At 39.5% G+C, this 72,089-nt stretch overlaps 3 protein-coding genes across 3 annotated transcripts; 1 reads left to right on the forward strand and 2 right to left on the reverse strand.

Annotated features, from left to right (window-relative positions):
• Window positions 1-2,953: 2,953 nt before the first annotated feature.
• Window positions 2,954-5,782, reverse strand: LOC140244068 (uncharacterized). The gene is made up of 2 exons (XM_072323717.1): window positions 5,366-5,782; window positions 2,954-3,106 (listed from the first exon to the last, which is right to left on the reverse strand). The coding sequence occupies exons 1-2, from the start codon at window positions 5,780-5,782 to the stop codon at window positions 2,954-2,956; spliced, it is 570 nt and encodes a 189-aa protein (XP_072179818.1).
• Window positions 5,783-8,324: 2,542 nt separating this feature from the next.
• LOC140244069 (uncharacterized) lies at window positions 8,325-9,134 on the reverse strand. The gene has a single exon (XM_072323719.1). It carries the CDS (start codon window positions 9,132-9,134, stop codon window positions 8,325-8,327), a length of 810 nt encoding a protein of 269 aa, XP_072179820.1.
• Window positions 9,135-13,515: 4,381 nt separating this feature from the next.
• LOC140243745 (peroxisomal bifunctional enzyme-like) lies at window positions 13,516-34,181 on the forward strand. Its single transcript, XM_072323412.1, has 18 exons — window positions 13,516-13,679; window positions 15,647-15,683; window positions 16,296-16,410; window positions 17,509-17,647; window positions 18,043-18,199; window positions 20,048-20,177; window positions 20,876-20,987; window positions 22,059-22,146; window positions 23,904-24,059; window positions 24,654-24,917; window positions 25,891-26,043; window positions 26,751-26,819; window positions 27,304-27,406; window positions 29,262-29,402; window positions 30,071-30,195; window positions 30,727-30,824; window positions 32,363-32,475; window positions 34,065-34,181. The coding sequence occupies exons 1-18, from the start codon at window positions 13,516-13,518 to the stop codon at window positions 34,139-34,141; spliced, it is 2,241 nt and encodes a 746-aa protein (XP_072179513.1). The 3' UTR covers window positions 34,142-34,181.
• Window positions 34,182-72,089: the final 37,908 nt, after the last annotated feature.

Raw genomic sequence — 72,089 nt, forward strand, 5'->3', positions numbered from 1 at the left:
AATGCTGGGAGATGATTGTTCCAATCCTTATGGGATTCATTCAAGAGTTCATTGTATATCTATTGTTGTGTGAAAATGATTTGCTTCAGAATGGTCTCATATTCAAGTAATGTGCAGTTTACTGCTTCCAGGTTAGCGTCCCTGGTCAGTGACGGAGCATTAATCTGCACATAACTTGAATATGAGACCGTTCTGAAGCAAATCATTTTCACACAACAATAGACATACAATGAACTCTTGAATGAATCCCATAAGGATTGGAACAATCATCTCCCAGCATTTCCACTGATTCCCACTGATCAGTTACTAGCCTTCCCCTTTCACTGTTTAAGGGGTATGAGCAATCAATACGGAGTAAACACTCGACTTTTAAATAACAATGATGATGATAATTATAATAAAGTTAATGAGAGCAAGAGATAATCAAACAAGAGGATGAAGATATTGGGAATGAATTTTCTTCATTCTTTCTCCCTCTGATGTACAAATGAAATTTGTTTATGATCTACATTGTTAACAAACCATGTCGGAAGAAAGAAACCAGCGGTAATCAAACCTGTCATCTATTGCTTATGGGGCATTATTTGTACATAGGGACGCAAATGGAAGAAAACTCATAACCAGACAGATAAATTTCTAAGTCATGCACAACAGATGAGATATAAATAATTACATACATCTATACACTTTATTATCGGAGTGGATACATAACAGCAAAACCAGTTGCTTTGAGTGCAAAGAGGTGTTGGGGAAATAGAATGACCATAGGTAGTTGTCGGAGAAATGTGAATGGGGATGAAATTTGATGGTCATGCAAGAGGATGCAGTGGTATGTGATACTTAGTATTGGATACTGACTGACTTAAGATGTGCAAGGTGGACATTCACAGGTTTTCGGCGGTCATTGTAACATTAGATATTCTGTAGACACAATACGGGGTAGTATAAGTACTGACATTGTTATCAAAATAAAATGAAGATAAGTCTTAGAACATTTCACAGGTATGCCGCTAAATAGAAATTAAATAGTCGAGGCCCTTTCTTCATCTTTACTTCTGCCAGGTTGTGGCTGCAGATTAAGTCCATAAGTTAAGAACGGATTTGGATGACATTTTTGGAAAAAGTTGATAACGACACAAGAAACACATTAGCATAATTGTGTTTTTGTTATTTTTTGAAGGATTCTCTTTCATATGTGTTGGAGCCAATCGTGAACGCTAGATGGCGCGCTTACTTTGCGACCCTTGGAGCCATTGCGCTGTTGGCCAGAAAGTACGGCGGAGGCATGCGACAGCAAGCTGACGGTGTGTTGATGGTCAAGGAATCTATACGTAAAAATGATATGAATGTAGGACAATGATATAATATACAGGCGAGTAGGAATTCCATCATGGATGGACATTTAGAAATGTGCTGCTGTGCGGAAGGTCTGCGCTCTGTGAGTGCTTCGCTAATGAGCACACGATATCAAGTTTACATTTTTATGATCACCTAGATGGCATCTTTCCTACCATGCATGCGTCCATCCATTTCCAGATACAACTGTGAATTTCGTTTGTACAAGTAAACTGCCGTTATGGTGCAGGCTAACATCACAACCCATCTGTTACTTTATTGCAGCTTTCTCAATCCTCTTTGCTTGCCGATGCTTTTATACTAATATTGTGTGTCTGTATTTTTCCCCCACAACTGCGTAAATCTAGCCACATTACTTGTTAAAATATAGGTCCTTTCTGTCGAATAGTTATCTAACTCATTTAACCTGAGCTTGGAAAATAACTGCATCTAGGCTCCATATATTGCACCCAAACAGATGTTTGAATAAAAAAAAAAGAAAGAAATAAAGGATATGATAGTGTGCTAGTGTAATAGTCTATGTCTAGAGCCTACTAAGCAGTCAATTAGTACAACTTTGTTCCACTGTTCAAAAATTCGAAGCAAAAATAAACTGAACGTAGGCCTATACGTCACAATCAGGTATTATCTACACATGCATACGTATGTAGAAATGAATGGTAGGCCTTATGACGCTTCGTAAATTATATACACTCACCAGTTTTACGAAAGGGCGCAAACTGTGAACGTGATTGGTGACATCGTGGTGACTATTCGTTTTTCATTGACCCATTGCTATCCAACGCAAATGATACTGTAAACCTTAAAAATCTAATGTTTAAACTTTCTTGTAAAATTTGGTCTGTTTTAAAATGAGATTTCCTCAGTGGCCTATTTTAAATCCATACAGGACAGAATATAAAGTTAAATAGCCCCGAGGGCGGGGAAGAAATCACCGAGAAATCATCCCGTAAAGAAAGTATAAAACATAAGATGTCTCTGGAAAGGGATAAAGTGGAGGAAAATCATAGATCATAGTAAGAAAAAGAAAGAAGTGGAGTACGTTTAAACGACTGAGTTCTGGAGATCTAGTTATAAGACTATTTAGGAAGACCTGGTATTGTTGTAATTGTGTGAATGCTTGTTATTGTTTTGCTTAAGTTGCACGCGCAAGGGTCAATAACCAATTCCCCTATTTTTTGTTCTTGTTTACGAGACAATGAGGTTAAAGCAAACACATGTGAGACAGTTCAGTTTACATTTGCAATGGCCTTCTCAATTGAACGGACTTTATTTACAATCGATCAGGATCATACCTGTATCGACACGCTGTCATTTTAATATAGCGTGGTAGTGACAGACAAAAATTTTATATTATTCTGGCGTTCAGAATAATGCCTACAACTAAGTATAAATTGAACAGATGTACATTACCCCTCTTGACTTGTTCAAAATCAAGCTCAATAATGTGGATCCACAGATATTATCCGAATTAGGAAATTCCAAATATTGATATAAACATTCACCACCAATACTCTATCACGGTGTATCAGGGCGCGAAATCTCCAGTTTATGTTAAGTCCGGAATGTTCCGTGAAAATCCATTGAATGGCGTGCGTCACTTCGCGAGGACGGCGTCGTCGAAGATGAGCGCGACGGACGAGATCGGGGCGAAAAACTCGAACACGACGGGTCCAAAGCGAGATGAAACGGGAACGGGATGACGGTTGACTGGATGCTCGGCATGAATGAGGCAAGGAGTCAGATTTGCCTGAAATGATGTAGATGCCGCGTTGTGACAGTCATCGGCAGAGATTGAGCGGACATTATCCTCTTATACACGTGTATACAGAGTCAACAGTTTCTAATTGCCGGTTGTAATAGACTGACTGTGGGCTGCGGTGCTGTTCTCCTCCCGGGGAAAGATGCTTATTTCCAGGCTGTCGAGGCATAGGCTGAAAAGCAAGGGCTGCCAGGCGTAGCAAAGTCCTCTCAAAATCTCCAGCCAAGTATTTGTGGAGAAACAAGGACTGCCTGACGAAACAAAGTCCTCACACAGTTTTCAGCCAAAAGTCATGAAGTTGAGGAGAAAAATCAGCTAGACGAGCTGATCTCGGGCAGCATAATCAGCAGTCAATGGCAATTTCAAAGTCCCTGCTAATTCCGAGTTTTCAGGGTTTTTATATAGCTCGATCATGACAGCGAAGTGGAGGTCGTGGTCAAACTCACTTCCTCTTCAGGGGTCAAAGATGCACACGAAGTCTCCGTCCAGTCTGAGGTCAGATTTTGTTTTTAGCTGCCTGGCATTAGGACGCGTCAATCAGACAGCAACTGGTATATTTCCCTGTCATCTTATTTATGCACACAATGAGATCTATTTGCCCTGAACTTGGAAGAAAAACGACCCCGGAAACACTAAAGAGTGAGGGATCAGTGGCGGTGTTCTTCCCTAAGAGGTGGTGATTTGTTATGGTCAGTGATAATGAGGCTTTGGGCCAAGGGGTACTTTATCAAAAGGTCAGGCAGAGCGGTCAACTGTCAGCTGTGGTGCCTGTGCTGCAGTGTGACATTTTGCAGCGCCCACTTCTACTGCCTATATCATAATAAGAAACTGTACAAATACAATATCAGGCACCCGTCCTAGTTTTAAACAGACTTTCCTTCTCTTTTTCTAAATCAATAAGATGCAAGAAGGTTTTGCGCATTTTTCACTTTCAGGACAGAGCAGTGCACTGTGGTCACCATGGTAACGCAGTACAGCGCTGCTACATTCAATCCCCCCCTAGTAAGGAAGTCCTTGCCAAAGCACTTGCTTACGACAAACAAAAAACGCACTATATACTATGTACAGATCTCTAGCAAACAATGCAAGTACAGAAATGTAGGTTACACATAGATGGTTAGCCAGTATAAAGTTGAATACATGCACTAATTACATGAAATGCTCTATCAGAGCGACTGGAACAAAACTAAGCTTCCCAGGACTAAGACCACAACACTGGCAGTGTAAAATATTATATTTACATATTTTCAGCCTCAACAATACGTTCAAGACAATGGAGCATGTATTCCAATCAGGAGAGCTGTATGGAATGTGGCAAATTTCCACAATTGAACAAAAAAAATACAATGTTCATATTATTAGTTAGACGTCCCGGAAAACCTTGTCTTATTCTAACAAAATTTGATTCGGCCAACAGACATTTTGTCCTATCCTATAGTAAGTACTATAGTCGAATGGGTGGAGCAGACACAACAATACGCTCTACTGAGACGTGTGGTAAAAAATCCTCAAAAAAAACCCTCAATTTACTGTATAGGATTAGAAGTGAATTACAACAACCATGAGTCAATTGACTTTTGATTCTACCAATAATAGTAAAGCCACTGCAGACTTTATCAACGTGTTCGACAGAGCATTCACTCCACTATCGACACTAAATCCAGTTCAAGGAATAAACCTTGCCAAGAAAGATATAAAAAGATACAGAGAAGAGAGAGAAAGAGAGAGATACATAACATAAAAGCATGCACAAATGCTCAACAGTCAGAATCTTAAACGTAAACTGTACACAACATTATTTACAATGTATGAAAAGGCTCCCATGCGGGAGCATTCACTCTTACATAACCTCGACTTTCGTGGTTCATCTTTATCCCTATAGTGAAGCAACGTGTAAACGCACGCTCGGATAGCACAAATTCAAACGACCGGATTTCTCCTGTCAGAAAAATCATTTTGAAACATAATTACAATATCTTCACAGTATATGATAAATGGTAAAGGGTATTGGAATCTTTGAAGAAGAGCTTAAACTTCATAATCCAACAAATGTTTTGGCCATTTGACGTGACGCCCAGATTTGGTTTGCCTAATTGCGGGTTGCGTCGGAGTGGCGGGAGAGTTAACTTCATTCGCCTTTTCTGCATTAGGTGGGGAAAGTCGTGATTCGTCGTCATGACCGTGCTGCAGGTCGTCCTGCACACTGCTCGGTTCGATATAAGCAACTTTAAGTCGATCGATACTAACTTGTTCTCGTTTGCCGTTGATGTCGAGGGTGTAATATTTGTCAGTGCGTTTTAGCACTTTGTAAGGGCCGGAGTAAGGCTGTTCTAGCGGTTTACGGACCCTATCTACGCGCACGAACACATGTGAACATGTACATAAATCCTTCGGCAGGTAGGTCGTTGTGCTCTGAGCACGGGGAGATGTGGGATTGATTTGACTCATGTGGTCGCGCAATCGGGAGACATAGTCGCTAGGGTCAACATCAGCACGCTTGGGGTCAACGAACTGTGCCGGTAATCGCAGCGTAGTCCCGAAGACTAACTCCGCTGGGGAACATGAAAGGTCATCTTTAACAGTTGAGCGAATGCCCAACAAGATGACGGGGAGGTGTTCACACCAGCGTGTAGGGTCTGGTTTAGTTTTCATCGCCGCTTTCATCTGGCGATGAAAACGCTCTATCATGCCATTTGCCGCCGGATGGTAGGCTGTAGTGCGAATTCGCGAAGTGCCGAGCATGCGTGTTAAGTTGGTAAACAGCTGGGACTCGAACTGAGTTCCTCGGTCAGTAGTTACTGTTTCGGGCGCTCCGTAAACAGCAACCCAACGTTCAATGAATGTTCTAGCAACCGTCTCCGCTGTTATATCAGGCAGAGGAATAGCCTCTGGCCAGCGAGAGTAACGATCAATGCATGTCAACAAATATGTATATCCTCGGGATGGAGGGAGAGGACCTACTATATCTATGTGAACATGTGCGAATCGCGCATCAGGGATTGCGAATGTCCCAAGGGGTGATTTGACATGCCGATGCACTTTGGCTTTCTGACATGCAATGCATTGGCGAGCCCATGTGCGAACATCTTTATTTACAGAGGGCCACACAAATCGAGATGATACAGCTATCTGACTGGCTTTAATGCCTGGATGTGATAGGCCATGTATAGCATCAAATATCGTTTTCTGTGCGACTGGGGGACAAATGGGCGTGGTTTGCCGGTGGACATGTCACAGACTAGAGCACTGTTGGTGTCGATAAGGGGCACGCGCTCTAACCGCAAGCTAGTTTGGGGGTTACGCAATTCTGCTTGTAGCTCGGCATCAAGTACCTGGGCTTGCGCCATGACCTCATAATTGACAGTCTCGCCTGCCTGAATCAGGCTGACCTGGGGACGTGAAAGTAGGTCGGCCACGACGTTGTCCGTCCCTCGAATGTGTCGTATGTCTGTTGTGAATTGGGAGATGTAATCCAAATGTCTAATCTCGCGCGGGCTGTGGCGATCTGGCTTTGCATTGAAAGCATGGATGATGGGCTTGTGATCGGTGAAAACGCAGAAGTCTCGACCATCTAGCATGTATCTGAAGTGTTTGATCGCGAGATACATAGCTAGGAGCTCCCGCCCAAATGTGCTATAGCGTGTCTCTGCTTGGTTGAGCTTACGCGAAAAGAAAGCAATAGGCTGCCACTGTCCGTCAGTAAGCTGCTGCACTACACCTCCTACCGCCCTGTCGGATGCATCAACGGCGACACAAAGGGGGAACTGGGTATTAGGGTAAGACAGCAGCGTGACTTGGGAGATTTTCTCTTTAATCTCGCTGAATGCCGCTTCGCACGCTGGTGACCACGGCAGTGGTTTGCGTGAGCGAGGTGGACGATTGCGGAGTAGGTCTGTCAGAGGTAGCAGAGTCTCGGCACAATTCGGCAGAAATCGACGGTAGAAGTTCACGAGGCCGAGGAAAGCGCGAAGTTGTTTGGCTGAGGTGGGCGTGGCGCACCGGCGTATCGCATCAACTTTGTCGGGCAAGGGGCACACGCCTTCGCAGTTAATGCGATGACCCAAGAAGTCGATCGTGTCTCGTCCAAATTCGCACTTGTTAGGATTGACGACAACGCCGAATTCTTGTAGCCTAGTGAACAACAAACGAAGATGGTGTTCGTGCTCCTCTTCGTTGTCACTGGCTACAAGCAAGTCGTCAATGTAAGCGTACACAAATGGTAACCCACGAAGCACGCGATCGATGAAACGCTGAAAAGTTTGCGCGGCGTTACGCAAGCCGAAGGGCATACGCAAAAATTCAAACAAACCAAAGGGCGTGCATATCGCCGTCTTACACACGTCTTCAGGTGCCACCGGAATTTGATGGTAAGCACGTACTAGGTCTATTTTAGAAAAGACCTGCTTACCATGCAAATTCGATGCAAAATCCTGAATGTGAGGTATTGGGTACCTATCTGGTATGGTGGATTTGTTGAGCCCACGATAGTCTCCGCACGGGCGCCAGTCCCCCTCAGTCTTCTTTGGCACCATGTGTAATGGTGACGACCATTGACTGTTGGAGGGCTGGATAATGCCGAGATCCATCATGTGCTCAAATTCGGCGCGGGCGATCTTAAGCCGGTCAGGAGCTAGTCGACGTGGTCTTGCATGCACCGGTTGACCACGGGTCTCGATGTGGTGCAAAACATCGTGCTTGATATCTTGCGGCCGATACACCGGTTTGGTTATTTCGACAAATTCTTCGCAAAGCATCCTAGTATACCGATTGTCAGCTGCGATATTGTCAATCACTGGGCTGATAGCCTGACAATTAGCAGGTTGGCCGGTAATGGTAATGCTTGTTAGCGGGTCGATGAGGCGGTGCTTATTTACGTCAACCAAGAAATTGAAATGATACAGGAAATCGGCACCTATAATAGGCATTGACACATCGGCAATGACGAAGACCCAACGGCATACACGGCGTAAACCGAAATCAAGGGTGAGCGAGCGCTGGCCAAATGTTTTAATCCTAGTTTCATTCGCTGCACGCAGAAACATTGCACTTGGCTTACAGCAATCTTGTTTCGTCCTAGGAAAAACTGACACAGCGGCGCCAGTGTCGATGAGAAACTGTCTATTAGAGTTTCGATCCGTGACGTAAAATAAGCGACTGGGGTTGGTTTGACTGCCAGAGTGGTGTGTCGCGGCTACCCTCCGGCTCGCTAGTTTCCCGCTGGGAAATGCTTGCATCCCGCCTTGCATCGCTCTGCTTTGTCACCATATTTGTGATGGTACCAACACAAATCGGCTGGCTGTTGCTCCGTTTCAGCTGGTGCATTGCCTGCGTTGGCCTCCTCTTTCGTTCGGGCGCGACCACGGCTACGGCTGCGACTACGACTTCGATTTTCGGCTGCCTTCGCGCCTATTTCTAGCCGCTTGAGTCGGGTTTCAATGCCTTGGAGCAGACTTACGAGCTCGTCAAGCTGTGCGGTGGAGGGTGCCACCGCTGCGCTCGCGACGACGGGAGGGTCTACCATGTTCACAGTCGGAATATGTGCGTCGAGGATTCTGTCTGCGAGTTCGGCGAGCTCGGTCAGTGGCAGGGTTTCTTTAGTGGACGCCAAGATTAGACGCACGCTATTCGGCAATCGTTGTAAAAACAACTGTCGCATTATGCATTTCTCTAGCTGCAGCTCGCCGACCAGCTGATTCATTCGACGAAGCAGCTGGGAGGGCTTGCGGTCGCCGAGCTCCTCCTCCGTCAATAATTTCTGAACTCTGCGTTGTTCAGACTCTGACATGCGCTCTGTCAATTGCCGCTTTAAGACGGTATATGGGGTGTCTTTTGGAGTGTTAATGATAATATCTCGCACCTCCATAGCAACGTCCGGCGTTAGTGTGGCTATCACGTGGGAGTACTTGGTTTCTTCCCTCGTGAATACCCTTGGTCGTGAACTGCGCCTCTGCCTGTGCAAACCAAACCTGTGGGTCAGCCCTCCAAAATGGAGGTAATTTGATGGTTCCCGCGGCATTGACTGCCGGGCTAGAGCTAGCTCCTGAATCTGAACTAGGTGAACCACGAGTAGTCTCGACGTTAGACTGAGTCTCAACGTTAGGCTCGGCCATGATTATCTGAGAAGTTACAGAACTAGGATATGAGACTCACAAAATTGAACACTAAAACCTTGACTCAGTTGTCTAATTAATGCGTCTATGCATACACTCCACTCATCCGACAAGTTAACCATTAGATAACTGAAAAACTGATCGATTTACAACTCATCAGAAGACATTATACTTTGAGAAACATATCAACATTTGCCACAATTTGGTGTCAACAGTTATCAACTTAAGCAAGATGTGTATACTCGAACATCGCTGTCTCGGATCACTTCAAATCACGTCGGTTTCGATCACGTCGGGGTCACCACTTTAGGAAGAACTGGTATTGTTGTAATTGTGTGAATGCTTGTTATTGTTTTGCTTAAGTTGCACGCGCAAGGGTCAATAACCAATTCCCCTATTTTTTGTATTAGCATAATTGTGTTTTTGTTATTTTTTGAAGGATTCTCTTTCATATGTGTTGGAGCCAATCGTGAACGCTAGATGGCGCGCTTACTTTGCGACCCTTGGAGCCATTGCGCTGTTGGCCAGAAAGTACGGCGGAGGCATGCGACAGCAAGCTGACGGTGTGTTGATGGTCAAGGAATCTATACGTAAAAATGATATGAATGTAGGACAATGATATAATATACAGGCGAGTAGGAATTCCATCATGGATGGACATTTAGAAATGTGCTGCTGTGCGGAAGGTCTGCGCTCTGTGAGTGCTTCGCTAATGAGCACACGATATCAAGTTTACATTTTTATGATCACCTAGATGGCATCTTTCCTACCATGCATGCGTCCATCCATTTCCAGATACAACTGTGAATTTCGTTTGTACAAGTAAACTGCCGTTATGGTGCAGGCTAACATCACAACCCATCTGTTACTTTATTGCAGCTTTCTCAATCCTCTTTGCTTGCCGATGCTTTTATACTAATATTGTGTGTCTGTATTTTTCCCCCACAACTGCGTAAATCTAGCCACATTACTTGTTAAAATATAGGTCCTTTCTGTCGAATAGTTATCTAACTCATTTAACCTGAGCTTGGAAAATAACTGCATCTAGGCTCCATATATTGCACCCAAACAGATGTTTGAATAAAAAAAAAAGAAAGAAATAAAGGATATGATAGTGTGCTAGTGTAATAGTCTATGTCTAGAGCCTACTAAGCAGTCAATTAGTACAACTTTGTTCCACTGTTCAAAAATTCGAAGCAAAAATAAACTGAACGTAGGCCTATACGTCACAATCAGGTATTATCTACACATGCATACGTATGTAGAAATGAATGGTAGGCCTTATGACGCTTCGTAAATTATATACACTCACCAGTTTTACGAAAGGGCGCAAACTGTGAACGTGATTGGTGACATCGTGGTGACTATTCGTTTTTCATTGACCCATTGCTATCCAACGCAAATGATACTGTAAACCTTAAAAATCTAATGTTTAAACTTTCTTGTAAAATTTGGTCTGTTTTAAAATGAGATTTCCTCAGTGGCCTATTTTAAATCCATACAGGACAGAATATAAAGTTAAATAGCCCCGAGGGCGGGGAAGAAATCACCGAGAAATCATCCCGTAAAGAAAGTATAAAACATAAGATGTCTCTGGAAAGGGATAAAGTGGAGGAAAATCATAGATCATAGTAAGAAAAAGAAAGAAGTGGAGTACGTTTAAACGACTGAGTTCTGGAGATCTAGTTATAAGACTATTTAGGAAGACCTGGTATTGTTGTAATTGTGTGAATGCTTGTTATTGTTTTGCTTAAGTTGCACGCGCAAGGGTCAATAACCAATTCCCCTATTTTTTGTTCTTGTTTACGAGACAATGAGGTTAAAGCAAACACATGTGAGACAGTTCAGTTTACATTTGCAATGGCCTTCTCAATTGAACGGACTTTATTTACAATCGATCAGGATCATACCTGTATCGACACGCTGTCATTTTAATATAGCGTGGTAGTGACAGACAAAAATTTTATATTATTCTGGCGTTCAGAATAATGCCTACAACTAAGTATAAATTGAACAGATGTACATTACCCCTCTTGACTTGTTCAAAATCAAGCTCAATAATGTGGATCCACAGATATTATCCGAATTAGGAAATTCCAAATATTGATATAAACATTCACCACCAATACTCTATCACGGTGTATCAGGGCGCGAAATCTCCAGTTTATGTTAAGTCCGGAATGTTCCGTGAAAATCCATTGAATGGCGTGCGTCACTTCGCGAGGACGGCGTCGTCGAAGATGAGCGCGACGGACGAGATCGGGGCGAAAAACTCGAACACGACGGGTCCAAAGCGAGATGAAACGGGAACGGGATGACGGTTGACTGGATGCTCGGCATGAATGAGGCAAGGAGTCAGATTTGCCTGAAATGATGTAGATGCCGCGTTGTGACAGTCATCGGCAGAGATTGAGCGGACATTATCCTCTTATACACGTGTATACAGAGTCAACAGTTTCTAATTGCCGGTTGTAATAGACTGACTGTGGGCTGCGGTGCTGTTCTCCTCCCGGGGAAAGATGCTTATTTCCAGGCTGTCGAGGCATAGGCTGAAAAGCAAGGGCTGCCAGGCGTAGCAAAGTCCTCTCAAAATCTCCAGCCAAGTATTTGTGGAGAAACAAGGACTGCCTGACGAAACAAAGTCCTCACACAGTTTTCAGCCAAAAGTCATGAAGTTGAGGAGAAAAATCAGCTAGACGAGCTGATCTCGGGCAGCATAATCAGCAGTCAATGGCAATTTCAAAGTCCCTGCTAATTCCGAGTTTTCAGGGTTTTTATATAGCTCGATCATGACAGCGAAGTGGAGGTCGTGGTCAAACTCACTTCCTCTTCAGGGGTCAAAGATGCACACGAAATCTCCGTCCAGTCTGAGGTCAGATTTTGTTTTTAGCTGCCTGGCATTAGGACGCGTCAATCAGACAGCAACTGGTATATTTCCCTGTCATCTTATTTATGCACACAATGAGATCTATTTGCCCTGAACTTGGAAGAAAAACGACCCCGGAAACACTAAAGAGTGAGGGGTCAGTGGCGGTGTTCTTCCCTAAGAGGTGGTGATTTGTTATGGTCAGTGATAATGAGGCTTTGGGCCAAGGGGTACTTTATCAAAAGGTCAGGCAGAGCGGTCAACTGTCAGCTGTGGTGCCTGTGCTGCAGTGTGACATTTTGCAGCGCCCACTTCTACTGCCTATATCATAATAAGAAACTGTACAAATACAATATCAGGCACCCGTCCTAGTTTTAAACAGACTTTCCTTCTCTTTTTCTAAATCAATGTAAATACAAGATGCAAGAAGGTTTTGCGCATTTTTCACTTTCAGGACAGAGCAGTGCACTGTGGTCACCATGGTAACGCAGTACAGCGCTGCTACAACTAAATTATTGAAGAAGTGATATGATTAACAAAAGACATTGGAACGCACTTTTCCCTACACCGAGAATAACTTGCCCGTTTCCCTGAAATACAGATGTAGGTCATATTGAGTCACATGGAAACATTTTATTTCCCTCCACAGGCCCACTTTTATAACCACTTATTCATTCCTCAGCCTACTCTTCTATTCACTGTGACAATAACTAAAGTGTATGTAAACAGAAACAAAAAGTAATCTAGACATAATCACGCAGACATCAGACACACGCACTCGTAAGCTTGCAAAAGGAGAAGAAAAGAAAAAAATACACCGTACGAGAAGAAAGATATTTCAGGAAATGAAGAACCAAGATGAAAAGAAGAGGACGAAAGAAAATTCGAGGAGAAAGCAGGAGGACTAGGAGGAGAAATCTCGACCATCAGGTTATAAGATGGAGGCAAAATGGGGTGTGAGTGGCGGGGTGCGTCACTGAGTGGCCCCTGGGACAACTCGACACGGTTCTTTAGCCCCGCCCACTTCGTTCGCACACCCACAAGGTCTGAAGCTGCTGCTCAAGGGCCGGAGGTATACCTGTGCATTGTACCCCGTATATACCATGGTATACAGGCGAGGCCGCGCTCGCCTTGTACCTCCTTCCCAATACGAAGTCGCCCTTGCGCTAAACGGTCCCCAAGGAAAAAGCAAAATATGGACTTCAGACTCGACCCTGAACCAAACTGCCTGCCCCTGTCGCTGGAAAGGCCAGTGCAAGGTCGGCTCGTATGTACAAAAGCTGGTAGAGGTTTATTATGATCGACTCATTGATAGCTTCTAAGCTTCTTCATGAATGAAGACCGCCAGCTAAACTGAGTGTATATAATCCTGTGTAGAGCCTCAGGGTCGTCAGGTCATAGTACGTCGTTACCTACCCGCTATGATTCGCACAAAGTCTCTCGTAAAATTGGTGGTGGGGGCAAGACAAATTAGCACCAGCAGCCTTCAAATGCAGGAACAGGCATCTAAAGTCATGACGTCTTTCGCCAAACGTGGAGAAGTCGCCGTTGTTACTCTAAACAACCCACCACTTAACGTCCTGAGGTAAATATCTTGGCGCCCATTGTCACTTTCAGTGTGATTAGATATTAGGTTATGAACGTAAGAGAGTGTCGATTGTTTTTCTTCTGAACCCGACCGATCTTTGCAGAGGCGGGTGTCTACACCAGTGCAGTGGTATAGTGGTAGTGGAGCTAACCGGGCGCTTTTTCGCTGCATTATAGTTCACGCAATTAGCCCCTGTTCTAGGGTACACACTGATGTAGCTCTCCGCATTTATTACAAGGTGCGTGATTAGAGTATAGATATTGAACATTGAATAAGAGTTTAATTCCAGCCACATGTCACAGCATTGATATTAATCAACCGATTGGTAATCTAAATCACACAAGTTGAGGGGTGTAAAGTTTGTGGGTTATAGCTCGCAGTGCAATGGAGTCATGTTAAATTCTTTCTCAAGGTCGAGCAGACAACATCATCCTGAACATGCAACACGTACTATGTTCAAAGTCCTTCGACTTCAGAGGAGCATACATTAAATAATTAATGCCACGCATGTTTATATCTTGTATTGTGTGTACCGTAGGCTTATCTATCACACTAGTATGTATCTAACCCCAGCGCGCGCGGGGCAGTAAACAGACACGTGTTGGGGTCGCTGGTATGGTTAATCTAGTGCATGACATTACTAATAAACGCGATCAGTCTGTGCTCATCAGAAGGATCAGATCAAAGGTAATTATTTGTTCATTGTGCGGAATAGATTTCTGATCAGAGCTGCTAGCTGTGGACTTCTTCCACTTCAGATTGACCCCAATGGACCTACCTTTGAAAGACTTACCTGGTATCTAATCTAGCATATAAGCGTTAGAGGCGATGTATACTGCAAAGAAGAAGATGTTCTGCTTAAGTGTTCAATCTCCTACATATCTTCTCCCTTCTCCATATTTTTCCTTTCTCCTGCTATTTTGTCCCAATGTGTACTCCCATTATTTCTTTCCCATCTCTACCTTTCTCTTATATAATCAGAGCTTTTTATACAGCTTCAGTTTTTAATTCAAACCATATTTTACAAGTCATATGCTTTGGTTTATCTCCAATTTTGGTGGGTCTAACTATACAAGCTACAAGCTGTGCTTTTGATTAATTCACCCCCATCTCATTTTTCTTTTTGCTATTTTGTATTACCTTGAATTCTGTTGCTGAAGTATCTGTTTCAATTATCTTTTATGTCAAGACAATGTTAGCAAAAGTCATTGCATTGTAATGATTGTAATTTGGTTATGTTTGTTTGTTTCTTGTGAAAACAACATGGAAATAAGTTCAAATTGATCAAATCAAACAAAATGTAGTAGTCTTGTAGTATAACTGCACCATAACACACAATTCCTGAAAAGTCTTGCACATAATGTTCCTCAGTCATCTGCAGTGGAAATATGAAATGGTATAATTTATCATTTTCTTATACATACATTTTTGGTGAAATATGCCCTTTATCTACCTTCTGTTAAGGATAATAAATTCATAAGTTTTTATTAGTATTGATAGGAGTTAAGCTTTTACAGAAATATTGAAACACATCGTTTGATAAATGTTCTGTTGAAGAAAAAAAGTGCATGCATTTTAAAACTGTGCAGTACATGAATTACATATAGATTTCATGCATGCATGTGTAAAAGGCAATAATTCATTTTCCACTCAGAATGAATTGATAGTCATCATATTCATTTAATTTTCCATTCTTCAGCAGCAGGAGCATGTTGCAACTTGAATTTATGCCACTTTTATATCACACATGTTTCCCCGCTTCAGTGATAATGTCCACTGATGAATGGGACTTCAAAAGACATTGTGTCATATCTATTACATGTTGATTAATCAAAGGCTACTGTATAATAGACCTTTAGTTTAAAAAGTTCAATGTGGGAGACAAAACACCTGTGGTGTATCACACAACTTGCTCAAAAAATCTCAAGAGTAATATATGATTTTTTTAATCTTTTTATTTTCAGTTTTTCCTTAAGGGCGTCGATTGTCCAGTCTATCAGGGTAAGCAATCTTAAAAATCCTTTGAATTTTGCCAAGACCAATCATTATACAGATATGAATGTTACTCTGGTACCATGATTTTATGTGTAAAAAAAAAAAAATACCAACAATATCGTTGAAGTGAACGAGGAATGTAAATACATCATATTGTGCAAATTTGCAATTTACGTGAAAGATTTTGTGCATTTGTAACTCAGTGGCCACGGAGGTATTTGACAACTTTGCATCAGAATTTCATGTAAAGTCACCATGGTCAAAGCCTTGCCTGTATGAATCTCATCAGTTCAATGGCATATTTGCTTACCTACGCCTAAGCTGTAGCCCTTCTGTATTATTCATTGATACATTCCTTGTACACTTTTGTTAAACATATTGTAAACCCAAATGGAGAAAAATTTATTTTGTAAGCAACTTTTATTTTATCTGAAGTGCTATCAACAGTGTGTCCACATGTGCAATGATATACTACAAGAGCAATAAATCAAATCTAATGAAGTTAAAAAAAAATATGCTAACCATTATGCAATGACCAATTTGAGCATAATCCTATGGAAAAAAACAATTCATAATGAAAGTCTTTGACACAATTTTCTGACTTTTGCTCGACTGCAGGAAGCTGAAAATGATGCATCCATCAAGAGCATCGTTTTGTGCGGGGCGGGGGGTCGAGCGTTCTGCGCCGGCGCGGACATCACAGAATTCGGCAACCCAGATCTGGTCTTCAAAGGTACACACTCGGTGGTTATCTCATATTTGCATTCTTCTCCAGAGGAATTCAATTATGTTGTCAAGTCATCAATCACCAGTGCATGTATAGTCCAAAGGACCCATTGTTACCCCCGTTATGACTGAACGGAGGCTCATTGTTCAGAGCAGTGTAGACCAAGTAAAAGGTCACTCTTAGCATAGTCTGGGCTCCATCCCTTTTTCCTTGGTGCAATATTTTTCCAGTGGCGACAAACCAAGAGAGGGCGCATATTTTCTTATTGCGATAATTGTGAGACTGCGCACCCAATGTTCCGTCTCGTTTTCAGTGGTGCGATATTTAAACGACTGTGACAAACCCAGAGGATCTGCAAAGTTTATTATTGCAATAATCACAAGACTGCGCACCCAATGTGTATCGCAGTTCTCAGCGTATAGCAGTCCTCGGGTGTCACGCCCTCTCACGGCTTGTCTCGTACATTGAATCACTGCTGCGAGTAAAAAGAGTCTAGAAGCTAGACTACTCTTAGCAATGGAAAGCTTTGTAGAGGCGTGGAGGATCATAAAATGAGTTACCAGTGTATCAAAAGTTAGAGTGGCCTTTTGCTGTGCTACCTTCTTTAATGATTCAAAATTGGTGGCATGCTCTCTGTTCCGAAAGAGGGCCAAAAAGATGAATCAGGAAAATCCAAGTGAGCACTCAGATCATACCAGCCAACATTTGCATTGATTATGACACAGTTCTTCACGAGGTGAAATAATCCGTCTATAAAGCATTGCAATGTCACAGTTGTGTCTTATTTAATTTTTATAGCTTCTTTCAGTAGTGTATTCACCTTATCTGCATTACCTTTATATGGAGAATACATTCCCAGTCGATCCCTTTACATCAACTTTTCCACAAATATTCGACGCATTCAAGAGTTGCCAAGATAACAAAATAGCTGCATGAGTAGTGTCCATTGAAGGAATATCGACTTAACAGAATGATTATGTTTATACAAGTAGAAAAATATGATAGGGCTGTTAATTTTTTTTTCTAGTCTTCTTTTTTCCCAAATTAATGCAATAATGGTTTGTATGCTGTAACAAATAATAATGTTTTCATTTGCCACCTTAGAGCCAAATCTGATTGACGTCACCAAAGTTGTAGAGGCGTGCAGCAAACCGGTGGTGGCAGTCCTTCACGGAACCAGCCTTGGCGGAGGGGTGGAGCTAGCCCTCGGCTGCCACTACAGACTGCTGGACAAGGGAGGAAAGTAAGTACTGGGGCGACGCCCAAATAACCACTTATCATACTTGTAAAATTGTAGACCATTGGGTATAATATTATTGATAACAAAATATTGCATTTTCTATGGTTGAAATAATATACACTTGACAGGCCCTTGAAAATTATTATATCCCAATGAATATATTTCTTCAGTGCTGCGTGCATCAGTAAAAAAAAAAAAAAAAAAAAAAAAAAAAAAAAAAAAAAAAAATGATGTCTTGGGGAAAATGTAACTCCCTTGGAGATGTCAGGTGTTATATTCCAACGTGGAAAATTCAATATTTGTATTATATTTATATAATTATACAGTATGTCACGATTAACCAAAAGGCTGAGTGCATTGTTAGTGGTTGGTGTGTGCTTATGTACCCTCACTGGCAGAATGGGCTTACCGGAGGTCCATCTTGGCATCCTGCCCGCAGCAACGGGGACCCAGAAACTACCCAGAGTGATGTCCATCCAGAATGCCATCGAGATGATCACCTCTGGACGTCATCTGTCCAGCAGAGAGGCCTTGGACAAAGGACTGGTGGACAAGGTCTGTGTATTGTGTGACTTGCTACATATTTGTTGTCATTGTAAGATACTGTATGTATGCTAGATATTATAGCTTATGGCTTATTATGGATTATAAATCGACACTTCCGACAATTTTGAGAGTGGGAGAGTACAATAATGATCACAGAAGAGCATGCATGTACATTGCATTTTGTCGGCTAAGAATGAGAAGGGTGTTAAGGTGCCTTGAACAATATGTCTGTAGTGGCAACTTAATGCCCTTATCATTCTCAGCTGATGATTTGATGTCGGATCAGAGTTAGTATTGTCGCATGTTGTTAAATTCAGGAATAGCACCCAACTCATGAATTCACAAATGTGAAAACCTTTCGAAACATTTATCAGAGTACATACAGTGTAGCTGTGTTAATTATGTACATGAGGCAATACTTGTGTAGAACTATTCATTCATTGATTTTATACAGTGTCTCAACTGACGTGTCAGCATGAAAGAAATATTTTGTTTTGGACTCTGCAGGATTTATCAAGAGCTTAAACCCTTTTCTCTGAAGAAGTTCATGCCATGACACTCACCACTCGCCCGTTATTTCCTTTGATATGATAACTGATATTAGCATTGAACTGCTTAGCCTCATGACCATTAAGACTGATTAATCTCTATCGATGCTGCAAAAGGATTTATTCATCACCTTGTACAATTTGATTTGTAATCTCCAAAGATTTGCTCATGTTACACCACTTTTAAAGGAATTGCACTGGCTGCCCATTCGCCGAAGAATTAATTTCAAGATATTGATGCTGGTTTATAAAGCTCTGAATGGTCAGGCCCCTAGTTATATATCAGTGAATTATTGAACTTTAAATCTCAGACTCATAGCCATAATCTCCGCAGTACAAATGATAGATTGATATTGCAGAAACCCCAAATCAAAACAAAAGTTACCTTAGGTGACCGATCATTTTCTTTTGCAGCCCCTAGGTTGTGGAATAGATTACCATTAGACATTCGGAATTGTCAGACTTTAGACAGTTTTAAATCAAAAGTGAAAACTTTTTTGTTTTAGCATAGGCCTATTTCTTTTTGTACTTCCCATGCAGCATTGTGCAACATAGGAACTTAAGAGCTCTTGAAGCGCAGTAGAATATATAGACATAGTTTCTGCGCTTAATAAATGATTTATTATTATTATTATTGTACAAGGTGTATCAAGAAATGAGTGATCTGACACCTCTTGAACTATTCCCCATCAAATTAGGGGAAAAAAGACAACAAAAAAGTCATCTAACAGTCATTTCTTTTATTCACATGAAGTGTTTGAAATGGACGATCTAGCAGTCATGTGACCAAGATGGCTGTCATCAGAATACCTGTGAGATATCACATCAGAATACCTTGTAACATTAAAACCGGCTTGGCTACTCTGACTATTTGTTATTTTGTCATTTTCATTTTGTCAGTCAGTTTTAACAAGTTATGTCACATCAATGACTTATTTGTTTTTCAAAGCATTTTTTATACTTGAAATCAGGGATGCCAGAGTTAAGAGTTTAATCTGACTTCAGACTTTTTTTTACTCTACCCAGAATCTTTTAGTTTTAGACTTTTTCCTGTCCATGTGGTTTGAAATATTCACAGTATATTGCACTTCAGACCTCTTTACACATGTTTCATATATTTTGACTTTTCTCTGCAGGTACTCCGACACCCCTGTGTAATTCATGAACAAAGGAAAGACAGTAGAATGCAAGAGGGAAAATTATAGTGGTTGGCGTTATTATCAGTTTGAAATATTTGATGTGCGCTCAGTATTTCATGCAGAGTGACTCTATGGAAGTCTGTTTGTTTGTTTGTTTTTTACCTCCGTAGGTCATTGAAGGTGACCTTGTAGAAGAGGGCGTGGCCTTTGCCCAGAGCATAGCCAATGAGCCGGTAGATGGGCGGAGAGTCAGCCGAATGCCTGTGAAAGTAGATGACTCCACTCCAATGGTCTTCCAAGGTTAGTCTCTTCCCATTTGCTGTCATTATTGTTTCAAGTAACTTTCAATGTAGGGTACCTTACTGAATAATAATGACTTTGTTAACATATAACAATAGATGACAAAACAAAGATTGTGTAGAGGTCGTGATCATGAGGCAGAAACTGAAATTGAAAACCCAAATTGTCACTTCATTGCACTGAGTGGATAAAACAGACAGTCTTGACCAGGATACTTCTATTTTGCTCTCAATAACTTTATGGGGCTTCCAGCCACCTGTACCTGATAATATGATCAATAAAAGACATTGGAATACATCTTCCCCTAAACTGAGCATACTTAGCATCTTTCCGTGCAACGTCTTTTGTTAATCATATTGATAGCATGGAAACATGTAAGTTATACTCAGTTTAGGGGAAGGTGCATTCCAATGTCTTTGTTAATCATAGTAATACTATAGCAATATTGACAGATGATGTCACTGGCAGAACCTTGGTTTTAAAGGTTTTCTATGGGTGCATTCAAGTAATCTGAAAAAAAAAAGGAAAATTATGATAAAATATATGGCGTGTATTTAGATATTCATTCGACCAAATACATTGTAAGTGATGTGGAGGGTATCATGAATTAACACAAGTCAACATGCATTTGCATTGTGTAGTTCCTTTAAGATAAAAGTACATGATCTTTTCAACTGCCCCTCCCCCTTCTTTTCCAGCTGCCTACCAGAAGGTTGCGGCAAGGGCCAGGGGTCAGTATTCCCCCCTCTTCTGCATCAAGGCCATCGAGGCGGCCACCAAGGCACCCTCCTTTGAGGAGGGCCTCAAGATGTAAGTAGCTGTAGTTGTGGCACTATTGAACAAGGACTCTTTGATTAAGGTTTTTGTTGGTTATCTAGCACAAGGATTTCTGTCATTTATTGTTTCTTTAATTTTTCCATCTGAGATGCTAGATAGCCCATATTCACCTGCACTAAGTGGTCTTCCATGTCCAGTTGGATTATCCTGGATAGCCGACATATTCAGCTACATTAAGCTGGTCTTCCATGGGGTCCAGTTGGATGTGAGGTGGGACCTCTTCACCAGGTTATCCACCCTGCTCTTTGTGATGAATGAATGAAGCGAGATCTTTTACAAGCATGAGTTGTGACTCTGATACACACAGGACCTCCATTCATGTCCTATCTTAGGGACAGAGTGTTTTGCCTCTTACTAGAGGGGACAGTATGATTGCACACAACATTGCTCAGTGGGACCGATTTACCAGACCGAAATGACAGATGATACTGTTTAATCAGCTCTATAGACTGCCATTCGGGTACATTCAAGGGCTCTCTTGAAGCATACTTATTGCCGTACTGTACCCATGCCAGACAAGTGCTCAAACCCTCCCAAAGTATACTATACCTTACTGTACCTTGCCAAAAGCAGCCTGCTTTCCAGTGTACTCCAAAATTTTACAGTACTGTACTGTGCCACATTGAGCACTCGAATGCAAAATGGTTCAAAAGCATACCTTACCTTACCAGCTGCTGACATGAGAAGAATGTGCATAACACACACTATGTTATACTATTAGGAGTTGATTTTCTTTTTTCTTTTTTTCTTTTTCTTTTTTCTTTTTTTTTCTTTTTTTTTTTTTTGGGGGGGGGGGGGACATCTGTATGTTGTGTAGATGGGCCAGGTGCATGACCCTGTGATTACAAACGAGCAATCACTTGGCTCGAGTCTAAAAATAACTCGTGACGTTCGCTATCCACAGAATGCTTGAATGTTCCCAATCTTGCATAGTACGGTACAGTGCGGTTCAGTTCACTTTTGAGTACAAATATTTCCTTAGTTGTTATTATTTAGATGAGTATTTATTGGTATGGTTTTACTTTCTGTTCTTCACATACATAGGGAGAGAGAGTATGCCAAATTCCTGTCCTTGTCTACCCAAGCTCCGGCCCTTCAGTATGCATTCTTTGCAGAGCGAGCTGTCTCAAAGGTTCGTACAAAGTTACGTTACCAATATGACCTTCATGCTTCCATACAATAGCTGTGTTTGCACTCGGGAGTTATCTCCTTTTGCATCATTCATGATTAGAAATTTGTCTCTTTTTTTTCTCTGCCAAGGTTCACACAGGGCAACATTACCAGACTGCACGTGCATAAACACTGACTGGAATATGACCCGGGGTAACAGAACGTGCAGACTTTGCAAGTTGCATTATGGCACTATTAAAGGGGATGGCTAGTAACTGATCAGTGGGAATCAGTGGGAACGCTGGGGGATGATTTCCTAATCGGTAATCCGTGTGGGATTCATTTAAGAGTACATTTCATATCTATTGATGTGCGAAAATTATTTACTCCGGAATGGTCTCATAATGTTCAAGTAATGTGCAGTTTAATGCCCCGTCACAGTACAGGCACGCTAACCTGGAAACATTAAACTGCACATTACTTGAATATGAGACCATTCTGAAGCAAATAATTTTCACACAACAATAGATATATAATGTACTCTTAAATGAATCCCCCAAGAATTGAAACAATCATCCCCCAGCATTCCCACTGATTCCCACTGATCAGTTACTAGCCATTCCCTTTAAACAAGATTGGGTTGTGCTTTAATATAGTGTGTAGTTCACACACAAGTGACACAGGACAAATTATTGTGAGAGGTTTGAAAAATGAAAATCTATCTGAATTACTTTTCACATCGCAATGCATTAATGAAGAGTTAAAATTTTTGCGTGGCCACACACAATTGATTATTTTTGTGTTGCACTTTTTAAAAAAATGTATTTTCAAAAACTGTTAATTTTGGCTGTGTTCAAATGGAACTAATTAGTTGTTTCTCCACTGATTGGAATTTTTTTTCCTTTTTTTTCCTTTTTCTTCTTTCTTGTTTTATGGTTATCTAGAGTGCCAATGCCACGTACTGTGCACAAAGAGTGTACATGTTACCACAGGCAATTTGTTCATGTACCATGTCAGTGGTACTTAGGGGTGATGGTTCTCAGAGTTAAAGAAAATTGAGGAATAGTGTGTTTATTTATGTAGACAGATTGTTCATCAAATGTCTGTCAGTGTATAAACTTACATAAGACAACAAACTTACTACTTTGTCACATTTTAATCATCTTAAATTGAAGAAAAGTGGTTGTATGATTGTTCTTGAGACTCGGTTTATGAAGAGCAGTAGCTGCTAGGATACCAGTTGTTCTTATCAATTTTAATCATATATATTTTCTTGTCAGTTCAGAATAGTGGGGGACCTTGTCAAACATTTAAACATTTGTCTAGACAGAACAAGGGCAAAAAAGCATTTCACATACTGTACACGCCATATATTTTGCGAGTCTAAATTTTTGCAAATCCGGAATTCCCGACGATTTCGCGAGTGGTTAAATTCGCGATCGTGGAGTCCTGCACTGAATGGAGAAGTGTACACACGTACATCACATTCACATCGGGATCAGAGTCAATATTTTCGCGTGTCTTTAATTTCGCAAATAGCACCCGACTGGCGGAATTCGCGAAAATAAAAACCTCGCGAAATATTCAGCATATACAGTATCTGATTCATGAAGTGAGACACATATATAAAGCATTGCAAGTCCATAGATGTCTTGGGATAACAATAAAATATTTAGGGTTTGCAAAGATATGGGTAATAGATATTCGTCTTTATTAATCCTATTTTTACCAATCCCTGAGTTTGTTGTTTCCTTCCATCCCCCCCCCCCCCCCAAATAGTGGAGTGTCCCAGATGGCTCAGCTAGTTACAAGACAGCCAGGGGGCAAGAGGTGAAATCAGCAGCTGTGATTGGTGCAGGCACTATGGGTGTGGGCATCACCATGTCTCTCATCACCAGTGGCATTCCAACTTACCTCACGGAACAAAACCAAGAGGTGCTCAAGAAAATAATCCTTCTTTTTTTTGTCTCTTTCACTAGCTTTTCCTCTCTTCTCTCTCTTTGTCCTTCCCTTATTATATTTCTCTCTTTTGCCCTCTCTTCATAGATATATTCTCTGACTGTCTTATTGCCATCTCTTCATATATATTTCTCTCTCTCTGTTCATTCGTCATATATGTTTCTCTCTGTCTTTGTTCTCTCTTCTTATTTCTCTCCCTGTTTGCCCTGTCTACATAATCATATATTTCTCTTTCTCTGCCCTGTCTTCTCTTCACACATATTTCTCTCTCTCTCTTTGTCCTCTCTTCTCTTTTCATTCATATACTCTCTCATTCTCTCTCATGTTTTGTTTTGTTTCCTTTGATGTTCATGTGGCATTGTATTAAATGATATTTCACTGAGAATTTAATTCATGCATTTGATATCAGCAATGCATTTGCAGCCAGTTCATTGAAAGATCTGCATCCAGCAATGACCATAGTCCATGGTTTAAATGTTGACAAAGAATGATACAATCACAGTTGAAAAGTGTGTAAAAGTGGTGGTTTGTGACATTGTGTGTGAGAACTTGGATCTGCTTTCTTGCCAGTTCTTGGACAGGGGACTCAAGATGGTGCAGGGCATTCTAGCTCACGGGGTCAAACAGGGGCGCATGAGCCAGCAGAAAGCCGAGAAGATCTTCTCCCTGGTACGTCCGACGCTGAGCTATGACGACCTGAAGGACGTCGACGTGGTGATAGAGGCCGTCTTCGAGAACATGGCCCTGAAGAAGGAGATCTTTGGCAAGCTGGACAGAGTGTGCAAGCCCAGTGCCGTCCTGGCCAGTAACACGTCGACCCTGGACATCGATCAGGTGACCAGAGGATCATGCAAGTTTAGGCCAAAAAGAGTACCTCAGTGATGATGTCATGGTCCTTTGCTATAGCTTAGTTGCTGGTTCCAAATGAGATATTCCCTGTACAATACTTTTGGCAGTGGGGTAGAATTGAATTGAATTGAATTGAATTGAATTGAATTGAATTGAATTGAATTGAATTGAATTGAATTGAATTGAATTGAATTGAATTGAATTGAATTGAATTGAATTGAATTGAATTGAATTGAATTGAATTGAATTGAATTGAATGTTTATTGTCCACAATGTGAATGTGGAAATGTGCCTTCCACCAGCGTTACATACAAGAGATACACACAAATAGTAGTTGTTCAAAAAAAACAACCTATGCGTGACAAATTACAAATAACATCAAACAAAAATATTCTGCAATGATTATTGCAGAAAATAAAAATAATAACTGTTATATTCATAATACATCTTACATCTTACATAATACATCGAATCAGGTACATGTGTTCACAGATATTTGGGCAACATGAGGTTGTTGAGAACCAGTTTTCTACTCAGTGTTCTGTCAATTTGTTGGGAGTTTGAGATTTTCCAGTGGATCTCAATTTTTTTTGTTGGTTTAATTAATGCAAAAAAAAAAGGAACCAAGCTGATGAAACATGTCAAAACTTTTCCAACCAAAACTTCACACATTTATTTTTTCCTACTGATTTTTTTTTATAAGACTTTATCAGATTTCGACTTTTGAATGACTTTAGGACTGTTATGGCAACCTGCAGTAGCCTCCGATAAACTAGTGGTTTGTGGTTGATATGTACTAACACTCCTTGATTTCTTCCTCCCTCTATTTCACTTTCCTTTCCCTCTTTCTCATCCCTCTTTTGTATACATCTCTCTCTGTTTTTTGTTTTTTTTTTGTTCTATTTCTCCTATTTATCTCTGAGTTTCTCGCTTATCCTCTCATTCAATCAATCCACAGATGGCCTCGGCTACCTCCAGGCCAGACAAGGTGGTCGGGATGCACTTCTTTTCTCCCGCTCACATCATGAGGCTGCTGGAGAATGTGAGGGGCAAGGCGACCTCCCCCGAAACCATGGCAACGGCTATGGAGTTGGGCAAGCGTGTGAAGAAGGTGTGTTTCTCTGGCTACATATCTGTCAATCCATCTTAAAGACAGGACAGAATTCATGTCATATCCTTACAACCCATGTGTTTATAAGTAACTGCTAAGTCTTTTTTCCCCTTTTCATTGAGTTGGGAGTAGGATTTTTCCTAATAGTCTTCAGTGTCATTATTTTACAGCTGCAGATGTTAATGGTAAGTTCTTAACCTATGTATTGCAATTTGACCCATGTTTTTTGTATTTCAAAGACCATTTCAACTTGATATTTGGTGGAATTATTGTTATATTATCTGTCATTTTGATTAGCAACAAAAAAAGCATTTTATAATGAACCTCCAAATGGTATTAAAAAATCAAAGCAATCCATTTGATGTCTATCTTTGAAATGGATGATTAATCAAATGCTTGTGTGTATTCTGCTTTGCAGAATCTCAGATGAATTCTATTTCATGTACCAATATGAATGTTTTTATCAATTTGTGGTTTGAAATGTCGCCAAGAATATGAACCTCACATCAAGGCAAGCAAATTTGTTCAGAAAAGAATGATAATTGCCAGTCAATGTTTTTGTATTGTCATTTCATTCACATGCACCTCTAATTTATGTTTTGTGAAGAAACCAAGTGAATATTGATTTGAATTGAATTACAGTGAATTGAAATGAATTGAATGGAATTGAATTGATTCAATAGTTTTCATTCTGCCTCTGTAATTAGGTGGCCGTTCTTGTCGGGAACTGTCCTGCGTTTCTTGGCAACCGAATGCTGGCACCCTATTCCAGGGAGGTACGAACTTATTGGGTGTCATATCAACTTTCGGTATAAAGGAATCAAGTACTGAGTAGTATTGGCATGTAGGTTATTCTCTGAGCTTTTAATTACTCAGAGATGAAAGACAAAGAATTTATGTGTTGTAGGTATACTACAATGGACTCCTGTTGTAACCAAGTCCTCGAGACCAGCAGTTTTCATTCGTTATAAGTAAAAAACATGGGGCACATAATGTTTCGGCCTTGATTTGTACTTCTTTGTAACAAGAAATTTGTTATAATCGTGTTCATTATAATGGGGGTGCACTCTATGTTCTTTTGTTGTCTGCACACTTGTTTGTGCATGAATAGCTGTTCTTATAACTCATTCAAAATATCTGTGTGAAAACCTACTTGTCACAAAGGTTGTTGTTGTTTTTTTTTTAATCTTTTATGTCCCCCAATGTGCTCTATACCTCACTTTACCATGTGCCTTCATTACCGGTATGTCTTTCTTGCAGGCAATGTTCCTAATTGAGGAGGGAGCTCTACCAAGTGAGGTAGACCAGGTCCTGGAGGACTTTGGTCTTGCCATGGGTCTCTTCCGCATGGGAGATTTGGCAGGTGAGCTAGATCAACCCAACCAACAACCAACCAACAGAAGCATTTGCTTCTGATGTGTATAAATACAAGTTTGAATATCTTTCATTTCAATTCCTTTGTTTTCAACAGTGCCAAAAATTTTTCATACACAAAATAACACAATATCGATACTGTGTACAGTATTCATCGCATAATCGGGCATCTGATAATCGGGAACCTCGCTTAAATGACATACGCTTCCCAGAAACATTTCCAATGCACGTTATTTTCACTGGATAATCGGGCGGGGACCTCTGATAAACGGGACAATTTTTCTTCAAGCGATCTTTGATTTTGTTGATATTTTACACAAAAAATATACCAAAATACCACAATAATATTTCATAGATTCCCTATCAGTTGTCGTTTACATCAAACTTACAAAGCAAGCTTCGGACTGGTGTGTTTTGACCTCCGTCCATCCAGTACACGTACATTTCAGCTCGCTGCCCGCCTTCGCTTTTCTGTACATGTGTATATATGGCGAGCCAGATCGCTACAACACATGTACAGTGCAGTGATCGCGGCAAGTAAACAATCAAGCCGTGATGATTGAATGACTGAAGGACTTTTCATTGACGTTCCCACATCAGTTCTGGGTAATCATTTCCCATGGTTGTGGATATACAGAACGCCCTACGTGTCCAAGAATTCTACGAATGTTTAAGAAAGTGCTAGCTTTTAATCCACATATTTTGTGTTCGAAGAGAGGCGACAGAAGAAGAACCCGGTTGCGATTACTCTACATCATTGCGAGAATGCAGGGACAGCTAGAGGGTCGCGCCGAGGGTAGCGTGGTTGTGTATTCATGTCAAAGAGATTTTCCCCAGTGACTGCTAGAGTGCGGAGTCTTCATACGCCCTGTACTATTGTTTTGTGAGCGCAAGGGGAGCATTGGATGACAACGAGGCGGTACAACGGTAGGCTCACCCCTCGTGCTAACACGCTAGCAAACGAGCAACCGAGGAGCAGCCAAAATCAAGTGCGTACTCGCGTAAAAGTTCATAAGTTCGCGTAATACGCGCTGTAGAAATGTATACATAGTACGCAAAGTCCGCCATTGTTTAGTGACCTATGGCGGCCCCCATGAAATCACTGACTCCATTGTAGAGTCCGCCCTCTAGTGGTGGGGAGGAGAAAAATCTCTTTGATTCATGTACATGTACAGTACGTCAGTATGCATGTGTGTGTGTGTGTGTGTGTGTGTGTGCACTACATAATGTACATGTCGTATGCCGTTAGTGTATGGTGAGTGCTCATCGCGAAATCGGGCACCCCGCTTAAAGGGGCCGTGTTTGCTACTCCCAACCTGTCCCGATTATGCGATGAATACTGTATTAACGAAGAAAATATTTGTGAAATTAAAAATACTATGCATCACTTTCAGATGATATTGAATTGAAATTAAAGTTGATTGGTTCACAAGCTCACAAGCTGTCAAAAATGTTTTTCTTTGTAATATTTTGTTTTTCAAATTCATGAAATTCTTCCATGTTTTGAAAAAACAAGAATTTCATGAATTTGAATGATTACCCAGTAGGCCTACCTGCTGAATGCTGTAAGGATTAGAACCAACACTTGCTGTCTGGCAGAAGCATGGTAATTTAGTGGAGATGACGCCTGTCCTGTGATCAGGAGGTCGTAGGTTCAAATCCTGCTCGAGTATGTATGCCAATGATTTTTTTATCGTGGCTACTACTAGAACACTGATCAATTCAGTGCTTGTTTATGTTAATATTTTGTTTTGTTGTGCATTTTTGGCTGACTTGATCTTTGATATGCCTGAACTTATGCACTCTCCTCACGCTCGACCTCCCCCTCCCTCCACTGTTTCAAGGTCTTGACGTGGGCTACAAGAGTCGGAAGGAGTTTGGCCTGATTCAGCGGGAGGGGCAGATGGACCGGATCAGACAGGGGGAGCGCTACAGCCCCCTCGGCGACTGGCTGGTGGAGAAGGGTCGTCTGGGCCAGAAGACAGGTTGGTTCGGAGAGAAAGGGCAATCCATGATGGTAGGGAGACATTGGGGAGCAAAGTGGCTAACTGAGTGTACATGCAAATTGGAATAACAGAGGGTGATTTGAAACTTAATTACAATTGTGTTTCAAATGATGGTCCAGAGGTGTTTTTCCAATATGTTCTTAGGTAGCCACAAGACTACACTAATTTGATTCAAGAGATTACCAGATGTATCCTATTTATATCAAATTTATGTCAAAAATAGGAATTTAGCAAAGACTTTTTTTGAAATCAGTGGAAGGCTTAGAATGGGATGACATCACACCCCTACCGATTAACAAATAAAGTGAGAGTATTCCATAATGTTCTTGTTTTTATGTACAATTTTGACAAGACTTGCAATTCTGTTATTTGATATTACTTTGTGAGAGCCTATGAGCATGATGTGGCATTGCACATTTAAAGGGGCGGATCCAGCAATTCCGTAAAGGGGAGACGCCCCCATTTTTTTCCTTTTTATTTACTTTGTTTTAACAAAAAATAAAGAAAGTGCAAGCACCTGGGGCGCCCCCCTCTGGATCCACCACTGCATTTATGTGCAGTTTTGGCCATACAGCCAGATCACAAACGAGGTGATTTTTTCATGCACATTGAAAACCTGACAACCAGTCCACCCCAAACCTTTGCAGGCAAGGGCTATTACAATTACGGCAAACCAGGAGGTCGAAAGCCAGAGGTCGATCCTGAGGTCACACAGATGATTCTTGACTTCTCAGAGAAAGCTGGAGTGACAAGGAGACATATTCCAGCTCAGGTAACAAACATCGTGTTCTTGGAGACTTTTGAGTGTTGTATAGAAAGGTAAAAGATCCCATCATATTTTTCTGCTGAGGAGAATGAAATTGATGAGAACATTGGTGGTAATGGTGACAACATTAACAACTTCAGCCACAGGTCATTATCAATTATCAATTAATAGATTCTAGATTGTATTCTAAAGGGATAACATATGGGCATGTACACTGTAGCTTTGTTCTGAGATGTAGAATGAATAGCTCTAAATTCAGACTGGTGAGATGTTAGTGCACCTTTCAGAGAGCCCTTTCTGAATTCATCATACACCAGTGGTCGTTTGGTGCAGATAATATGCCTCTATTATTCATTTGTGAATGCCCTTGTGTCTATTTGGGACATTATTTCTCTTTGAGCTGCAATTTGATAACATAGGATTGAGTGAAAGCTGTATACCAAGGGAGGTTGTCGTTTGGATGAATATATGAATGTGACGAGAGTATGAACAGCTCTTGCCTCGTGCAGTGATGGATTCTGTTTTGCTGCATTGTAGGAAATCTTGGAGCGATGCCTGTATGGTCTGATCAATGAGGGCTTCAAGTGCCTAGAAGAACAGATCGCCTCATCTGATCAGGACGTTGATATGGTGTGGTGAGTTCATAGTGGCGAAGAGGAAGGAAAAGAATCATATTCATAGCATTCATAATGCTGATAATATTGAGGCAGTTTTAAAACTTTTGTATTACTTTGGAAGTGAAAAACCTCCCAGTTTTGTTATGTGTTGTAAAATTTGGCAAGTTGTCATGTATCCTGAATTACATTGAGGCTCACAGAAAAACAGAACACTTTAAAAACTTTCACATGGTAGTACAGTGCACTCCCGTTATAACGAAATGCTCGGGACCGGCAGTTTTCTTTCGTTATAACGAAATTTCGTTATAACCGACCAAATACAATTATATAGAACGAAAACACGGAAGCCACGCATATATCATATTCTGTTTATTGAATACTCGTCATACACTGGAAATCTATGTGAACAATAAAACAAATAGTTATTCAATTGCAGATTATTGTATTACAATAACACAAGTTCCCCTCGGAAACTGTGCGTGACACATCGAGCGAACACACAGTGATGCGTTCGCCCATGCAGAGACGCTATAAATGCTTGTTCCGCTATGTATTTTCGAAAGCGATCCTCATTTTGTTATAACGGAGCACATTTCTTTTGTTTTTCTTTGTCAGTGGCGCTCGGAAAAGACTTCATTATAACGAAAATTTCGCTATAACCGTGTTCGTTATAAGCGAATTTTGTACCATAGACTTTAATGGCGATAATTTTGGGACCAGAAGTTTTACTTCGTTATAACGAAATTTTGTTATAACCGTGTTCGTTGTAACGGGAGTGCACTGTATGTGAAAGAAAAAAAGAATGCAGATATGGGTATAGACAGTGGAATGACTATGTGTGGACCCTATATTTACAAATAGCTTCAATCATTTGCATGTCAAAGCCTTAAAGGCATAATTTACCATTTGCAGATGAAACAAAAACCCAGCATTAGTGCTTTTAAAATAGTTCTAAAATGTTAGCTAAGGATAGAAACAACAACTGTAAAAATTTGAATCGATAAAATCGATGTTGAGTATTGTTGAATATACAAAATGTGAACAATAGTTACAATAAAAATATTTCCTGACTAAACTGTGTACAGTTACAGTTTATTGAGAAAAGTACAGATATCTCATTATATTTCAGGCTTTATTGCAAAAATTTTATATGATAGGATGTTTTGTGGTACAACAGATCTACACATATAAATATATGCATTAAATGTCATATCTTGAAAATTTGTAAAATCACTGCTCCCAAAGGTAAACAAGACCTTTGATCTGAGAGTGATGTTCCTGCTGAAGATAGACCTACACATGTCGTTTGGAATAATTCCTCTTTCGTGTAATTTAAAAAAAGAAATGTTGGCAATGCTTGTGCCAGGGCAATATACCAATACTATTCATTTAGGCACACACCTATGCATGTTTAATGGGGTTAAATATTGATCTGAGTGAAAGATCCATAGAATGATCCCAATAAAGATATGTATATCTTTGAAGTTCTTGAGCAAACAGGCACAAGACTTCATAAGAGATGAAATTACTTTCAATTTTGTGACCTCTTTTTCCAGGCTGTATGGATACGGCTGGCCCCGCCACACTGGGGGACCGATGTACTACGCCAAGAACATCGTCGGCTTACCTAAGGTGTACGAACGTGTCTGCTTCTATCATATGCAGCATCGTAAGTCATCTTTTCTCTTCTCACTCCGGGGGGCCGGGAGATCAGTATTTCGAGGAGCATGTCGATTATTTTTTTTTTTTCGTTGGGGTCCTTGCAACCTGCATTTCAGTTTATGAAGAGTTATCTTGTTCTACGTTTTGGTTTTAAAGGTAGGGGATACCTTTTACAGACCTCCTAAAATGCAGCAAAACATTAAATATGAACCTCACGGGACTTGTTTAGGCCACTGCTTAGAAATTTGGAAGTCAACAGTTATCTACAATTTGAATAATGCACAAAACTCAATTACTCAGTAGTTCTGTGTGTCAGCCACACTTAAGCCTTTTTGTTGCAGTCTTCTGTATTTTTTTTAATTTATAAACACAAATCTAAAAGTATAAGAGCTGATGTAATAACATATAGAGTGTGTGGCAAGAATGTATATAGAAATGTTTGTAAGTTTTGATGAACTTTCTTCACAAAATATACATGATGGACACACATGGAGTGCATGGGTCTGCAAAGGTAGCCTAGTAATGTACTGGAATTTACGGTGAGCCCCGAAAAAAATTCAATTCAAAATCTGACGGTCAATAAAAATGTACTAAACTTTTCCATTATGGGAGTTTCTAAAATGATACTCTCTTCAACATACCACTGTATTTATACAACTCTTCATTTAAGGCATGCAAATGGGATTCCCTACCTTTAAACTCTAGTTATCATATTTTACAGGGAGGATGAACAGCATATAACAATGTGCAGACTGTCATGCCAGCAGTCACCAAGAGTATTCAGTACAATATCACTAATCTTGAAGAAACGTCTGGAACATGATAATTGTTAAGTTGTGCAAAAAATGGGAAAAAAACCCTACTTTTTATGTCCTCAAGTTGCTGTGGCTATTTGCTATTGTGGAACTTGAGGAGGTCGTGTTAACATTTTTCGGCCCTTTTTGGGGGTTTTGTTCAGGACTTGATGTGGGACATGAACCTATGAATTATTAGAGAAAATTATGAGAGGTGCTTCTACATCATGTAATGTGTGAATCAAGTACAGTGCTGCGGATATGATCTGCATGTTATGATCTGCATTTGCAGTTCAAACAATTTTCTTCTTCATATCGGCTTTGTTTTTTGATGTAATTGCTTTTGATATTTTCATTTGTTATACTTCCTTTGGGGTGCTGGGTTATAATGACCCTTCTTGTAACATTGTGATTAATTAAACCCTACATCTTGTCTTCAAAAAATAACGGTACTGTTTAAAGAGTTTGAATATGGAGAGTGTTCAGACAATTCACTCCAGTGATGACCAGTACTTGTCGCGACAAAACCTCATATCTCAAAAACGTCAAATGTTCGGGAGAGCAAAAAAAAAAAAACATGGCAGCCAAAGCACGAAAAACAAATGGGATTGTCTTTCCTTTGACATGCTGTGGTTGCTTCATATTTGGGGTAAAACAGCCAGGATTTGGACAGGACATCACTTAACCCATTATCTAACAATTAATCCAAAAAAAGTGATTTTCACCAAAATTTGGACAAAGGTTTTGTCATGCCAGCAATGTTAAGATTTTTCCACTATTTTTTTTTTCTTCCCTCCATCAGCTAACAGTTCTCACTGGAAACCAAGCAAGCTTCTGGAGAGTCAGGCAATGGAGGCCATCCAGCAAAGTAGACTCTAACAGTCTCGGGAATCTCAGACAAAGCCAGCAGACAAGTTTCCAACTGCAGAACTGCCAAGCCGCCCTGTTTCTGCAGTAAACTCCCTGAAGAAAGAAACAAAAATATTCTTATCATAAGAATATTTTTTTTCTTTCTTTCTGTCTTCTTCACATTCTGGCAAGAAAATTTTTAGGCTTCCCTTATTTTGAAATGACTGTGCCTTCCCATTGAGATACATGAACATACAAATATCTCCCGTATTGTTCCGTAGAACCTGACTAATTTTGATGTCATTCTAGGTCTAGGTGGCATTCATACATCTGGATTAGCAGCCCACGGAATGTTCCCTTGGTGTCTGAAAACAAATGCTGCAAAAGTTGAAAGTTTGCCCTCTGTATGCTATCATGAATAATGTCTCCAGTGACACTTCGTGGCAGAGGCATTGAGAAAAAAAAAAAATGACCCAGCTCAACAAATTACTGTCAGACACCGGGGTAAGAAAGATTGTAGGGACCAAATCTTCATAGGACCAGATCTTCATGAACAAGAGTTGAAATGATCACAGTACTATTAGAATATTGATGATGTGTAATCCATCTTATCCTTATTATTTTTAGTCTTGGATGCTTGTGTCAGCTTTCACAAGCCTGCTCATAATCTTATTTGCTGTTGCACTTTTGTGAACTGCTCACGGCATGTCGCATTCTCCTCTTTCCTATCAAAATGTCAGAATGGTCTTTGGTCAGTTTCTTCTGACAGGCAGTTTTGTTTTTTTCAACAGTTTACCTTGCTCGGTCGATAGACGTTACAAAATTATTGAGACGATAATTTTCCAATGCAATTAATTTGTGATTATGCATTGCTGGAGAATGTGCGTATGAATGAGATTTATTACAAGCTATGATTTGTGAAAAATGATACGTCATTGCTTTGCAAACAGGCGCACGCCCCCCTTTATCATTCACTAAAAACAAAAGAAATAAAAAGAAAAAAAATGAAATGAAACCCGGAAGTGGTACCAGAAATATTAGTTGCCCCCCCTTTACAGAATCCCTGGATCCGCCCCTGAATTAAGTATGAAAAGAAACAATGCTCTTGTTTTGAGTGGTATTATTTTTCATGATCAGGATAAAACATTTAGACATTTTTGAGCAAATGGAGAATGCATGGCAGTATAAAGAAAGAACAACAACTCATTCTCACCGCATTCCTCAACAGAGGAGTCTTACAATGCGAAATATCAAAATGTTTTTTTTTAAATGTGTAAAGAATATGTAGAGTGATTTTTACAAGATCACTGCCTGCCAATCCCTGTCAAATTCAAGATAAATATAGAAAATCAAATTTTATGCTGAAGCAATAAACAATAGCAAGTTTCGTTTTAAGTCACTTCTTTAAAGGGAAGATAAACCCCAAGAGTAATGTGGATTGAGTGAAAGCAGCAACATTAGTAGAGCACATCAGTAACAGTTTGAGGAAAATCGGACAATCGATGCAAAAGTTATGCATTTTTAAAGTTTTGGTGATTGAACCGCTGGATGAGGAGACTACTAGAGGTTATGACGTGTGAGTGGACAACAATACCAAGAAAATATAAAGAAAATTCTACAAAAATCCATTTTTCATGAAAATTACAAATTCCATCAACTTGATATTGACATATGTTAAGGGTAGCAATTATTCCCCCTGCTTTCTGAAAGAGGTTGGTCCATTGCTCTTTCATAATTCCAGAAAAGTGAATTTTTGTTGGATTTCCTTTATATTTTCTTTGTATTCTTGTCCACTCATATGTCATATCCTCTAGTAGTCTCCTTATCCAGCGGTTCCAACACCAAAACTTTAAAAATTCATAACTTTTGCATCGATTGTCCGATTTTCCTCAAACTTTCACTGATGTGTTCTACTAATGTTGCTGCTTTCACTCAATCCACATTGCTCGTTGGGTTTACCTTCCCTTTAAAGGAAGTAGCTACCTCTGTATTTTATGACAAATTTGGTGGTACTCAGTAATTCTGTATTGTTTTGTCATGCTTTGATGTTTTAAATTAAAATCTTTCTGTACATGTATATTTTCAAGAGACTTTGTTAAATGTTCAGTGCAGCATAAATATTCAGTTACTCGGATAACACAAACAAATCTCCAGATGGTTGTGTGATTGTGTAGCTAGCAGAGTAAAGTTATTCAAATAAATTATGGATAACAAGTGTATGGTGTGAGAATCACTTGAAGGAAAACTATTAATTATGAATGTTAAATGCTACATAATTTATGTTGAAATATTTTATACTTCACAGGATGTGCAATTTTGATTATCAAGAAAATGAATATATTAGAACAATGAGACAGATGAGAGAGACAATTTTTTGTCTCCTGCAAGTTATGGTGAAACTGTGAGCATTTCATTGGAATGTTTTCTTTTTTATATACTTTTTCTAGGGATGGAAAATAAATGGATTACTATACATAGAAAAGAAGATCAAACTGATTCCAGACATTTCTTTTTCAATGGTTATCATACTTGTGGTAACTATTTATTTTTCCACGAAATTATTTCACAGAACTTAAATATAAACTAAGATACTTTTCGTTTTCATTCAGATGGGAAGTCCTTCTATAGTTCCTGTTGTCAGGGGGAAAATTGTCATAGCTATCAACCATGGTCATGTCAACAAAAATTATAATTTATCAATGTCAAAGTTTAGGGTAACTGTCCATCACTTCAGTGAAAAAGATGATTGTAGTTAATGTTATATATATATATATATATATATATATATATATATATATATATATATAGATTATATGTATATATTAGGCGTACCTGTGCTTTGGCGTTTTCTCCGCTACCGGCGGTTTCACGCTGTGGCGATCTTCAGCAATTCTCAACAAACACTATTTATTCCTGACGGATATATACACCAAACAGATATATATATATATATATATATATATATATATATATATATATATATATATATATATGTATATATATATATATATATATATATATATATATATATATATATATGTATATATATATATATGTATATATATATATATATATATATATATATATATATATATATATATATATATATATATATATATATATATATATATATATACAATGCCAGACTTTAGGGGAACTGCATCACTTCAGTGAAAAGAATAGTGTAGTTAATGAATGAATAAATAAATGTATATATATAATATGTGTGTGTGTGTGTGTGTGTGTTATAAGATCCAAACAAACTTTTGACGTTATACCCTCACACATTAATGATACAATTGAAAGTCAACTCGATGATGGGGTGCTTGGTCTGCACATGGTATTTGCATCATGATGATTAAATTGTGATTTTCGAACAAGAGAAATGTGAGTGGAGAAATAAAGTGCAGTGATTGTGTATTTTGATCAGTAGGGTGCTGTTCTCTTTCAAATAGAGTAGCAGTGTATTATGTAGATAAGAAGATGGTGTGGTTCAGTGGATGAGGTCACAGCTTTTCCCTGATTCAAGACCCAAAGCAGCAAACAAGGTGTTAAATCTAACACCGATGTTTTTGAGTCTAATTTCCTACAGTGTGATGGATGACACTGAACTTTCTGATTCTCGACAGCCACCAAAGCTGGCTTTTTTTAGCACATTCAAGTCTATCGTTGTCAGCCTGTTGGCTACAGTACACTTCCTTTAATGTGTTGTTTTTACAATGTATTTTTTGTTTGGTCTTGGTTTGTTTGTTTTGTTTTGTTTTTTGGTTGGTGAGGTACCTCGTCGATGATGGATTTATATATTTATTCAGGAATCGCCATGTGTTGAAACTAGTCATGAAACAGGGTCGTTTGTATTCCTTCCTGGCTGAACTCTTTCTTCATTTACTCCAACTACCCTGGGAGCAGCGTGTCATATCCTGGCAAAATACGATTTCATAATACATGGTGGTTCATATTGCGCTCCACCAATTTGGAAGTATATTCATTCCTATGGTTCACTGCATGGATATACCAGAGTATTGTTCCTTCTTATTTTGCGATGATTAATCAGATGGAGAAGTTTGCGGATTACAATATGTGTGTGTGCGTGTGTGTGTGTGTGTGTGCGTGTGTGTGTGTGTGTGTGTGTGTGTGTGTGTGTGTGTGTGTGTGATTTGTGTTTTCAATGCAAGTTCTATGGACTTTAATCAAAAGCAAGTTGTTTCACCCTATGACGTGTATAAAGCCCAAGTCATATTGACCCTTCCCTTGCCCCCTTATTATTTTTAATAAAAGAAATGTAAAAGAAAAAAAAGGGGGGCTACCGGATGGGTGCACCCACCCCCCGCTTAATTTTTTTGTTCCTCTTTTAATAAAAGTATGCATGAAATCGGACAATGACCAATATAAACTACCTTGTCAGCCGATCGTAGCGGCACAAGAAATACTTGTCAGCTGATGAAACCCGGAAGTAGCACCAGAAATATAATTCCGCCTCCCCCCCCCCCCTTTACGGAATTCATGGATCCTCCCCTGACAGCTTAGACACGACACGTCAACCCAAATAGACCAACATAGATATTATACCATGATGTACCTGAACATAAAACTGCATAATCGTTGTCTTACGTTATAGTGTAGTGTTTTGTTTGGCGGTGAAAGCTGCATCAAGGTAATGTATACGTGCTGCGGCGATGACTCGGTTTAGCTCTAACTAACTCACATTCGTCCAGATGCCTTGTTCAGGGTAGAAATTCGATTTTTCAAAAATGGCTTCATAGGCGCCTCATTGGACGAGAAATCGTCCTGCTATATGAAAAACTCGTATCAGCGCGCCTTGTGAGAAGCCCAAATGCAACTTGCAAGACACAAGTTTAAATCGTTTTCTGCTGTAAACAAGACACCTTTAAGTGCCTTCGTCCACAATATTTTCGATATAATGCATAAATTGTCATTCTAGTGGCTTCAAAGTGTCCTGATTAGCGGGGGTGAACTAGTGATTTCTATGTAAGATATACTTATATACCTGGAATGAACTCTACATTATTATATGGTTGAACTTACAACAACCTTTTGACAAGGTTTCCGGGCTGAAAAAGTTTTTTTTTTTTTTTTTTCCACAGAAACGACTGAAAACGCCAAAACCGTTACCAGGGAGGCTCATCTTAACTAAAGTAATTTTCTTTTAGCTTTATTCGGTGCTACCGCATGGCGCTTTCTCAGATGCCGTCCCATAATTGAATCGTTACAAAGAATAATGTTCATTTTCAGAATCAATAGGAGACAATGATGTCTTGATGGCATATTACTTACTTTTGGGAGATGGTAGCAACTACAGCGGAACTCGTCCAGCCACAAAGTAAACTTGCTTCGGAAAATCGAGCTGTCGATCTTTCAACATGTCGCACCATGAAGTCGTCTTACAGACAAAACATTATTCGTTTATGCACGTGTGTAAAGTATACCTTATTATATCACTATGAGTAGTCGTCCTTCATTATGGAAGACTTTTCCCCTGTTGAAAAAATAAATAAATAAATGAAAGAAAAACACGTTGAGAGTATTGCTGAAGATGAAGGTCGCTTATTTCCCTTCCATCAACGAGACTTAAACTTCCTCCCTTCCCTTGGATTTCTTGCTCTGAGTCCATGCAAACTGTGATGACGAAGATTCATTCTTCCTGATTACGTTAGGCATGATGATGACGATGTTGGTGGTGATTTTTTTTCTCTAACGACGATCACGTTGATGATGCAGACAATGATCACGATGTATATGCACTTCATTCTTTTCCAAGCCGATTTAACCTCTGCTTCGCAGACTGGCTTTCTACCAAATTCAAATTTCATGCATACAGTTGTTGTCATAGCTGTCGTTTTAAACGGAGGTTGTCCTCAGTTATCAGGAAGCATGCCCGAGGCTTGCCCAACATAGCAACAACTGAGGGATGCAATTTGCCCGCCGTGAATATATAAGGCATGTTGCAGACGCGGTTGTCTTAGAAAGCTCTAAACTAATGTATACAATATCAAACCTGTCCATTCACAGAGTATGTTGGAGAACGCGAGTCGCTTTATTCTATCTCACCTGAGATTCTCACTGAGGTTAATTTGCTGATTTCGTTGTCCCCCCCCCTTTACTCTCCCTTCAGCCCCCCCCCCCCTCTCTCTCTCTCTCTCTCTCTCTCTCTCTGTACTATATTTCAATAAATATACCAATTCTTGTTTTCATTCCTGTACAACTTCGGTATCTTTTTCCACTTTCCGTTATGGAGTCTAAATATAGAATTAGGTATAGCTGCGTGATCTCTCTTCCGGCTTGGACGATGCAAGCGAAAACAGACCGATGTTTCGTAGCACTTTAAAATATCGAAAAGTCACATGCGCCGCCATATTTCCAGCTCTGAAAGCTATATAGCTAGCGTATCCTGTCTTTTGGAATCCAGATGTACTCTCACTCACGAGTCACGGGTGCTCTAATTGCTGTTCACTGTACCACGTCGTAATCATGCCAGAAACTGTAGAATACACTGCTTTGGTTGGGGACGAAGAACCTGCCTTTGAGGAAAACGTTGATGAGTACAGTTATTATATTTCTTCATATCATATCTTTTGGCTACCGCTGAAGGAGAGAGAGCGTTTGGCTCTCTCGCTCTTCATCGCCGTGATCTTCGTCATCCTGATCGGCCTCCTGGCCAATGCTGTGCTCATCTACGCTCTCGTGGCCTTCGGACACGTCCGACGGAGGATACACTACGTGCTCGTCGTCAACCTCGCTGTCGTCAACGAGCTGTTCATGCTTTCGTGGGGCGTCGAGAATGTGGAGTGGGAGGCCGAGATCGCATTCACGGGGAGTTGGACGTGGAACCAAGCCAAATATTCCGCAGGCCTAGTCGCTCGAGTGGTAAGTGTGATGAACGGAGGAAGAGGTGAAAGGGGAAGGGGAGGGGGAGCTGATTTAAAACTGTGATCACTAAATACTTGTGGAAAAGTATATCTAAAGGGGGTATCTCACTGAGCTGCGAATGATTGCGAGCACAGCGAATTCTAGGGTATTTCAGAGTTTGTTAACAGCTGCAATCAAATTCGCAAACAGTTTTCATCGTTGTAAACAGTTTTCCTTGTCGCAAAGAAATTTTGAACATGTTCAAAATTTCTTTGCGAGAAGATGTTCAAACTTTCTTTCCAACAAGAAAAACTATTTACAACAATGAAAACTGTTTGAGATTTGATTGCAACTGTTAATGAACCCCACTGTTTTGTGTCAATGTGTTATTGCTGTACACAAGCTCATGTGTCTGCATGTTGGTGTGTGTGTGCTTGTGTGTGTTTGTGGGAGAGGTCTTATTAATCATTTGTGCTCTTTTATGAGGAAAGAAACACGGTAATCAATATATCTGCTTCCCATTTAATGAACAGAAACAATGCATAAACAACAAGTATAGGTGGGGTGGTAGAAGGCTTGACGGTGCACCACGTATTCTTTTCAGGCTTCCCTTGAGAACGGAGAGAACATGCTAGCCGAAACGTCCCGGGACTGGGTAGGCCCTTTTCAGGGCCAAACACATACCCTAGAAAGAACACGTGGTGCACCGTTAAAGGGGCCCTGAAATCCAAATGCATGTTGATTAGTGTTGATTTATGATACCCTCAACATTACTTTTGCGGTGAAACGAATATCTAGAAACATTTCATATATTCTTAACGATTTTTTCTTCTATTTTTCTTCAGATTACTTGTGAACGCCCACGAAAAATCCTTCCAAACCAATCAATATTGATATTCTTGAGATGACCTCATCTGTCAATCATTGCTAAAGTACTGAAATGTTTAACAAAACACACTGGAATGCACCTTCCTCTCGACTTAGCATAACTTGCATGTTTCTGTCATATTAATGTGACTAACAAAAGACATGGCGAGGGAACATGCAAGTTATGCTGAGTCGAGGGGAAGGTGCATTCCAATGTCTTTTGCTAAACATTTCAGTACTTTAGCAATGATTACAGATGAGGTCATCTCAAGAGTATTAATTTTGATTGGTTTGGAAGGATTTTTTGTGGGTGTTCCCAAGCAATCTGAAGAAAAATAAAAGAAGAAAAAATCGTTAAAAATATATGGAATGTTTCTAGATATTCGTCTCACCGCAAAAGTGATGTTGAGGGTGTCATAAATCAACATAAATCAACGTGCATTTGGATTTCAGGGCCCCTTTAAGCCTTCATTCTACCACCCAACGTCTTACCGCCACGGAAGTCTTCAAAGTTTTCAACAAGTAGGTATATCGATTGAAAAGAGTGATCTGCTGAAATGATTACATTAGAACATGCTGAGTATTCATACAGCGATAGAAAATGAACTTGTATATACCATACAGAAAGTCTAAAGGGATATACTTTCATTATTATTGATGTACGTACAGCTTTCAAAAGATAATGATTTATGTGATTGGCTGGATTTGGGGTCAAGTGACATTCACTGTTTGAGTTATGGTACATGATTGTGCAATATGTCTACACTGTACCAAGAATCCGTTCAATTGCAATGCTACATTTAATGGTACGTTCTCATTAAAAAATGCCTTGCCATTCCTCATTGTAGACACAATACATGGCGGATATACACAACATTCCTGCATGCAGTTATTTCAGTTTTAATTGGTATAATTCGGTCTAGGTGAAATAAAAAGTCGGAGCAGTTAACTATGATGCCTTTGCCACGCATTTCATAATGTCTTATATTTTATTCGAATCCATGTACCTCTTGAGTAATACCTTCATTGTCAACGAAATGACTTGTAAACCAAACCAGGGAGAGGACAAGGTGGCTCACCTCCCTGACTAAATCTAAATCAAACTGTTGTTGTATTTATAGCGTTTTGTTTTGCTGTTGATTTTTCTTTTCTACAGACTGTAATGACAGCGATGGCTATTACTATCACTGCTCTTACAGTGGACCAGTACCTTGTTATCAGGCAGCCCGCCTTTGCACTGAAATGGAGAAGCAAGAAGGGCGCTCTCATAATATGCTGCATTATATGGGCAGGTAAGCTTTTCCTACACCAAGTCCAAGTCGTACGGAGAGGATGCAATATAGAATAGTACTATTTTCCGAACCGAAATGACCCATTAGCATCCCTACCATCCCTGCTGGAAAGAACACAGTGCCCCACAATGTGAGAACCACAGTGTGAACACATTGTGAACACAGTGTGATATCTCTTCACACTGTTAAATTCAAGCGTTTCAAAGGTAACTTTAACTTTAAACTTTAACTTTTGTTATTATAAACATAAGTGAGTAATAAAATCATTCTAAATTGTGACGAAAAGACAGTAATCACACCTACCTGCTTGTGCGTTACTTAGAGGGACTTTATAGCGTTCGCGCTAGCAGTGCTTTATTTCTCGTGAGCACACATTCCATTTCGAAGAAAATATTGAAAGACCGCTGACTTGTTAATAATACTGCGAAATACTAATATTTCATGTCTTTCTTTGTTGTTTTTCTGATAGGAGCTGCTCTTTTTTCTACATTCTTCCTTGTTCCATTACCGTGATTATACTTCCTGTAGATTTTCTGAGACTATCAGACCTACTAATGAGTAAACCGGATACTGGATACAGCTTATCTGGGCCACATTTCTTCTAAACGCATATCAAGTTATCCAAAGTAGATATCGTGTATGAACATCTACGAAAAGCTTATAGGGTGAATTACGAGTATGCTTTATTTCGTGAGATGGAAGAGAGAAATTTGTTCGTCATATTATAGCATATAAAACCATTTTCAAATCCTGCACCAACATCAAGTTAATGGCGATGACAATTTGGATAGGTTCACTCTGCTTAACAGTTGCGACAAAAAAGAAGAAGAAGAAGAAGAAGAAGAAGAAGAAGAAAGAAACAGAGATCGATTTCATAAACTATACATAGTCATAAGCATATACATATAGCCATAGTAATCACTTGAGTTTTATGACTTTGTATACTCGTAAGGCGCCACAATCCTTGTAAGCCCTACATTCTTTTCATCCTACATAGTTTTACGCTTCTTCTTTTCTGTTAATAAAAAAGTGATGTATATAAGACTATGTTCTTGTCGAAAAATTAAATAAAATTGAAATTGAAAATTGAATTGATTTCATCAATCTGATAAATAATTGAAATTAAAGCAGCTGCTTGCGAAGAAAAAATTGTAACGAAGGCATCATAATTGAAAAAAAAAATGTTTTTTTTTTTTTTTTTTGGGGGGGGGGGGCTCTAAGATGATACTTTAACAATTTGAAAAAGACATTTGTCTGTTTTTACATTCAAACTCAGAAAAAAAAAATCACTACAGTCATCCCCGTCAATTTGTACTAAGTTTATCTTCAAGTTTGTATTTCCTCAATATTTGCAATCTGTAAACACCAGCGAGTAAGTATTGGAAATCCAATTCTCATCCACAGGAGGGCTGCTAATTGGCATATCGTTGGGACTGAAAACCGCAGTAAGCGAGGAAGCGAGCGACTATCTTGCGATCACTATCTTCCAGTTTGTCGCCCTCTATGTCTGCCCATTCGCCGTCATTGTGTTTTGCCAAGTGTCGGTGAGGCGGAAGTGGGCGAGCCGTCACATTCCAGAGCCAAGAGTAGACGCATCATCCAGCCCTAATCACCGACCACCGCCCCTTGTTCGGAATGGCTCCCCCCGGATCCAGATGCACCTGTTCTCCCTCAGCTCCCCGGTCACCGTGGCCTTTGTCTTCGGTTGGGGTCTCTATCACCTGACAGAAATGGCGGCAGCCTTTGTAGCTCTCGTCTTTGGTTGGAACCACGCGTTCTACGAGGACAGCTATTACCTAATCATGGAACGAGCCTCTCTCGTGCTTCTCTGCGTGCTCGTCTCCCTCAACCCTTTCCTCTACATTGGCGCCAACCCCCGCGTGCGCAGCAACATCTACGGGTGCTTAGTGCGAAGGAAACGAGGGAACGCGGCAGTCATAAACGACGTCACAGCCCGTCGCGACCGGGAGGCGTCCTCGTCTACCGTGACGTTACTGGTTGAAGACACGGCCACCGTACTCGAAGAGGTGGGCGGAACTGTCCGACCGCCACCTGTCGATGAGGAAAGCGCTCACGCGATGACCGGGAGCTAAGTCCGTGATTCAAGACCCGAAGCAGCAACTGCCGTGCCCCATGGCACTATAGGCCTACTGTGGACTCCCGTTATAATGAAGACCTCGGGACCGGCAGGTTTCTTTCGTTATATCGAAATTCCGTTATCACCGAACAAATAAACGATGAAAAAACATAGAGCTCATAATGTTGCAGTCCGAATTTTCACTCTGTTTTTACCGGGATTTCATTATAACCGTGTTCGTTATAACAGAAGTACACTGTATCTTCGTTGCGTACTCCCTACTGAGGGATTGCCGAGACTTCATTCTAATGTTCACTTTCCGTACAAGCATTCATTGCTTCCTTAAAAGGGAAATCCAGTCCAGGGCCCCGTTGCAAGAAAGTTGCAATCAATTGCAAATAATCGCTAATTTTTAAACAACCATTCTGATTGGCTCAGGGTCTGCCCTATTAAGAAGACATGCATGCAACAATGATTTTGATTGGCCAGTGACAATCAGTTGCAAGTTGCGTTTAAACGCAAAGTTTCTAGCAACGGGGCCCAGATAGTCTAATAAAAGTTGGTGTAATAAAAGTTAGTCTAATAAAAAAAAAGAGAGGAAAATCTTACAAGTTCAAAGGGAAAAATTTGACTGAAATCGGATGAAAAATAAGGAAGTTTATTTTGAAGGTCGCTAATTTCTGCACAACAGTTCTCGTACAGAGGATAGGAATATGCAAATGATTGAGTTATCCATGTCATACCCTCACAATTTTCCATTGATCGTGTACAAAAAAAAAAAAAAAAAAAAAAAGAATGACAAAAAATCAGTGTTTCTGTCATTGAAGTCTGAAACATGACGTAATTCCTGGTTGAATAACTTCAGAATAGTGATCAGTTAGATATACCAAGATTTGAGCCTCGGGCATAATTGCGTTTGAATAAAAAATTGGAAATTTCAAAAATTTATATACAAACTATATGGTAAGTTGTGAGGGAATGACATGTTCACTTCGCCATTTGCACATTGACTGTTCAAGAACTGTTTCCTCCAAAATAGCAAAACTTCAAAATGTTATAACTTCCTTATTTTTCATCCGATATCGATCAAATTCATACCTTTGAACTTGTAATATTTTACTCTTTCTTATCAGACTAACAAATATTTGGACTGATTTCCCTCTAACCGGCGGCACTGAACAAATTCACGATTCAAAATGTCAGATATCGATCTCCAAATTGATCAACCATCGTTCTTTTCGTGAAGCAATGTGGGAATAAAACGTGCTAACCATAAAATCACCTGCCAAAACAGAATGGCTGCATTAGCTGTCACATGCAGTATGTGTAGTCATTGTTTTATTTATTCAGAAATTAGATCCCATGACATGTGAGATGGGCTCAGCGGTCACTGTTTATTCAGGACTTGAATAAATATGGGAACTTATCAAAGCATTTTCTTATGCATGTCAATTTCTTGATATAGAACGAGATACTCTGTACTGGAGAATTCGAATAATGCCTGATAGAGGATATTCCCCCCGTGGGAAATTGGCATGAGGAAGCTATCGAACACGCATCACACAAATGAGCAGAAGTTGTGATGTATACTGCAAAAAGTCTGGTGCTAAATATTAAACACCGAACTGGTGTTAACTTTCCGGTGCTCATTTGTGGTGTTAGATTAACACATCCAAGTCACTTCAAAATACTATTCTAAAGTTTGTATTTTTAATAGTTTCTTAGTTACTGTTCTTTTTGTTTATTTTGAACTTCAACAAGACGATCAAGACTTTTACTATTAAGTACTTGATTTTTTAAGAAAACAAAGAAGATGTGAACACATTTACACCACAGTAACACCAGTTGGTGTGGTCTCCTATTGAAGCTGGGCGGGTGCTTTACCATTAACATTAATACATGTACCAGCAAAATCAAATCAAGCACCATGTGGTGTCATTGTTGAATTAACACCAGCGCATTGTCAAAAGTATCACAGCTACTGTACAGTGTCAAATTAACACCACAAAGTGCCAGGTGTACACTTTTCAACACCATCACAACATACTTTCTACATCTGTGGGTGTGGTCCTCTGTTGACACTTGATCGGTGTTAGATTTAACACCCATGGTGTTAAATCTAACATTAATGATGGATAACACAGAACTTTCTGATCCTCGACAGCCACCAAAGCTGGCTTATAAGCACAAGTCTATCGTTGTCATCCTGCGGGCCTGGTGGGTATACAGTACACTTCCTTTATGTGTTGTTTTTACAATGTATCGTTTTGTTTTGTCTTGTTTTTTGCTTGGTGAGGGACCTCGTCGACTATGGAGTTATGTATTTATTCAGGGATCATCATGTGTTGAAACTATAGTCGTGAAACAGGATTTCTTGCGTTCCTTCCTGGCTAAGTTGCTATACTTCCTTCATTTTTTTATTCTAACTACACTGGGAGCAACGTGTCATATCTTGGCAAAACATCATTTTATTCATGGTGGTTCATATTGCGCTCCACCATTTTGGAAATATATTCCTATTATTCGCTGCGTGATTTAAGATTGTTCCTTGTTATTTTTCAATTTTTATTAAGATCATACAGAAGTATGCGGATTGCAATATATTTGTGTGTGTGTGTGTGTGTGTGTGTGTGGTTTTGTTTTTGTTTTGTTTTTGTTTTTGTTTTTACTGTAAGTTCTATGGACTTTAATCAAAAGCAAGTGGTTTAACCCTACAAAGCCCAAATTATTTTGACCCTTCCCTAGCCCAGAGGGCACATTGTGAACCCCCCCCCCCCCCCAATTTATTTGTCGGTAATTGATGCATTGCTGTCAAATTAATATGGCACATGGGAAGAGCAGCTCAAACTGTACGTGACCCCAACATTGAATTTAGGAACAGAAAAACGTGCAAAATTCGACAGACGATGGTTGGCCGTTCATGGTTGCTTTGGCAACAAGCGATACGAAAAACATAGACAAAGTGTAATTTTATATCAAAATGTTCGCAATAAAATTTTAGGAAAAGTCACCAAATTTGGTAATAATTGAGTCAAAGACGTAGGAATAATGGCAAATGAAAATATGGTAAGGGGGTTTTTCAGTAGGGAAAATGGTCAGGCTCCTGTTTCAGCCTGACTGAAAGCGATGGCGACTGTGAGCCCGAAAACTCCATTGATATTGGCGAAACGTCGCAACGAGTGGGTTCATTTCTGGTCTTTTGTTTTTTATTCAAATTATTATACGTCACGTTGATATCGTCCCGCAAAAGCGATGTTTCCGTTTATCCGAGTCCCGATTGTACAGTGGCTCTATATATACTAACATCGCTACCACGGGAAAAAAAGCAAAACAACAACAAACAAAACAGTAAAAGACCAAATATCTCTTACAGTGCATGTATGAAATCCACATGCAGTCAGTGGCGGATAGGGAGGGGGGCGCACCAGGCGCCCCCTTTAATTCTTTGTTCCTATTTTTTTTTTAAGTATGCATGAAATCGGACGATGACCAATATAAATGTAAAAACCTCAGCCGATTATAGAAGCAAAAGAAAATAGCGCTTAAAGTCTTTTTTCTTTTTTTTGTCGGCTTATCAAACCCGAAAGTGACACCAGAAATATAAACTGCTTTGCGGCCTCCCCACCCCACCCCCCCCCCCTCCCTTTACGGAATTCCTGGATCCGCACCTGACAGCTCAGACACGACACGTCAACCCAAATATATAGATCTACATACTGTATACCATGCATCATGGTGTACTTGAACATTAAAACTGCATTATGTTGTCTTACGTTATAGTGTAGTGTTTTGTTTGGCGGTGAAAGCTGCATCAAAGGTAATGTATACGTGCTGCGGCGATGACTCGGTTTAGCTCTAACTCACACTCGTCCAGACGCTTTAATTGTTCAGGGTAGAAATTCGACATTTCAAAAATGGCTTCATATAGGGGCCTCATTAGACGGGCAGATGAGATTGTCCTGCTATAACAACTCGTATCAGCGCGCCTTATATGAGAAGCCCATAATGCAGCTTGTAAGACACAACTTTAAGTCGCTTTCTGCTATAAACAAGACATCTTTAAGTTTCAGCGCTCTGACAGACAAGGCGCTTTCGTCCATATATTTTCGATATAACACACATTCATTCTATGAAGGCAGTGGCTCCAAAGTGTCCTGATGAGAGGGGGTGAAGTAATGATTTTTATGTAAGATATACTTATATACATTGAACCTAGAGTGAACTGTACGTTATTCTGTTATTTGGTTAAAGGTACTGTTTACCATTGTGAGCATGCAGCGATTTTAAAAATGTTCGAGATATCACATTGATGCATATGTATAGGTCAGTTATATCACAAAACATCCTACCGTATAACATTTTTGCAATAAAGCCTAAAGTATGAGGAGATATCACTATTTTTCTCAATAAACCATAACTTTAGACGGTTTGTCTAGAAACATTTTCATTATAACTATTGTTATATTCAACAATAAATTCAACAATACTTAACATTTATTATACCGATTCAAATTTTTACATTGGTTGTTTCTATCCCAAACACACATTTTAGAACTGTTCTGAAGCACTAAAGCTGGGTTTTTGTTTCATCTGCAAATGGTAAATGATGCCTTTAAACTTACGACAACCCTTTGACACGGTTTCCGGGCTGAAAGAATTTTTCCAACGAAACGACTGAAAATGCCAAAACCATCACCTGAGAGGCTCATCTCCACTAAAATAATTTTCTTTTAGCTTTATTGCGGTGCTACCGCATAGTGCTATCTCAAAATATATGTCATCCCATAATTGAATCGTTACAAAGAATAATGTTCAGTTTCAGAATCTATAGGAGACAATAATGTCTTGATCGCTGTTCTTACTCACTTTTGGGAGCTGGTAGCAACTCAAGCGGAACTCGCCCAGCCACAAGGTAAACTTGCTTCGGAAAATCGAGCTGTCGATCTTTCAACATGTCGCATCATGAAGTCCTCTTACAGACAAAACATTATTCGTTTATTCACGTGTGTAAAGTATACGTTATTATATCACTATGAGTAGTCGTCCTTCATTATGGAAGACTTTTCCCCTGTTGCTAAAATAAATAAATAGATAAATAAATAGATGAATAAATAAATAAATAAATAAATAAATAAATAAATAAATGAGTAAATGAATAAATAACACGTTGAGAGTACGTGTATTGCTGAAGACGAAGGTCTCTTACTTCCCTTCCATCAACGAGACTTAAAACTTCCTCCCTTCCCTCAGATCTCTTGCTCTGAATCCATGCAAACTGTGATGACGACGATTCCTTCTTCCTGATTACATTAATATAGGCACGGTGATGGCGATGTTGATGGCGATTATAATTTTTCTAACGACGACCACGTTGATGATGCAGACAATGATCACGATGTATATGCACTTCATTCTTTTCCAAGCCGATTTAACCTCTGCTTCGCAGACTGGCTTTCTACCAATATTCAAATTTCATGCATATACAGTTGTTGTCATAGCTGTTGTTTTAAACGGAGGTTGTCCTCGGTCATCAGGAAGCATGCACGAGGCTTGTCCAACATAGCAACAACTGAGGGATGCAATTTGCCCGCCATGAATATAATCATAAGGCATGTTGCAGACGCGGGTGTCTTGGAAAGCTCTGAAATCCTGTATACAACGTCAAACTTGTCCATTCACAGAGTATGTTGGAGAACGCGAGTCGCTTTATTTTATCTCACTGAGATTCTCACTGAGATTTCTTGCTGATTTCGTTGTCCCCCCCTTTACTCTCCCTCCCACCCTCCCCCCCCCCCCCCACCCACCCTCTCTCTCTCTCTCCCTCTCTGTACTATATTTCAATAAATATACCAATTCTTGTTTTCATTCCTGTACAGCTTCGGTATCTTTTTCCACTTTCCGTTATGAGTCTAAATATAGAGTCAGGTATAGCTGCGTGATCTCTCTTCCGGCTTGGACGATGCAAGCGAAAACACACCGATGTTTCGTAGCACTTGAAAATATAGATAAGTCACTTGCGCCGCCATATTTCCAGCTCCCAAAACTAGCTAGCGTATCCTGTCTTGTGGAATCCAAGGTAATTTTCTCTCGCTCACATGTGTTCTCAATGTTATTCAGTGTACCACGTCATAATCATGCCAGCAACTGTAGAATACACTGCTTTGGTTGGTGACGAAGAAGCTGCTTTTGAGGAAAATGTTGATGGGTACAGTTATTACAGTTCTTCAGATGATCACTTTTGGCTACCGCTGAAGGAGAGAGAGCGTTTGGCTCTCTCGCTCTTCATCGCCGTGATCTTCGTCGTCCTGATCGGCCTCCTGGCCAATGCCGTGCTCATCTACGCGCTCGTGGCCTTCGGGCACGTCCGACGGAGGATACACTACGTGCTCGTCGTCAACCTCGCTGTCGTCAACGAGCTGTTCATGCTTTCATGGGGCGTCGAGAATGTGGAGTGGGAGGCCGAGATCGCATTCACGGGGAGTTGGACGTGGAACCAAGCCAAATATTCCGCAGGCCTAATCGCTCGAGTGGTAGGTGTGATTAACGGGGGAGAGATGTAAGGGGACGGGGATATATAGAGCTGATTCAAAATGGTTGAGCGTCACGAGACCGACACCCACGAGTCATACAGCTCACAAGTCATACAGCCCGTTAGTTCGACACTAAGCTAACAAGGCCCACGAGACCAACACATTAAGCCCCGTGTTGTATCTGTCGAACTCGTGGGCTGTTTTTACCTATAGTGTCGAACTCAATGGACTGTATGACTTGTGAGCTGTATGACTGATACGGACCTATTTTTAACGTCGAACTCGTAGGCTGTATGACTCGTGGGTGTCGGTCTCGTGGGATGACCCCTTCAAAATTGTGATTACTTGTGGCAAAGTAGGCCCTGTATCTCACCTCTGTCATTTCGGTGGGTTTCTGTGGTAGATTTGTGAGGAATTACTAAAAGGGATGGTATGTATAGTATTAATTTGTTGGGATGAGGATTCAGCTTTTAACTTTTTGCGAGATAATAAAAGAAACCACTTTATGAAATGTTAAAGAGCATGCATACAATTCTAAGAAGAATTCAAGTTTATTTGATGAAAAGTGGTTTTGGAATGGCTGAGAAATCCAAAAACAAAGTAAAAACAAAAATTATGAACAAACGTTGAAAACTTGAAGCCCAATCTCGACCGAAACTAAACCATTCCTTGAAGTCATGAGAATCTGGAAAATGTTATATCCGATATACCGAAATTAAGTTTAAAAAGAAAAAGTGCATGTTTAGCAACCTCATCTTGGCTTTCACACCTCGGTCTACAAACTATCTCTCCGTAATCAATTTTTTTTTAATTAACACATAATAACGTTCCGAACATAACTTTCCGAACGTAAGTGAGGTCCACATATTTCGGATATGATTGTCAATGTGTTATTGCTGTACAAGTGCATGGTGTATGCATGTTCGTTTGGTGCGTGTACTTGCGTGTGTTTGTTGGGGGATTCTTATTAGATATTAATTTTGTGCATCTTTATGCGGAAAGAAACACAATAATCAATAACTGCTTCCCATTTAGCCACTGGTGTAACCAAAGTATATTTATGTTCCTTTTTAGAACATGCAGAGAGTTCAATGTTATTCAATTTTCAATTCATCTGTGCTTTTATATCCATCTAACAAGAAGGTGATACAAATGAAAGGTATATATGAATAAACCATTATATTGTTAAAATTTTGTTAGCTGTGCAGATCATAAAGTTTGATGCGGTCAATGTATATTATGAACGAATGAATAGGAAAAATGCATACTCTGCACTCTGCAGTGGTAACAAAAAGTAGGTATATATCCATTGAAAAGAGTGATCTACTGAAAGGCTACATTAGAACATGCTGAGTATTGCAGCGATAGAAAACGAACTTGTATATACCTTACATAAAGTCTCTAGCGACATGATTTCATTTTCATAGATGTACATAGAGCATTCAGAAGATAATTTGTGACTGGCTGAATTTTGGGTCACGTGGCATTCACTGTTTGAGTTATGGTGCAAGAATTCGTTCAATCGTAATGCTGGAATGGCACGTTATTGGTATTATTTTATCATTTAAAATAATAGTAATAATAATAAAAAAAATAATAACAATGATAATAATGACATCTTATATAGCGCATAAATTCTCTGCCATGCCCCATTATACACACATGGTGGATATACACAACATGCCTGCATGCTGGGGCAGTCATTTCAGTTTAAAGTGGTAGGGCCTATATTCGGCCTCGGTGAAATAAAAAATCGGAGCAGTTACTATGATACCAATTTTCCACGCATACTTGATATAATGTCTTACGGTTTGTTTTTTTTTTTTATTCGAATCCATGTACCTCTTGAGTAATACCTCCATTGCCTGCCATGACTTGACATGATCAAATGATTCGTAAACCAAATCAGGTATGGCTCACCTCCCTGACAAAACTTAAATCAAACTGTTGTTGTATTTATAGCGTTTTGCTGTTGATTTTTTTTTTCTCTACAGACTGTGATGACATCTATGGCTATTACTATCACTGCTCTTACCGTGGACCAGTACCTTATTATCAAGCAGCCCGCCTTCGCCCTGAAATGGAGAAGTAAGAAGGGCGCCTTTATGGTATGCTGCTTTATATGGGCAGGTAAGCTTTTCCTATACCAGTGTGACCCGCTGCTGCAAAAGGATCCAAAAGTCGAGGAGGGTCGATTTTCTGAAAATGACATGACATTATTCCCTTACTCTTCCGCTTTGATTTCATAATTATATAACACGACATCTCTGTACTCGGTTACGAAGATATTGATGATTTTATGAGACCATGTTGAGCGGTGTATAGGAAGTCAGCGTTTCGAGAAAATCGCCTTCAAAGTTTTCTTTCCGACGCAATTGTGATCAAGGTGAGGTAAGACAGTTTTCACCTGTTGACAATAGCCTTTCCTTTGATCATTTAGCTTCGAAATTTCGGCAGATGACAGACAATACATTTGATTACAACATTTTGCCAAAACAGCAATTCGATAGTTTTGACCGATTTTGATGATCTAACTTAAAACTCGATGTTCTCGTCTCAGTCGTCAGCGACTTTCGGATCCTTTTATCATGGCGGGCCACCAATAGAGTAATAACGGAGAGGATGCAGTACACATAGAATACTATTAATTTTCCGGACTGAAATGGCCCATTACCAGCCCTACCATGGGTGTTTTGACGCTAATGTGCAGTAGTATGTTCCGTGATTATTATCCCAGTCGTCTATGGCTTACTAAGCGACATAAGTAATAACATCTGGCGATCGGAGACGATTAATACCGAAGTCATTAGTTATTATTTTAGTGAGCACCACAGCAGGAAATACACCGCGATACGTATTGATACAATACTCGCTCCATTTCTACATCAGAAACAACAAGAATACCAAGTTTAGGATAATGCTATGTCGAAACTGTTGAAGAATTACAAAAAGAAATCATGGAATCGGATGATGGAAATCATAATGACGACATTGGCAACATTTCAAATCATAAGGAGATGTGAGAATATAGAGTGAAAACAAGGAAGTGCTCACAGACATATTATCTTCAGACGTTCTGAACTGAATAAGAGGTTGTGTCCATCTCTGCGGACTATTATTTTTGTGCTCTACTGGATAACAAGATATGACTCACAGCAAAAATATTATCACAACCCTCGATTTGTTTCACCTTTTTTCAACAACTGAAGAAAGTTATGAAAATGGTTGAAGTGCATTCATTTTTTTACATTTCACAACAATATACAATGCAAATCAATACTAGACTAAAGAGTAATAAAATCACCAAAATACTGTTTAAAGCTTTAAAAGATGACTGCATGAACAGGTAACACAAGGCTTATTTTGAAATTAATAACTAAACCAAAGTTTTTAGTCCATATAACGATGAAATCATGACGAAACCGATTTAAGTCAACACATTTGAATAGTGTACTAATTAGTTCCTACATGCAGCGAGTGCGTCTTTATCAAGAATTTTATCAAAAATGGGTTTTTTATAGACATAATTATGAAGATAAAAAATAATATATATTATCATAAATTGCTGATAAATAGTGATAAGCAAAATCATGGTCAAAAAGTTCTACCATTACTTTAATTCATTAATCACCTCTATCCGTTCAGAGTTAAAGAAAGAGAATAAGGACACGCCAAATCGAATCTTATTCTGCCTGAACGCCAAAGTTTAAGGAGTGTGTTTGCTTTTTATGAGCAATCATTTACTAGTACTTTTTTATTGTGATTCTTTTCCCTTGGTACATGGAATACTGGTGGGTGCACATTTTTCGCTCACTCAAGGAAAATAAAGTTTTGATGTTATTATAGGCATAAGTGAGTAATAAAATTATTCTAAATTGTGACGAAACGACGACTCTCAGAGAGATCATTTAAAGACAGTAATCACAACTACCTGCTTGTTCGTTAGAGGAACTTTGTAGCTTTCGCGAGCACACATTCCATTTCGAAGAAAATAATGTTATACTTGAAAGATCGCTGACTTGTTAATAATACTGCGAAATACTAATATTTCATGTCTTTCTTTGTTGCTTTTCTGATAGGAGCTGCTCCTATTTCTACATTCTTCCTTGTTCTATTACCGTGATTATACTTCCTGTAGATTTTCTGAGACTATTAGGCCTACTAATGAGTAAACCAGATACGGAATACAACAATTATCTGGGTCATATTTCTTCGAAACGCCTATCAAGTTATCCAAAGTAGATATCGTGTATGAACATCTACGAAAAGCTTATAGGGTGAAGCACGAGCACGCTTATTCAGAGATGAGAGAGAAATCTTGTTCGTCATAATAGCATACCATTTTCAACTCCTGCACCAACATCAAGTTAATGGCGATGACAATTTGGGGTTCACACAAACACACACACACACACACACACACACACACACGAAAGAAACAGAGACATCGATTTCATGAAATATACATAGTCATAGTCATCACTTTAGTTTCATGACAATGTATAATTATCGTAAGGTGTCACAATCCTTGTACATTCTTTTCATCGTACATAGTTTTACGCACCTTATTTTCTGTTAAAGGGGCCCTGAAATCCAAATGCATCTTGATTAGTGTTGATTTATGATACCCTCAACATCACTTTTGCGGTAAAACAAATATCTAGAAACATTCCATTTATTTTTAACGATTTTTTTTTCTTCTATTTTTCTCCAGATTACTTGGGAACGCCCACAAAAAATTCTTCCAAACCAATCAATATTAATATTCTTGAGATGACATAATCTGTCAATCATTGCTAAAGTACCGAAATGTTTAACAAAAGACATTGGAATACACCTTCCTCCCGACTAGGCATATTTACTTGCATGTTTCTGTCATATTAATGTGACTAACAAAAGACATGGCAAGGGAACATGCAAGTTATGCTGAGTCGAGGGGAAGGTGCATTCCAATGTCTTTTGTTAAACATTTCAGTACTTTAGCAATGATTGACAGATGAGGTCATCTCAAGAATATTGGTTTGGAAGGATTTTTTGTGGGCGTTCCCAAGTAATCTGAAGAAAAATAGAAGAAAAAAAATCGTTAAAAATATATGGAATGTTTCTAAATATTCGTTTCACTGCAAGTGATGTTGAGGGTATCATAAATCAACGTGCATTTGGATTTCAGGGCCCCTTTAATAAAAAAAGTGATGATTATGATGTTCTTGTCGAAAAATGAAATGAAATTGAAAATTGAAAATTGAATTGATTTCATCAATCTGATAAATCGTTGAGATTAAAGCAGCTGCTTGTGAAAATATCGAAAAAATGTAAATATCTTCAAAAATACTTCTTGTTTTGTAACGAAGGCGATATCATTGAAAAGATTTCGTTTGGTTTGGGTTTTTTTGTGTGTGTGTATTATTTTGATGATGATACTTTAACATTGAAAATGACATTTGTCTGTTTTTACATTCAAACTCAGAAAAATGACCATGAACCTAAATTCACGACAGTCATCCCTGTGGAGTTGTTAATTAAGTTTATCTTCAAATTACATTTCCTCAACATTATGCAATCTGTGTACACCAGAGAGTAAGTACTGGAATTCCAATTCTCATCCACAGGAGGGCTGCTAATTGGCATATCGTTGGGACTGAAAACCGCCTTCACCATTGAAGCGAACGACTATTTGGCGATCACTATCTTCCTGTTTGTCGCCCTCTATGTCTGCCCAGTCGTCGTCATCGTATTTTGCCAAGTGTCTGTGAGGCGAAAGAAGTGGGCGAGCCGTCACATTCCAGAGCCAAGAGTAGACGCATCATCCAGCCCTAATCACCGACCACCGCCCCGTGTTCGGAATGGCTCCCGCCGGATCCAGATGCACCTCTTCTCCCTCAGCTCCCCGGTCACCGTGGCCTTTGTCTTCGGTTGGGGTCTCTATCACGTGACAGAAATGACGGGAGCCATTGTAGCTATCTTTGGTTACCATCACGCGTTCTTCGAGGACCGCTATTACATAACCATGGAACGAGCCTCTCTCGTGCTTCTCTGCGTGCTCGTCTCCCTCAACCCTTTCCTCTACGTCGGCGCCAACCCCCGCGTTCGCAGCAACATCTACGGGTGCTTAATGCGAAAGAAGCGAGGCGACGCAGCGGTCATGGACGACGTCACAGCCCGTCGCGACCGGGAGGAATCCTCGTCTACCGTGACGTTACTGGTTGAAGACACGGCCACCGTACTCGGAGAGGTGGGCGGAACTGTCCGACCGCAACCTGCCGATGAGGAAAGCGCTCATGCGATGACCGGGAGCTAATTCTCAACTTAACACGAGACACCGTATTATGATGTACTTGGGCAACAACAGAAACGAAAGACACTTGAAGGGCTCCCTAAAACTTTTGATATACATTTTTTCTCACCCGTACACAATGAATATCGTATTTTCAGTGGGAGCAAATTCTATATGTCATACCTGTATCAGGACCGGTGCAACCGGGGGAGGGGGGGGGGGGCATAATACATAAGAATACATAGGGTCTAACCACCTCCCCCACTTGTTTTTAATCCCGGAAGTGGCACCAGAACAATGTGGTTAAGCAGGGTTTTTATGACCCCGGAAAATTGTCAGCTGATGAAACCAGGAAGTGGCAGCAGAAATATAACGCCCCCCCCCCCCCGTCCACTTTTAAAAACGCGGCGCCCCGGCCCTGTGTGTTTCAGATAGAGCTCTGAACTTTCCATTCAGAGGTCCCCAGATTCGGTTCCGCGTGTCACGTGCATCCTTGGATAGGAATGCAACCCACTGAGTCCCCCTTGACCAAGGTGTGTTCATGGGTACCTACTGGTTTTAATGATTAGGTAATGATTATGGTCCCTGATAGAGCTGTACATGCTACCCATGGATCAGGAGAAAAAGAAAATCTTTAAGATTCAGGCACCCTGCAGCCAACTATTTCAGCGTTAAGTGAGAGAAATAACATCTCAATTTGAAAAGCTTTCAACGAAGGCTTTTTCTATACTTTTTTCTCTCTTTACATTCTACATCAAGCCGTTTTCTCTTTCTATGATTGTGTTGTATGTGTGTGTTTGATGACTGTGAAAACAGGAAGGAAACGCACTACTTGCAGTATGTTGTAGTACACTGTGCTATCACTACTTCTTTTGGCACTACCACTACAGAACTATGTGTACTACGACCGATGCATCAATCAGGGATATAACACTATAGAGATACGGCTGTCATTACATTGTTCAATGGGAAAGACAACTATATCTGTTCATATAGGCTTTGATTAAGAGATGTTTAATAGACAGAGCAGTGACAATTTCATAAAAATCCGATAAAAGATAATAAATTTATGGTTTTCTCTGATGTCAGAGTGAATGTACATTTCCAATTTTGCTCTTGGTAGGAACTTGCACATTGAGAAGTTCATTTTTTTTTTAGATTTTCAAATCTCAGGTGAAAGTTTTATCGAGAGCCTAAGCCTATATCATTTATGTTGTTTAGCGTTCCGATTGGTCATTATATTTAAAGGGTATGAAATGGACAACTTTCTGTAGTTTCAGATGAAATTATTCTCACTAAGGTAAGAAGATATACGATGGAAGGCTATGGACGAAAAAATATGATTGGATGGAAGATACCAATAGAAATCATATTCGTACAGAAATGACTGTCTTACGCTCCGTGTGCTTCTATATGCATATATCTAATCCATTTAACGAGAACAAGCATGTGAAATATAATGTACGGTATTTCATTTTGTACCTCCCTTTATGAGAAATCTTAACAATATATTTAAGACTAATTTTCTTGGTCAATCATTTATTATGAATGAATGGGAAAATAAAGTGATTAGAACAGCACACATAATAAGGCTCAGTATACACCCACACGTACACGCACACGCGCGGGTGCATGCGCGCGTACACACACACACACACACAAAATAGACACTCAACAAAAAAAAGAAAGAAAATAAACACGTTTTCCCGTTCATATTTTTCATTGAAGATTTTGATAAAAATCATAGTGTCACATACCACATTAAAGGTTATTAAATGGGCTATCAACCTGATAGGTTAAATGCAAAGGGAAATTTTATGCATGAGTGAACACATTCATTTTTGTCTTCCAAGCACAAAAGTAAAAATTGCAGAAATTTACATATTGAAATTGATCTGCAAATGCCCTTCAAGATAACAATGGTAACAAAAGACCAATTTAACGCAATGAGAGACATGAATGAAACAGCAGAAAGAAGCTTTTGTTCCCTTGTTTCTCTTTATATTCTCAAACAAAAACATATTGGGGAAACTGAAGAGGGAACATGAGAATTTTCTGTCAACTCAAGTTTAGATGACTTAGAGAGTAAGTCGCAGAGGTGATAAAATGGACAGAATTTCTTTATTTCCTTTTTTAATCAAGGAATTTAAGAATTCATGAGACAACTTCAAGAACCAAATATTATTTCAAATTTCCTTAATTTGGAATACCATTTCAAATTTCTATCATCTCTGTTACCATTACTTCTTCTCTTATGTCTTTTGAAAATGGATTTGACAGAAGATTCTTCATTTTCCTCCATTATTTTTGTCATTATAGAGATCATAGGTTGATGTTTACAAATTAATTTGCATTTCTTAATGTGTTGAATTTGTCTTTTGTCTGATTGTTGCATGGAAGAGTACATACGCTTGAATAACAACTTGTCCATTTTTGCAATTTTTACTTTTTTGCCTTGAATAACAACTTGTCCATTTTTGCAATTTTTACTTTTGTGCCTTGGAAGAGAAAAACGAATGTGTTCACTCATGCATAAATTTTCTCTTTTTATTGACCTACTAGGTTTATAGCCAATTATTTACTTTTAACATGGTATATAAAACATTGATATCAGCCAAATGATCCATGAAAGAGATGAACTTGAAAAAGTGTTTACTTTCTTCTTCTTTTTTCTCTTTTTTTTTTTTTTTTTTTTGCTGATTGTATACTAGTTGTGACGGAAGAAGGGCTACTGGCATATGTTGCAGTATGTTCACTTTGCCTTTAATCCTCCCAAGCTTTCGACCTAGTTACAGGTCTTTTCCAAGGACTTGGGACGTAAACAAAAAGGCAAACAATTTGCAAACATTTGAACAGAATAAGGTAAAAACATGGCAAAATAAAAGAAAGTCAAAAGAAAATCAAAAGGAATATTAACAGCAACATGACATTCACCACAACAGAGCAGCAATATTACGACATACATTGACAGTGAAATAATAGAACAGTAATAGCATTGTAGTATAAATATACAATAACAGCGGTAATGACTGCAATGAAATCATTGCTATGAAACCATATTTTAAAAACGCATGTTTTAAAAACATGCGCTTCCCCGCCGGGATGAAGCGTTTTATGCCTGTCTTTTGTGTCTTTACCCTGATCGTAAATACACAGGAAATCATGACAGTATTCAGTCATCTCAGTTACCATGGAAAGTCATTCTCGAAATTCACAGCTAAAAGATGTATGCAAACAAACAGCCGACACAAAACAACATGAACACCCCATGCTACATTTTGATTGGTCGAAAGCCAAGTAATGCTAGACTATAATCGTTTTCCCCAGACAGTACTTTTCAGGATGTCTTATTCCCCTCTGTCACAAATCCTTGGACTTCCGCCAATAACATCCAATGCCCGTTTCATTCGATTTATATAACCATCGATAACAGATGATCAAAGACTTTTCAATATACGCGTATATGGCTTGGTTTGGTTTATTTCTGCATTTTCTTTCTCCAAATGCAATAACAAATGAAAACAAAGTGATACAGAGTATGCAAGATAAAGGAGAGTATAACATACAAATCAATATTAGAAATGTCAATTTTATAGCAACATCAGTCTGTAATAACATACACTGTATCTATTATGAATTAAAGCAACATGCTAAGGTAACTGTATTAAAAAAAAAATGAACAAAGGAGAAATCAATACAGGGGACCGTCATCATAAGCAGAGCTTGAGTAATATAAGTAGCTCATGTTTTTTATGATAAAACCATTAAAACAACAATCGAACAAATAGAAATAGAAAAGACATGATAAAACCAAATAATCAAGATATCATCAAACAACCGTGTTTTTTTTTTAAGTAGGCATATTTGTGCTATATTTCACTTCAGCATTCAATTATTTTGTGAATTTATAAATTAAATAATCCACACTTGTTCATTCGACTCACTGATTAATGTGTTTGCAGTCTACATCTTTAAAGGACTGGTAGGCGTCGAACCTATTATGTTCATTCATTTGCTTATTCATTTCTTTTTTTATTTGCCTCATAGGTAATCGTTCCTAGGCTATTTATTTCCCGGGGAGGCTATTTGTTTGCCTCTCATTTATACAAATTATGAGAGGCAATATATATATATATATATATATATGTCACCGACGGGACAAATAGGCGTCCATTCGGTATTTAAGTAAATACCAAAGAAATATAAATATTAAAGTGTGAGAGCAATTTTCTAAATCCGTTGTTCAAATAAGAAGACTGGGGGAGAAAGAACGACGCATTATTAGCAATTGTTTTAAATTGAATATTAAATTTATCTTTTTTTTTAATAGAAATTCTGAATAACAATTACAAAATAGTATATTTTGGAATACAAGAATACAAAGAATGAAATTAAAATTTAAACTTAAAACAACGCAACACTGTGTTCAAGGTAGAGAGCTAAACCATCTCCATCGCGATCCAGGCTGTGTACATCAGAAGAAACAAAATGATACAATAGTTTAGCGAATATCTCATCATATTATAAGAGACAGATCCACATGATAATAACAACGAAAGTAACAACTATTCTGTTAATAATAATGATAACAATTGTAATTAGAAGAATACACGATAAGATAATCATGATAATGAAAGAGGAAATAAGAAGATGAAGTAAAAAAGAAGAAGAAGAAGACGAAAAAGAAAAAGAGGGAGAAGAAGATAGCGATGAAGTAAAATAATACTTTCACTTATTCTAACAAAAGAAATCAATAATAATATGGATGACATTAATTATTACAATGAAACACATTATGGTACAACTGGTATTACTTCTACGAATACATTCATACGAAAATTATCATTGACCTGCATGAAATACATTTTCATTTGAACTCTAAAAACCAAGCTTTAGATATTATCTTCACTATTCAAAACCTAACGTAATAGTGTGTCGATAATAAGATACATCTAACAAGAAATGAGGAAATACACCAATGAAAGCAAAGACCTGCAAAACCTCTAACATCAGCTGACAAACTATTGGCGACCTATGCAAAACAAGGGTACAAATATTCATAAAAACATATTGGATATAAGCCTCGCCAACGTAGTATTGTATTAAGAATATTTACAATTTACAAAGATTATAACTACCGTTAAAACAGGAGACAGACAACAAAGTCCTTCTGGAAAGCTCCGTGATGGCGAGAGTATGCCTCAGCCACCTGTAAAACATATCTATTTCATTATTACTGATTGTTAAGTAGATCACATGCAAATAATGCAATGTAAACAAAAGGAATTTCATTACGCAACATATAATAATTAGATCATTGTTAACATAATAATAATGATATTGTTGACGTCATAATAACACCATTATTTTGTCATATTCCCATCCAGGGTAGCAAGCAGGGGTACGCGCATGCACCTACAAGGATGCGCGCATCAAGAAAGCGCTACCCCGCGCGTGCTCCAAAAGTAAGCCACACGTACATAGCGGGATGACGATCGCGATCCACATCTCGAGTTTTTTGGCGAGCGTCCACACGTACCAAATTAGCGGGATAGCGATCGCGATCGGTATCCCGCTAATTTGGCAAGCGTCCACACGTACCGAATTATCCCGCTAATTGCCGATAGAGATAACAGCAAAGCCTGCAAACTGGGTCACACAGCGCCCTTCTCTATCACTGCCTGCGCGCACTTACCTTTGTCCATTGTCTTTTACGCGTCAGTGGTGTGGTTCGCGCGCTGTTGTTGTTGTGCTCCAAAGAGGTGAAGGACCTCTTCGCAGAGGCCTCGCAAAGAGATTTTCCAAAAGGCCTCGACAGTCTCGCTGTTGTGATGTGCGCATTGCATGATGGGATGTAAAAACTCGAGATTCGACTAATCCCGACCGTTGACACGTACCAGCGCGGGGCCAATTATCCCGCTAATTGACGAACAAGCGCAAGATTTCTTGGGATTAGCATCGCGATGCTTATCCCGCTAATTTTCGGTTTTTTTCTGTCCACACGTGCAAAAAAACTCGGGATGACGATCGCGATGCAAATCTCGAGATTTGTATCCCGCTAATTGGTGTACGTGTGAACCCTGCTATAGCGCATTTGGACACCGGCACACCGCACACGAAAATGGCAAAATTCACAAATTTCTTATTCTTTGCGTTAGATAAATCTACATTTACAGCAATTCAATCTTTCGCATTGACAATACAACATCAATTAAATCATATCATCAGAAAGGCAGGAAAGATCTGAACAAAATGCACTTATTAATTTGAAGAATGTCAACAAAATTCTTTATCTTAATTAACTGGCACACATTTAACCTTGTAAATGAATTCATTACGGTTAGAATTCGACAAAGTGTAATTCATCAATGTTCAATGACTCTCCTTTACTTCAGCATCAGAGTGCCCAATAAATTTCAATAAAATTACTTCAAATAACTATGTAAATAATCAATATTTGCATACATTTACATTATATGTAAATAATCAATATTTGCATGATATTTACTTAACATTTGTTCAAACTTACCGATATTAACTGTGGTTAAATGTGGTTTAATTATCCAAAAACAAACGAGAGTGCGGGGTGTCCGGTAACGTTGGGTAAGCTGGATGGGTGAAAGCGTTCTTTTGTTACGATTTCTTCTATGACAACAACAAACAATTGCGCATGCGCATTAACAAAAAATACACAGAAATAAACAGTAGTAAAGGGGGTATACGTGTTGAAATATTATTTTGTATCATAACATTTGATTATATATATATATAATATATATTTCAAGAAAATGAAATGAGCGCTATTTTTTATAATGTCATCGTGTGAGGTAATGCCAAAGGTCTTCATCTCATTTTCAATGTAATCGTGTCAAAAATTAAATGAAAGCAAGAGATTATTTAGCAGAGGGGTGATGATATTGGGTGTGAATTTTTCTTCAGTCTACACTCTTATTTCTGCCGAGTCAAAATTTCAACTCTGAATCCGAGTCAAAAAATTTTCACTCCGATCCGTGTAAATTTAACACCAACCGTGTACTTCTGACTCAAATCCGAGTTATCATTTTGGTTATCGGACCTTTTACACCTGCGCAGTGTCACATCAGAAATACCCAGCGCGGTGTACATGACATACGCGCGCTACAATTGGACAAAACATGTCATGTGTCCTATGTGACGTAGTACCCCCGCGAAAATAAAAGCGTCATTTCTCGACGATCCGCCGCGGCCGCGAGATGTCTTGCAACTTTTTGTCTTCAAGATGGACAATTTTGTGTGCACTTTTCTAGAGGAATGCGGAATGGAGGAATACATAGGAGTTTTCATCGGTGAGTACCCACCTCATTCACAACACTCATATAAATAATTGCCTGAAACATGGTCTAAACAGTCAGTTTTATTTAGGGCAAAATGAACTTTCGATACGGACACATTGACTGGTAATGGCGTAGCCGTAGGCGGCCGTACGGTAGCTCGTACCTTTTGTACGTAGCCCTGGGCTATATGCTATACGTTAGAACCAATCTACAATAGATGTGAACCTACCTAGCTACACCTCCACTGTATATGCATAATACGATCTTGATTGCTAGTGCGAGCTACTAGTACCGTACGGCCGTCTCATACGGCTACGCCATTACCAGTCAATGTGTCCGTGTCGAAAGTTCATTTTACCCTAGATAAAACTGACTGTTTAGACCATGTTTCAGGCAATTATTTATATGAGTGTTGTGAATGAGGTGGGTACTCACCGATGAAAACTCCTATGTATTCCTCCATTCCGCATTCCTCTAGAAAAGTGCACACCAAATCCGAGTCATTACTACACCAAAATGCATGGGTTAATATATACAATGCGGGAAACTACACCGTATTAGAGTGAAAATGTGATCTTTTGATTCGGAAATCCGTGTCATTTTGCTGGAATAGATTGCACCTAACTGACCCCATTTCCGAGTCAAATTTGACACTTTCCGAGTTAATTTGACGCCACAGAAATGACTCGGGAAAGTGACTCGGAATCCGAGTGAAATCATTTGACTCGGAAATCCGAGTAGCTTTCACTCGGAAGGAGTTGACTCCCAGCTGGAGCCATTTCGGAGTCACATTTCACACTTTCCGAGTTATTTTTGACGGTTTTGTACAAAATAATTACATTTGTAATACAGCTGTAATAACATTTCTAAGATCGCCACTGTTGATCTACATTATCAACAAACGTGTCGGAAAAAGGAACCAGCGTGAATCGAACCTGTGATCTACTGCTTTCCTTTATGGCAGTACGCAGTGACACTACCACTAGGCTATCTCTGATTGCCAGCAGTGACACGATGAACTTGATCCGACATGCTTGCTATAAAGTATATCAGCAGTTGCGATCTTACAAATTTCATGTTTGTTTTTTTAGTGCACAGAGGGAGACATTATTGAAGGAAATTCATATAAAGGTCTACCCCATAATCGTGACTAATATCGCTACTCCGTGAAGACTTCCATTACTTGAGTGTTTTTGTTTTAATGAAAATTTTAGCTGCTTATTTTTTCTCTGATTAACATGAATAGAGTGTACCTCCGAAAGAGATCAGTGAACACCATGCATAAGATACCAAAACAGTGTGACCAGCAGACACGCTTAAAAAACGGGATTGTGCTTGAAACGGCCTGAAACTTGCCATGAAATTATGTTCAATTCAATAGTTTTTCAACTCAATAGTTTATTTATTTCTATTATCAAAGAAAAAGAAAACATGAAAATTGGGGGCTGAGAACGGTTGAAGTAGTTTGATTTATATAGGGTTATAAAGAATTGATATGGTATATGTTGTGTAATAGAGTTGTAGGGTGTTGTTTGTATTCATTGTGCTTATCATAGATGCAATTATGTAATTGTGATGCAAAATGTGTTTGTATTGTCATGATCATTTTGTTGTAATGTAATGCCAGTGGAAGCCAAATTTCTATGTCTGACATAGACCAATTGTGATGGGGAACAGCAGTGTCATACTACCTCCTTGGTGAAACCAGGGTGGGGTGGAATAAAAGTGTCCATCCGGGACCGTCGACAGGAGAGTTGTAGTTTGCAAACATGGCGTGAACAGCTGTAGTCATTCGGTGCTGACCCAAGAATGTTTTCAAGTTTCAAGTTTCAAGTTTATACAAAGTTTCCACAATACAAAAATTACATAAGAACAATAATATGTAACAAGGAATACATTGTTGAATATATGCGATTAAAACAATTTGCAGAATATTTGAATATAAATTGACAATGCATGTAGATGCATTATAGATGTAAAGTGGAGGGGTCTTAGAAAAGCAAGCTTGTATAATCAGACCCCTGAAAAGGCAAGTTAAGACATGTAATAAAACAACTCACTATACAAACATATTAAAGCCACAGAATAATTCTAGTGGAATCCCTCAAGAAGCGCAGCAACCACACCCCAGAGACCAAAAAAATTGACACCAAATTTATTGCCCCCCCCCCCCGAGTCAATTTAAAATTTATTTTATCGGCTAGTACATTATTATTATAATTATTATTATTATCATTATTATTATTATTGTTGTTATTATTATTATTATTATTATTATTATTATTATTATTATTATTATTATTTATTCGGCATTTGCAAAACAATACAAGTGATAACAGAGAAACAGAATAAACAAACAAAACACATGAAAACAAAGTGTCAGGCTTTTCCTGTTGAGCTTCCCGAAGGAGCCGGGTTGGAAAAAAGCAATCAAAATCACTATGACCCTTGGGCCTCTCCAACCAACTTAAGGAAGCACATCAGGGAGTTGTTGAACATAAAAGAAAGGAAATAATACAATTTGAATTAAGCGTGTACACCAGATGGATTTTTTTCTTCAAACAAGCTAAAAATATTTTGGCAAATGGGTATACATTCCATCCCCCGTAAAAAAGAAAAAAAAATCCAGTATACAAAAAAGTGTTATCAGAGTACATCAACAACAAAAAATATCCCCTCTAACTACTACACTACAGTGTATGAAGCCAGCAAGTATCATCAACATACCCCAAACTATCTTCGATACACAGTAAATATAAATGACCACAAGAGGGAGCAGCATTTTTTTTTTTTTAACTTTGTGGTATGGTCTCAGAACCCTCACTTCTCCACAGGTAAGGACCCTTTCAAAAGGAGAGTTTGTAATTTTTACCATAAACCAGAATTACACAGTGGCTTTAACATACATGGATGGATTCTAAGTGCACACACACACACACACACACACACTACCTATGGAATTTTAAAGCAAAACATAATTGGCATTTAGACTATGTTACTCAAATGGAAAGCGATGAGATGAAGTCATGTATCTATAATTTAAAAGGAGCAGCATCAATGAGACTGAGAATATCGATGAAGCAAATACTTGCGAGTCAACACTTTAAATCTGGAAAAAGTGGTACTATCTTTAACATCTGAGGGTAACTGTCATGTTCCATTCTTTTATGCAAGACACATACAAAGAATTTAGGGCAATACATGGTAGCTACATAAGGTAGATGCAGAAGGTTTTTCTGACGTGTATTATGGGAATGAACAACTGAGTTTTTGACAATTAAACAAATCCAAAAATAAGGAGGGAGAACTGGACATGTGAAGCTTGTACACGAATGCCAATGAGTTAAAAGACACTAACTCGTTTAGAGGTAAGCAACGCAGCTGTAAGAACTGGGGGGGGGGGGCACTTGGCCTAGTAAAGTGTGGGCTTGTTATTAGCCTGATAGCTCTTTTTTGTACAATAAACAATTTATGAAGATGGCTGTTATAAGTATTACCCCAAGCAACATAAACATCAAGTGAGGCATTATGATGCTATTATACAGTGTAGTCAGTGTAGTTTTGTCGTTGTATGACGGCTATATTTTGTCGGTGCATGACGTGTGATTCGTTGGTGCATGACGTGTGAGTCGTTGGTGCATGACATGTGGGGAATATGAACATACAAACAAGCCACAAGTCGTCTTTTGGGTACAATGGTAGTTATTTCGGTGTTTGGTACATCGTTGTAATGATTGATGCCCACTGGAGGTATGTGTAGTGTTCGATCGCACTCTTGTGAGATGTGTACACATTGCATGGTATGTGTAATGGGGCTGCGTTAGCAGTGGTTGTGAATGGAAGTGCGATTCGGGAAGCGATGCGATGAATATGTTTTGCGCACTTGTATTGGTCTTCTCGCAAGCTGAATACCAGGGTTGCAGCATTGATTGCTGGAAAGGAGGGGTACGTATTATCGTTTCCGTTATGTCATTCTATCAGATTAGTGTGTCACTTTCTGGTTATTTGGATTAGCATGATCGTTAGATGCGAGTGTTTAGACTATTCTCGTAGTTCGGTACCAAAGACGCTTAAAATAAGACAGGAAAGTGCGCGCTAATCCTGTACAAAACAAATGGACAGCGCGCGGTCCTCAAGCGTATTACGCACATCACCTGAGACGCGCTGCCTTGATGCCTGATAAACAGCAGCAGCGGCTTCAGGGACAGCGCGTCTAATCAGGTGATGTGTGTCTTTGCCGCGCCTGAGACGCGCTGTCTTTGAAGATGTAGTTGTTGTTTATCAAGCGTTTTGATTGTGAGATCATGTTGTTGCCAAATTTTTACCTCCACGAAATAATCCTTATTACTTTAAAATCTCGTTCTTCAAAATAATCCCCTTAATCGAAAAAAAGCTACGACTATAATTTTTAAATCTTTTTTAAATATTAAAAATACCACTACCTTTGGAAATGAGTGATGTTCCTAGGTGTACTGAGTTTGTACTTGGCTCTCTTTTGTATCGTCATGTAGGGTAGCCATTTTGTGTCCATTTTTATCGCGCGCCTTCGTATCTTGTTAAAGGCAGCCGGTCGTCGCAGGCGATTCGCAGCTCAGTAGAAAAGCACGACAAGCTGCTCCTCCCGTTATTGTACCCCCGTACGTACCGAATGCCGAACACGACGCTACGCAGCGCACCAGCGAAAACCTGATGGGGCACGAGCGCCGCGCGAGCTGTCCACTGTAATTTCAACATGGACGCCCGAATACCTACCGAATGGGGCCGAATGGGTGCATGCACAAAACCGCACAACAGCCATGCGCATGAAAATCTCTCCCGGTCCGCGACACAACAAGTGAGAGCTGTAGGGTGTACGTACGTACGTATCTGGCTCCAGTCTCTGTTTATATGCACTATGGTGCCAATTTCAGCAATCTAGGCAATAATATTTAAAAATGTCTGAAAATATTATATAACAATATCATAAATTATTCATATAAATTACGTTGTTTAATATTTGGTATTTATAAATATGCTTTGATGAAGAAATATTAAAACTCTAAGCTTCATGTATAGCAAGTTGCAATGCATATGGCCATATGGCAGGTTGTTATGATCTCATCGTGCAATGTTGTCTGCTGCGTCAGCTGCATGTGTTATACGTACAGCTTACAGTACGTTGGGCCGGATCGTAACATAACAAAGTTGATAGAAAATCGTCGGTACCGGTATGTCAGTATCAATATTGTGTGTGGTATGCGAGTACTGTTTGCAATAAAAAGTGCTGTACTGTTTCGGCTTAGCCTTGGCTTTGGTTTAGTAATGAAACCTCACAATGGAGATCAAACAGCCGTCCAACTCGAGGCAACGTATCTACTTGTTTGACGCTATCGACGAGTGGAGAACGCAGAGAGACGTGTTCTTAGCTGGAGGACAAGTAAGAGACCAGAGGGGGAGGCTTCAGCGTCAGCGTGCCGATGAAAATTTTGCTTTCCACTTGCTGGAGTTGCATGAACAGTTTTGCAGGAATTTTTATTTAGAATGTGCAAATTCGTGTTACGACATGCACGGTGGAATTGTGTTGCCACGGCTTACGCCAATCAAGCAACCCCAGCTGGCCAAGTCAACAACTTCAAGGAATCCAGATCCAGATGATGTGTAAGTAGAAGTCTACACATGAATCAGTGATTGAAGTGGAATGACTTTTTCTAATCTAGTATCAGTAACTTTAGGGCATTTGCGTTTGATTGACAAGTAGGCCTATTTTTCTATGTATAATTCCGCGTTCTCATTTATGTCAAATTATGATAATGCCGTAATTGAAATGACATTTGCTGGGTCAGTTTAATGTCATTAGTCCCATTAAATGAGAAGTTTTTCATATCAATCATGTCATGCAAATTCCCCAAGAATATGATTTAGGATTTGCAAATAAATTTAAAAAAAAATGAATAGATCTATCGCAAGCTCCATCATACATGTAGTCTAACCCAATAGATCTGGTAGAACTCTAACGTTTAAACAGGGGAACTAAAGGTTCAAAGATGATAGATCTAACAATAATAGATTCTAGTTTAGGCCCTACTTCGACTTGAAGGTATGTCGGTTGGTGCACGGCCCCCTTCTATCACGGCCATAGCCCGACCAGACACTGTTACGCTATGCGAAAACTCGACGTACCATGTGCAGCGACTGGGCTGTGTATAGTTATCACGGCCACAGTTACACTGTGCAGTGCAACTGTGGCCGTTGGCCCTGCACGGGCACAGTCGCTTCCGGTCCCCGTCCTGAATTTACACACGCCAGGGCAAGTATGGTTGGACCTACTACTAATCGACCGCCTAATGTTTATCTGCTTGATAAGAATATTTAACACTGAAATTCACGTAAAAAAACTTGACCTACGTGATTGAGAAAATCCAGCTCTATCAAATGCCGTTGTTCCGTTTTCGATTCGAAGTTTCAGTGCAAAAATATCGCCGACGAACTTGCGTGGCCTCGTTTCAGCTCCCCGCGGTAAATCGCGTTAATAGGATCGACCGCTGTTTTTGCATTGACAATGCACGCAAACCGAGTTGTATTGAACACCGTGTTGTACGAAGCTTTTTAGAAGCCTTTTCAGAAACTTCCATAGACGTTACATTGTGCTGTCATTACGATTCGGTGAACATATTCATTCGAAATTTTGTCCTTGATTAAAACCATTAATGAACAATGAATTATCTCGTTTTCCCACACCATCCTCATCTACATTCAAAGCCAATCCATTTTTATGTGCT

Source organism: Diadema setosum, chromosome 20, assembly GCF_964275005.1.
Source record: "Diadema setosum chromosome 20, eeDiaSeto1, whole genome shotgun sequence".
NCBI classification, from domain to species: domain Eukaryota; kingdom Metazoa; phylum Echinodermata; class Echinoidea; order Diadematoida; family Diadematidae; genus Diadema; species Diadema setosum.

Bases quoted from the DNA above. Each gene is read 5' to 3' on its own strand.
- LOC140243745 (XM_072323412.1), top strand. From the start codon at position 13,516: ATGATTCGCACAAAGTCTCTCGTAAAATTGGTGGTGGGGGCAAGACAA. The intron at 18,200-20,047 runs GTCTGTGTATTG...TTACCTCCGTAG, and splicing joins ACAAAGGACTGGTGGACAAG to GTCATTGAAGGTGACCTTGT. The intron at 24,918-25,890 runs GTGACCAGAGGA...ATCAATCCACAG, and splicing joins CGACCCTGGACATCGATCAG to ATGGCCTCGGCTACCTCCAG.
- LOC140244069 (XM_072323719.1), bottom strand. From the start codon at position 9,134: ATGCCGCGGGAACCATCAAATTACCTCCATTTTGGAGGGCTGACCCAC.
- LOC140244068 (XM_072323717.1), bottom strand. From the start codon at position 5,782: ATGAAAGCGGCGATGAAAACTAAACCAGACCCTACACGCTGGTGTGAA. The intron at 3,107-5,365 runs GTTAGTATCGAT...ACATCATTTCAG, and splicing joins TCAACGGCAAACGAGAACAA to GCAAATCTGACTCCTTGCCT.